Consider the following 72,089-nt stretch of genomic DNA (forward strand, 5'->3'; position numbering starts at 1 on the left):
GCCCCCTGTAGGAGTTGAGAAATGCTTTGGATTGAATCCCCTGCTCCTGATTTTTCCGGGGTATACAGTCGTTCTGTGATCCTGTAGAGGGACAAACTCTGTAGGTTGTATTAGTGCGGCCCCTGAGGTTGTCAGACAAGTCAAAAACACAACTGAATACATTAATAAATGATATTGTTCGTGAAATAATTAAAATGGAAGGTAAAAAGAAATAGCTCTACACTCTTCCTGTAACCATCAATCAGTTGATAAACATTTTATCAATTTATTGTTCATTAGCTCATATTAAGTTGTACTGTTTTGTATGGAAGACCTTTAAACAGTTAATTTTAAATGTATTTTTAAAGACAAAACAACATATTTTGTAACTTACCTCTAGTCTCTTTATACATCCGTGATCCATGAAGATAGTTTCAGTATTTATTTTTTTCAGCTATGATTCACCCACACAGGTGTTTTCACTTAATCTGGCTAATTATTCCTCCTTTCAGAGCTGTGTGGGTGTGTACAGGCTGTGTTTGATTGACGTCTCCCACACAGTGGAGGGCGGGACAAGTGACAGACAGGATTTTGATGACTTCCTGTAACAAGCCTTTTTTCGCAGCAGACATAAGATGTGTCACTGCAGGAAAAGCAGAGGTGTTACTAATAACATTAATGTCGGCTCCGTTCTATTCAAGTGTCAGTTATCAATGACAGTGAGCCACCGTGCACAATATCAGGACCCTGAAACTGGAGCAGCTAAATGGAATTCAGCCATCACTAACTTATTATTTCCACCAGTGTTTTTTCCTGCTGTGACATGTCAAAATGTTTTCCATACAAAAGGCAAATTCCCAGCTTATTTCCACCCAACTCCAACATGAGCAGAGGTGTAATCAGCCAGAGCAGGAGGTGAAACCTGTGTGGGGGTGTGCAGGGCTTTTGAGTTCTAAAGGTTTTTAGAAATCCATCTTTCTACAACTGAAATCACATCTCTGATTTGAATGATCACAGACTCGTGTGCTGCATGTGTCCCTTTGTGGCTGTAAAATACCTTCTGAATTCAGCTTTTTGACAGAATTTGAATACTGATGCATCTCAGGCAACAAAAAACAAAACAAAAACAAGGTGACCAGCAGGGGGCAGCACATGCTTTTGAAACATTAAACATCTCAGCAGGCATTCAGTATTTTCCACTTCACCTTCACAAGGACTCCCTCCTTCACATAAATATTACATATTCTAAAATAATCTTACATTTTAGCTCTTTCTTTTTATATTAACATGTATTTCCTAAAAAAAAACAAAAAAATACACTCCTTTAACAAACTTTATTGTATCACATGGAACAAAACACACCTGTAGGCCGAATCATCACAGCTGTAAAAACGTGTTATCACCTAGAGGTCATGAACGCCGATGGATGTGATATTTTTAGCTTCTGTTGGTGTGGATAGATGGATGGATGCTAGAAAATGGGTTCTTTAATTCCCGGAGGCTGCCACAGGGGAGGCAACGGAAATCAATGGTTGCCATCAGTGGCCCAGATTGATCCTCTGTGCAGGGTCAGATGGGCAGTGATCTCTCTCAGACCTCCAGCACAGCGGGGGCCGCCGAGGCCAATCACTGCTCAAAGGACTAAATACTGCAAACTGTGTCAGGCTTAGAATCAAGATACAGAGTGACAGACTGTGTGTGTGTGTTGCAACATGACTTTTAAGACTATTTGATGTAGAGAATCAGAATTTCTATTGTAGATACAGTGTGTCAAGTGTGTGACGGAAAGAGGTGGGTTCAGAGGGGAGGGAGAGTATACACTCCTGAAAGCAAAGATAGAGTGTATCAGAGAGAGAGAGAGAGAGAGAGAGAGAGAGAGAGATCCAAGGACAGACGGCACTGAGGGGAGGGGGAAACACACACTCTCTCAGTCACACCTACCCCACAGCCTCACACAGCCTCTGCAAGAGACAGAACAGATCTTGACATTGTGAGGAAGATGCATGTCTACATCAGAGGAGCATCCAGGACAGGACAATAGCTCCTGAAGCTGCTGAGACAGATACATGCCAAGGACTACAAAAAGAGAGAGAGAGAGAGAGAGAGAGCACAGCAAGCCCAGAGGGAAGGACAGCAGCATTTCAGAGAGGGCAAAACAGGGTGGGAGAGGCAACATTTATTATCACGTTTATTCTGGACCTAAACAGCAATCCTTAAAAAGCTGCCGTTTGGGGTTTCACGGACATCCACTCTGCAGAGAGCCCCCACTGCTGCTGTTGCTGCTGCTGCTGCTGTGAGGTTATAGTCTCCGTGCTTCTGTGCTCAGCACCAGAAAAGACTGCTTTACAGTCCGAGACCATGAGCGAGGCGAAGAAAGGTGAGCTAGCCATCCGGGATAAAGCCATCCTGCACCAGCAGAGGCGTCTGAAGCAGGCCACCCAGTTCACACACAAGGACTCAGCTGACCTCCTGCCCCTGGATGGGCTGAAGAGACTGGGCACATCCAAAGACTTGGTGAGTGGACTTTTAGAGTGTCTAGATGAGCTCTTGAGGCAGTCACTTCATGATTGACTTGATTGGAGAGGCTGTGGTGCGTGTTGCCGGGTGCTTAGCAGTTGTTAAAGGTTGAGTTTGAGGGTAAATCGGTGTGAAAACTGTAAAGTATCCAGTAGAAGAGAAGTAGTAAAAGGTTGTAAAGTCATACTGGAAAGAGTACTCCACCGGTTTAGCGTTGTACTCCTCATAACTCAAAAAAGATGAACTGAATTGATGCAGCAGAACCAGATATATCCTTTTTATTCTACATATTCTTCGTCCTTGTCTAAACCTGATGCCTACATTACCCACAATGCAACTCGACCACTGACAGTTCGGGCGGAGATCTGGGTGTCTTATACTAGTAGCAGCTAATGTAGCCTCCAGCCGTTAGCCTCATGCAGAGATGAGGAGCAGCTACAGAGGTTTGGTAAACTCGCTTCTCTCTAACTCCACACCCCCAGGTTTTTTTTCAGTTTCAAACTTGTAGTCTTCAACCGTCGTTGACTCAAGTGACATCACTTGAGGCAATTAATCAGACTTCACACAGCTCCCTCTGGAGACACTAAAGGCTTTACACAACTTTTTTCAGTTTCCCCTTAATCACCTCGTTGCGACTTTGTCAGCCATTATTCTCCTCGTTATTTTCATTATCGATTGATCTGCTGATTATTTACTTGATTAATGGATTATCATTCGGTTGATAAACTGCCAGAAAATAGTAAAAAAAAAAAAAAAGGTAACGTTTATGATGATATAAGATAGAGAAAAGCAGCAATCGATTAATCAACGAAGCGTTCAGAGGCTCAACGGCTGCATCTCGGCTGTCAATTGTCAATTTTAATGTCACTTTCTTGCATAAGGAGATATTTGACTCCTAAAGCGTGAGTATGTCCACCAGTAAGCACTAATGCACTACTGTATGTCATAAAGTGCAGCGTTGAAAAGGAGATTTGTCGGAGAATAGGGTCATGAAAGATTCAGAGTCCTGCACTCTGCATACAGAGGAGGGGACGTCAACCCTGTTGCAGTACACTGTGCAGGGCTCTCAAATATAGAGAGATGTCATTACACATTCAGGAACACACACATTTTAGCGCTGACATATTGGATGAAAGACAGTTCTGCATACAAAGTGAGACCTCTTCACTTCCTCTTCCTCCAGAAGCCCCCTAAACCGAAGCTGTTTAACACTCTGGAGGAACTCCCTGTAATAATCCTAAGAATTTATTACTCCACCTCTCCTGTGACACAGTTCTGGTTCGATGGCAGCTTCCCAGATTCCCCAGAGCTCTCCAAGAACCTCGACACAATCACTCTGGCACCGGGATGCAGCACTGGCAGCGCTCTGCGCTCTGCGAATATCACACTGTGATGCGTTTGAGTCTGCCAGATTTTAATACCAACATTTGCTGCTTGAAAAACATTCCACCCCCCCCTCCTCTTCTTCTTCTTCTTTGACTGAGTCACATTTTTTTGTAATCTAATGATAGATATGTTTTCTCTCTCTTCCCGTCTTTATCAACCCCGTGTTCCTGAGGTAACATACAATTTAAAACCGCAATTGTGGCAATAATAAGTAGATTATTTAAGGTCCAGACTGAAATATTTCAACAACTATTGGATGGATTGCCATGAAAATTGGTAGAGACATTCATGTTCCCAAGAGGATGAATCTTAATGAATTTAGTGTTCGCCTGACTTTTTCTCTAGCGCCACCATGAGGTTGACATGTGGTTTTGAGTCAAATATCTCAACAAATAATGGATGGATTGGAAACAACATTTCTTCTAGCGCCATAATCAGGTCAAAATGTAAACTTCAATACTTTGCTTTAAGACCAAATACCTGCAAATCAAATGACATTCCCATCAGCTGTGTTTAGTGCTAATCAGCATATGTTAGCATGCTAACATGCTAAACAAAGATGGTGAACATGGTAAACATTATACCTGCTAAACATCAGCATGTTAGCATTGTCATTGTGAGCATGTTAGCATGCTGATGTTGGCATTTAGCTGAAAGCACATCTGTGTCTATTTGAAGATGTCACCCTGTTTAGTGCTAATTAGCAAATGTTAGCTTGCTAGCCGTAGCTTAGCATCCTAAAAGATAATTTTGTTTTATCTCGTGCACACAAGACAATACCTTATGTGCACAAGTTATTATGTTTGGAAACTTTGGGAACTTTTTCTGACATTTCATAGACATTTCTTTTTATTTTTTATATATCACTGTAAAATAAATCTTACTGATGTTAGCATTTAGCTCAAAACACAGATGTGCCTAAGTACAGCCTCTTCTTATTCCTGTAATGGCAGCCAGAGCTTCTTAGGCAACAGTCCAATACTGCACATCAAAACACTATTAGAGATAAAATGAAATAACAAGATTCCCCAAAACTCTATTAGATTCAAGGAGCATAATATACAACTTATCCATTGGCAGCATGTGATTCAACATCTCCTGCAGGGGCCTGAAAACCCTCTTATCATAATACTAATTATCTTCTCCTTGAAGACAGAATGAAGCTCATCTCAGCAGTTATCTAAAACCTAATCTGTGGCGCAGATGTGGCCACGGGGAGCCCGTCACGATTTGCACGGCTTCTGTAACAAGTGATTTTCGATGTCAGAATAGCTTTGGGAACTTGAGGGAAATTGCCAGCAGTCCTCCGCCATGCCTGTATCTCTTTTCTGCAGACATCCAGCTACACCATTCAGACTCTGAATAGACATGGACGGGCTAAATAAAAAGAAAGCATGATGTGTTTCTGAGGTGGCTTGCATGCCAAACCCTCGCAGACAGAAGATGAGATCATCTGGATAAGGCTGTCAGATCCATTTGTTTGTCTGTAGGCTGTCTGAGTACGATTCCATCTCTGTGATTTTTCCATTTTCAACTTACATTGTAGTGTTTTTATCGAAACACTGCTGAGGAATTACTCTTTCCTTTTTGGCTGGTGGCCTCCATAAACAAAGGTCATACCTTAAATGTCAGACATTGGTTTTTGACAATAAATTTTAATTTTTCCCTTTTCAGGAAAATCTATAAGCCTGATATTTGTCATTTAACATGGAGAAATTATCATTTGATAAACTGTTACTCATCATGACATTACAGCATGTAACTCCCTCTAAAATCAAAGATCTTCCTTTTTACATTTACATTTTTTTCTGTTGGTTGTCTTTGGAGAGAGCTAGGCTAGCTATTTCCCCCCTGCTTCCAGTCTGTGCTAAGCTAAGCTAATTGCCTCCTGGCTCCACCTCCACAGAGACGAGAGTGGTATCAAAATACTCATCTAACTATCACATTATCGAGCTATTGCTTTGAATATTCGGATTGATGGTCTTCTGCTACACACTGATCTGTGTTAAAATCAGTAAAAATGGTGAATCATTCTAGGTTTTTATGCTTTTATGCCACACACAGACATTTTAGCCGTAGCGTCGCCTTTCTCCCTGTTAATTTCTGCTAGCTGGCCTGTCCAGTCCAGTGTGTAGTTCAGCAGCAGAGCCTGTTATGTAAGAGTGAATTTGTTTTGCTGCTCTTTAGCCTGAGGTTCTCTCACTCTCAGCAGCAGCAGCATCACTACAGCCATGTTGGGATGCAAAGTAAGGGGAGCAGTGAGCATGAAAAGGGCAGAATCTACAGCTCTAATGCAAGAGCGAAGAAGGGGAAGGAAAGAGACGGCTGCAGATGGGGTCAAGGAGGGCGCACGGTTTAGTAGGGCTGGTTTATGTAACACAATGTAGGGCTTTGAGTAGATACACGGGTGTAAAGAATGAGAGTATATATGTGTGTGTCTGGGGGGGATTGGGTTGGAAACATCGGAGCCCGCTTACATTAACACCTGAGCTCAGCATGGACCAAGTCATTGTGTAACCACTATGTAATCTCACCGCTTTCTACTGTACACACTCAAACATTTCCTCCCCAAAGCTGCGCCACAGTGAAGGAGAGAAAAGATGAGTTTAAAGCAGCAAGGTTGGAACATGCAGCAGAATCACACCAATCAGAGGTTTTAAAGGGCAATACCATCATTTCTGTGTTGAAAGTATAAATTGTTTCCCCAGAATTTTTGTCTTGTCAGGTTAGAAAAGCCTTTTGCAGAGCATTTAGGTCACCAAACTCTTCAGTGAAACTCATACAAATTCAATTACTTTGGCAGGCTGCGCTTGAACAAAGGTCGAGCTTAATGCTGGCTTTAAAGGGTCAGTTCACCCACATAACAAAAAACTCCAAATATAACAACAAAACAAACAAAAAACCCACAAACATATTTTCACGTATCTCTAGTGGTTTCTGGCAGTCTCAACTAGTGGTGGAAAGTACTGTATTTAAGTGCAATTCTGAGGTATTTTTTACTTTACTTCAGTATTTTAATTATATGCTACTTTATACTCCACTACATGTATCTGACAGCTGTAGTTACTAGTTACTCTGCAGATGGAGATTTTAAAAACCTATAGTGAGCATATGAAATACAAGATATTGTTACACCTACACATAATAATCGTACTGCACAGTGAGTACTTTTACTGAAAGTACATCAAAGTACACACAAGATATAACGTGTTAATTAATGAGATTTAAAGGAGCTGGTTGGTGAAATTCCTTACCTTTGGACAGAGCTAGGCTAGCTGTTTCCCTCTGTTTCCAGTCTTTATGCTAAGCTAAGCTAACCAGCTGTAGCTTCATATTCAACGGAAAGATAACCGAGAGGTATCAATCTTCTCATCTAACTCGCAGCGCAGGAAAGCAAATAAGTGCATCTCCCAAAATGTTGACACATCAGCTAATTTGTATATTTGTATACTGAAGAGGGTTTTTTTCATCATAATCAAAATTAACGTAAAACAATAAATCCTTCCAATTTTGTCAACATATAAGGTTTTAAAATTGGTAAAATGTAAAAGTCAGACATACATAAGGGTGTAGGAAGCTTCAACACAACAATAGTGTCCTTTGAAATCTCATATTGGTCTAATTTTGCTGCACCTAGCCCGCTGCTGCAAAGCCTTCCTCTCCTTTTCCCGGCAGCTTAGCTGTCCGTTTGTTCATGTCCCTCTCTAACAGATAAGAGAGGCTGAATCCTGTGTGTGTGTGTGTGTGTGTGTGTGTGTGTGTGAGTGAAGGCCTGTCTAATCGAGACGTTGGAGTCTCCAGGTACTTCAGAGGATGATCAAAAGCTACAGAACTGGGCTTGACTGTGAAACTGTGGCATCAAACATCGGCAGGAAGGATAGATAGAACAAAGTGAGCAGTGCCTTTGCAGTGTGCGTTAAATACAACTTAAATCCTGATTTACTAAACATTATGTCCAAAAAGTCCGTTAGCCACTTAAAAGACATTTTAAGTGTAGATAAAACAGTGTGGAAAGGTACTTTCAGCAAACCATAATTTTATGAACTTGCTGATCTCCTGTCCTTTCAAAAAGTCATGAATTTGCACGAGTAGATTTATGAGTAGATGCTGTAGTACATCTCATCCTGGAACAGGTTGTTATTTTCGTTTGCATGCTGATTCACTCTCTGAACTCAATTGTTTATGATTCTCCCCAGAAGGCAAAGTAGCACTTCAAAGTGAAGAGCAAACATGACAATGTCACTCAGTGATCCCCGGGCTCTCGGGAGTTCGCAGCTTCCTGCGCCCGTTCCCTCCAAAACAAACCGCGTGAAATCGGTTCAGGCTTTATTATTAGTGCCGGGACAATTAGTTGGGCTGGCGAGAGGTTAGCGTGAAGCTGTCTCTCTCTGTGTCATCTGGAGCTGTGGATGGGCGGCAACTCTCTCCCTCAGCTGCTCCCTCAGTGCTGTGTAGGAAGACAGGAGGCTAAAAATACCCGACAAAAACACAAACGACAAAACAACCCCGACAACAGAGGAGCGGAGAAGGCTCGGTGCTGAGACTGAGGCAGGAAGCAGGAGAAGAAGACTTTGTTTATTTGGTGGGCGTGGCCAGGTGTGACACGTGTTGAGGTGTTTTTAATTATCATAACTGAAAGTAAAAGTTAAGAATTCCTGGCAATATAGGCTATATGTGGAGGAAATATCTGAATCAGAAAATATGATAATTCACATGCAGGTGAGCGTTTACAAAACAAAGATGGGTGACTAAGAACTGCAACTAATGTTTATTTTTGATACTGATTAATTTTTGATGACTGACCAATCGTGTAGTCTATAAAATGATGTCTTCAAACAGCTTGTTTTGTACTAAAAACCAAATATATCCCATTTACAATGAGATAAAAGAGATAAAGAATAGCAACAGCCCTCTGTTGTATCTCACTGACCAAATTACTTTTTATTTGCTGGAGTTTTGGATAAAAATTTTATTTCTAGCAGGATTTTAGGATTTAGTGAAGAGACAGAAAGCGATGTAAGAAAGCAAAAGAGGAAAAGGGCAGTGATGTAAAACAAGAATGAAGAGGAAGAGGAGGGAGGCAGCAGATGTGAAGCTGCCGGAGCCTCCTGGCCGGTGCGACAGGAAGTCGGTCGCTGGGGACCTCCATCAGAATGAGAAAGAGGGCATTAGAAAGCTCACGTGACGTGGATGAGAGAGAGGAGCCTGTTGCAGTCAGATAATTAGTCCACATGGCAATTAGCCTCTAATCTGACTCACAGAGGGATAAATACAGAGAAAAAGAAACTGAGAAAGAGAGACAGAGAGGAGGAGGCGGAGGAGCAGGATGAGGAGTGCTGGCGTCATACATTAACTGCTGTCTTTCTGTCCCGCTGGCAGAGGTCTGGTTTGGACTGGTTAGTGTTCAGGGGTCACCGCAGGCCTCACATCAGCAAAATCAGCAACAGACCACGTATGAAAGGACACAAAGGAATACAGAATCTGTCAGGCAGACGACCAGTTTTAGCCTGAATCTTTCATTGCATCATTCATGCACACTAGTATCCTGGTTGTGATTTGGTTTTTGGAGTAATGTGAGTAAGTAAAGCACATCATATCCTAAATAGGTTTAAAACCAGAATAAGGCCAATTAATTTTCTTTTCAAGAACTAACAAACAAACATGAATTAGTGGAAGTTAAGCTAATATTTAAAAGGATCAGGCTGGTGTTCTATATTTTCTCTTACTGTCGACAACTCCCATGAAAAGACCAAAACCCAGAATGTGTTCGCCTGACCCCGTCTGTGGTGTAAACCTTGAGGGGCCGCTAAGACCTGCAAAGCATGGGTCAGATGACCGCCAAAGGCTTTTTTGGTAGCCTTGCTAGCTTGTGAAGAAGTGCAGAACACAACTTTCTTTGGAAAATCAAAAAACTCAGCAGCAATTCTCTATTTATCTCTATTTATTGTTGACAAAGCAACACCTAACATTCATGCAAACACAATTAATCAGGTTTTGAAACCCACATTTAAGGATCCCCTCGATATAAGTTACTTCACGAAGAAAAACAGCCATATCCTGCAATAAACATGCTCGAAGATTAGCCTGCTAGCAGCAGCAATAACTCGGCTACCTGATGTAAATCTGTAAGAAAACTCTTAAGCAACGAGTCACAAATGTTGTTTTATTTTATAGTAATTCTAAAACAGCTGGGCACGGTGGTTTTTAGCAAACATTACTCAAACAGGAGAAATAGTGTGTCTGTTGGGGGCTATTTTAACGTGAATGAATACACATTTTGTGTGCTAATGAGTATTTGGGGCAGCAGGACGGTGTATGTGGGACTGAGTCAAAAGAAATACAGTTCCTGGTAACGTGTCACCCAGTGTAAAGGTAACATATATGACCAGCAATATCTTTTAAGCTCACTTGCACAGTGGCAAAAAGACAAATTATATAAACATATTCTGACTAATCTGAGCTTCATAGTGGACGTTAACGTTTCAGCAAGGATAAGGAAGACTGATGGCCTCAGTATTAAGTCAATGCCATTAATTCTCCGTTAAGCATAATAAACGATGGTGAAATCTTTCTACAGTTGACACAATATCTTACAATCAGGAGTGATGAACGTTCAAAAGAATATCGTCCAAAATCACTCTGCATGCTGTGAAAAATGAACAAACAGATGACGAGTCAGCGATGCCAATTTCACCTCAGCTGTTTCAACAATATAACAATTCACTGAATGAAGCATAACAGCAGGGTGCATTGTGTATAATAGATCAAGTCTTTATGGGACAACGCTGCCTGCTGTCTGAATTAGATTTCTTGACGAGGAGGCCATATTATTGATGCCAGTTCACATTTTCTCAGCCTGTTGACAAGCAGGCAGACGGATGAGGTGAGAAATGTGTTGAAACCTCGAGATGTTTCACATGACAGTTTATTAAGAGACTCTCCACACAGTTTCGCTTGCAGCAAGTGCACGACTGAAGGGGTTTTCAAAGTCTGACACTGTGACGCCCCTCTCCATTGGCGATATAAAAAAAATATATTGATAGTGCAACATGGAAAAAGTTAATAATGATAGATTTCGTTTCTTTGGAACTAGTGATGCTTTGGGGGATGTAAACAGAAAGGATAATGTTGCCATGGCTTTAGTGCCTACAGGGCCCTGTTTTTAGCCTATGTATGTTAATATTTTGGCAAGTTTGCCGATTTTGCTACTAGCAGTGCCTGTCTGCAATGTACCCATGGAAGTACAGACAACTAACACTGGATTACTTTGACACTGAAGAAAACTTAAAAACATGATGATTCTCAGGCACATTCTGGATTTATAAGTTCTTTGATTTCTAAGCAGATTTATGGACATTTCGCGATGGAAATCAGAGATGATGACGTTCTCGGAAAGCGTAAGTCACACTGAATCTAAAACTATGTGTATCGTGTCTGCGTGTTCAGATTTGACTGACTTTGAGTTATGACACAAATTGCGGCAATTAGGCGCTTAATTCAACTCACATTCAGAATATTTCCTCATCTCTCCTTTCAACTCTCCTGAGTCACAGTTCAAAAACCTCTGCACTCTATTAAAAAGCAGACAAAGATCAAGAGCACCCTGTAAAGAACAAGATCGCCAGTTCACCCCTGAACTGCAGAACAGAACCAGGGGGCCCATGTGGCATCACCGAGCGCCGCCTGCTAGCAGCTTGATGTAGCTAACACAATTTGCTTGCGAGCTGACCCTGGAGCAGTCAGGGCTCAGCAAATAAACAGATGCCAACCATCAGAGTACACAGGGAGAGGCACAATGAGAAAAATAGCTGAAATTACAATGTGCTCATTGTCTATCAGATTCAATCTTTGCTTCCCTGAAGTCTCATGAGAGCAGAGGGGAGGAAAAACATCTGTTAAAGAAAAAAACTGTTAGAGCTTGACATTATTTCCTCAATTGCCTATTGAATAAAAACACTGTGGTATGCCACCAGACCTGATAAGCAATTTCATTGAAATAAGATTTTTCACGCTTTTGCTGATTCACACGCTAGCAGATGCTTATAAACCTTGTTCTGCCACTGTTTGCATCCCCCTTTAACAAGCAGTTTTTTTAATTGGCAAAAGAGGATCATTACTGTTAGTGTGATTTAGCCAGTGAGTGCCCAGGTGGGAAAGAGGTCAACTGATTTGCAGAATATTGTTAGAACAAACACAAAGAGAGAAAATAACTGTCAGGGCAGAGGAAGAGGCCAATGTCGAGAGCACAACAATAGAAAATAAATTCAGTCTGGTCTAAAGTGGAGCTCCTGATTAAATTCGATGAGTTCAGATGTCGAGAAGCTCAACGTGAGGGCTCCTATTTTAGGAGTGTTCCTGCAGAGAGGAGAGGAGGGGAGAAGATTTCTTTTAGGATTAGGATTACTCTTATCTAAGGCTCTGGGTTTGGGTTGGTTTAGGGAATAAATGTAATCATTGTACGGCAGAAATACAGTCTCGATTTCTATTGGTTGCAATGACAGACATAGTGAGAGGAGAGGAGATGAGAAATGATGTGGGGGGAGGACCAGGAAAGAGAGGTGAGGAAAGGAAATATAAGGAAGGAAAAGGAATAAAAAGGAAGGCGGTGGAAGGAGGAGAGGAGAAATGAGAAAAGGAAAAAGGAAGAGATGTGACATATTGGAAGGAAACAATAGGAGAGGAAAGGAAAAGAAAGAAGAGCAAATAAGGGAAAGGATACAAAAAGAAGAGAGGAGGAACAATGAAAGGAAAGGAAAGCAAAGGAAAGAAAAGAAAATGAAGCAAATAGAGGGCAATGGAAGGAAGGGAGAAGAGACATGAGGAGAGCAGAGGTGAAGAGAAGAGATGAGAAAAGAGAGGACAAACAAAGAAAGGAAAGGAAAGAAGGAGAGGAGAGGAAAGAAAGGTAAGGTAAGAAACATAAGAGAAAAGAATGAAGGGCAATGGAAGGAAACAATAGGAGAGGAGAAATGAGGAAAGGAAAAGAAAGTAAAAAGAAGGGAGTGGAAAGAAATGAGAAAGAGGGAAATAGGGGAATAGGGAAAGGAAAGAAGGAGAGGAGAGGAGAGATGAGGAGATCATCAGCCTGTTTATAAACCAGCTAAGAGCTGCTCAGCCACAGCTGGAGCTCACAGAGGAATGAATGGGCTAAATCAAACTCAGTGACACGCTGGTGATTACTAGTTTGCAGAGTTGTTGTTTTGGGCAGGAAGCCCGGGGGACTGACGGAGAGAAGAAGAAATCTACTACGGAAACACAATGTTTTTACAGTATTAGAGCCAAAAATGACTCCTCGATGATCTGTTGAGGTGTTGGATTGAGCTGCAGAGCCACAGATGGATGTCTCACACCAACATAATGACAGATCACACAGAGCGAGGCCACTGACACTCGGCCAGACATTATTATAGCCATGTTAAGGTTATAAAGTCTCTTGGGCCCTGTTGCCCTCCCTTAAACATTTATCTTTTTCCACATTTCTCTGTCTCCTTGCTGCTTGCCAGCCCATGAAATCGTCCTTGTCTTCATTCATATTCTGCTCAGGAACACTTGAACAGCAGCATTGCTGTACGCATGTTAATCAGAGCAGAACGTCAAATAATGACCAGTAATGTGGAAAAAAAAAAAACAGGGAAGAGAATAGCAGGGTCTATCTTATCTATCCTGTTTTGTCTGCATAAGCTTTCTCTTACTCAGGGTCAGAGCCACACAATCACAGCTGCTGGATGGAGTTCCCTCACAGACAAAAGAGGGTTGGCATTTGTAATCGACCGTTGCCTTTGTGATAGCACACAACGCTATCATCCAGAATGTGTCATCTAAAAACAAATCACACATCCAGTCTTTTTCACAGAGCTCTCATCTCCATTCAGCCGCCATGCTATCATGCTCTAAGACACGAGGAATCTCCCACAAGACGGCCCGTAACGTGTGCACATCTGATGGGGGTCAAAGGCCATTGATCTGAACGAGCCAGAGAGAGCTTTCCAGCCTGTGAAAATCGTTGTCACCACTTACGCTAACAGTGGCATCAACTGCTGCGTTTAAAGGCTTGTTTTCTCCGATAGGAACATTGTGAAGTGGACACGCAACCCAATTGCTATAAAAGTGTGGTGACTGCAGGCCTGGTGGAGATGGAGGGAGGCAACAGGGTGTAGAAATCCACGGCTGTGTGAGAACAACAGGTTGGCAGATGGGGATGTCCTTTGTGAGACTGGCACTCAACCAAGACACTTAAACTACGGTTTTATGGCTCTACAGATGCCAATGTTGGCTGGTAAGGCTTTGACTTTGACTTTGGTCCAGAGGAGGGGTTTCTATGAAACACGGCTCCCAGAAGATGAATCATGTTGACTGACAAACAGTTCAAAATGTCCTCTTCCAACACTCTACGCTGAGATTACTGCTAACATGCTAAATGCTAACGTAAATCATACTATCATGCTAACACATGAGTGGCTGCTCTTTACAAATCAGTTTTCTTTAAACCTGCAGCAACAAATATTAGCTGGTTATTTAGCTGCTAAATGGTCCACTATGTTCAGCAGCTAGGTGCTAACTTTGTTTGCATGACATTTGGTGCTGGGCAGGAAGTGTACAGTCAAGGTTTTTCACTGAAAACAAATGGTAACTATGCTGATGAGCAGTGAGTGTGAACCATAACAGTAAAGTAGTGGGCTGTAAAACCAAAACAATGAGCTGAAAGATGCTAAAAAGCTCTGTAGACCTGAAACAGTGCGTGTTTATCTTGAGCAACTCCTTTTACATGATGTAATCCATTGTTAATATAAAAATACTTATTACAGCCACTTTAAAGCATTAGATCTGGGTTGCGGAGGAGCTTTCTTATTCATTGTTCCTTGTCTGGTTGTAACTCTGCTTATGCCAAACAAAGATTATCCTGAGGAAAGATAATTCGGGTGTTTTGGAAGCCAGCCTCTCCTTCATCTTCAGCTACCGTAGCACAGACTGTATTCTCTCAACTTCCCGTCTAAATGATCAGTTCAGGACAGACGAACTGCTCTATTCTTCAATATCTGATTGATTTGACCGCATCTTAAAGGCAAAAGTCCAGACGTAATCAAACCAAAGGCTGTTCAACCTGCTTTAATGTGCTTCTCCAAGTCTCATTCGTTTTCTTCCGAGGAGTGAATTGTTTTCATGTATGTTTAGAACTAAATTATTTCATGATACATGCTCGTTCATTTGAAAGTGCAGTAAAGATCCTGGTGATTTTACCGTTCAAAAACCCCTTGAAAGGAAAACTCTGTGTTTTATTAATGCAGCGACTCTGCTGGTGTCGGGTGACCTGCTCTTTTCAAAGCTGTCTGAATGTCTCTACCCAGACTCTGTGCTGGTGAACAGCAATGTGATTATAGAGGAACAGGCAGCTTAAATACAATTTACTTTTTATATGATCCAGAAAGAACAGCCAGCCACTGGCCACATGTTGTTTTGAAACAGTGGAAATGTCATTAATCAAGATCATTGTACCAGTATTAAAAATATACAGCAAAAAATGTGACATGCCCCTGTCGTATAAATATAGTCTGAAATAGTGTTTCTGAAGCCATAAAGAACACTTTGTCAAAACATTGTCTTTTTTAAGTGCTTTGTGCATTTAACTCTACAGGGTGTGCAATTGCTTTTGTATGTCCAAAGACAAAAAGTGACACAAGAAAAGTGTGTGCAATCAAAAAACATGGCCACCAGCCTTGTGGAGCAAAAAGAAAAACCAGAAATCCTTTTATGATGACCTGAAAGAAGCGTTGACATGTCCCTTGAATTGGTTTTCATGACATGATAATGTGACCTTCATTTCAGGTAGTTCGGAAAGCTATTTTCTTCACTGAAGCTAAAGTTAGCAATTTAAATGTCTGTGTGTGTGTTATTTTGTGTGGGAGGGGCAGGAGGAGGTTAGGGGGAGGAAAGGCTCTGAAATGCCACTGACAATGCCACACTTATTTAAATCTGTACCCCAACTCAGCACCCTCAGTTAAAATGGCCTCTACTTGCTGCAGCGTGATGACTTTTGGCTTAAAAATTGGTTTTCTGTGTGACTCATCTAGAAACTCAGACAATTTCAATGGACGCTCGTTAGATTTTCTTAAACAAACGGGTACTTATAGTTTGAGAAAATCTACAGTATAAATTATTTTTAATTTCCCAGATTACCCTCTTACTCTCTAACTTCACATCTTGCTCCCTTGTACCGACATGTATTTACCAGTACACCAAAATCTATACTGTAAATTGGAAAGCTGTGTTTACTCTTGAGGCCAGTGCTCGAATTTGACTGTAAATCTGTAAATGATCTCTTTCCCAGCTCCAACAATGCCAGTGTCGTACTTGATACTGGTGAGTAATGGTCCAATTCAAGCACGACTCCAGACTTTAAGTAAGATTTGGCATATAAACAAATATATGAGACTTTTTATTTTGTGTAATAAAGCCAATATTTACCTTGAAATAGAAACTCAACAGCATCATTTTCATCTGAACCTGCATAAATGTGCATAAATAAGCTTCATCATTACTGTTGTGGGATCAAAACATCATTTTCTCTGAATGTGCAGATAATCTGGAGTTATGCTGACATGTTCCTTTAACACAGCGACCTACATATCTTGTTTTGTTTTTTAAATGTATCTTGCGTCACAAGCTATCTGTGACGTACTCTGTTGAGACAATTATACTATAAATATTTATCGTTTCAACATGCAAGGGGGGGTTACATTGAATTTACTCACTATACCAGCTCACATTGTTCAGCCCTATTTAATTATCATCAACATTTAGTGTTTCTCAGAGATTTTTAATTCTGTAAAGGGGGGAAACGCTGAATAGTATTTAAGAATTGTACAGTATTGCTGGTTCTTTCAGTTAAAAATATCCATCCCAGTTTCTTAGACGCCAAAGGGATGTCTTCTGATGTCTTGTTTTGTCCGACCAACAGTCCAATACTCAAAGATATTACTATAATGAATTTACTATAATGTAATGTCAGGAAAAGCAGCAAAGTCTCACATCTGAGAACCTGTAACCATCAACTTTTTGGCACGATTGCAAAGGCATCCTCACTGAATTTCAGCCATCACAAAACCCTCTATTGGACAAATCCTCATCTTCCAATTCCACTTGTTTCTAAGAAAACCTGCCATCTGACATCCATTTCTCTTATGTCTCTCCCTCTAGCAACCTCACAGCATCGTCCAGCGCCGCCTGCTGGAGGGAAACATCACGCGGCTGCGAGGGGAGGCCCGGGACCCCAGCTCAAGGGTTCGCTCCCCGCTGGCCGACACCAAGGACGGACCCGCCGACGCCGAGGAGAAGAGCGAGAGCACGGCCGACGACTCCACAGAGGAGAGGGAGTCTCTGGAGGAGAGCGAGAGGAGCCTACGGTCGGACGAAGAGGACGACAGCAGCGAAGCCGGAGCCCGACAGACAGCCGAGAAGACCGAGGCCACGGAGAGCTCGACCCTCCTCACAGCTCTGGTTGTTCAATGCAAGGTAAAATCTGTCTCTCCTCGCTCACATTCAATGCTTTGACACTTTCTACTACTGTCTAAAAACCGAAAACAAGAGAGGACACAAAGACAGCATCACTCGGCTCCCATGACTCATCACTTGAAGCCCACTCTTCGTTTATTCTCCCTTTTTCAACATCAAAAGCTTGGCAGGACCCAGCGGCTGTCTGGTTGGATGAGAACAACAGATAACTGAGTCATGGTGAGCGAGAGTCCAACCTGGTTAACAAGTCCACATGGGTCCAGAATGGATTACATGTAGGTTACAGGGGGGTAAACGGACAAACTGTGTGGGCTGCAGGATCAAAGAGGGAAAACAATAAGTTGGCATTCAAATTTGTGTGGTGGACCCTCTCACCCGGAGTCTAGTTTCGCCCACTTGTACCCGACATTGGCTCTTGTAGCCCCTTGAAGATGACTGGCCCACTTGACTCTAGTACAGATGTAGTAGGAGCCTCACATAAACCTATTTTTCAAAATGTATGGCCGCAATCAGTCGCACCGACTGTGCTCAGCTCCTTGTTGATGATTGGCTCTTTGACTGTGTGACCAACAGTACTTATCAGCTGGTGGTCACATTGTACAATATACTTTTGTCCAACCCATGTGGTCATTGTGGAGGTTCACCAGAAAATACGTAAAACATCAAGATGTATGCTGGTTAATTTACTGGTCTTCCAAGAAGACACTGTAATGAACTCATTCAACCAGCATTTTAGTTTCAGAAAGTTTGGAGACTCACATCAAACAGATTTAAAACAGGACGGTCAAAATTTAAGCACAAATATATACTGACGTCCCGAGTTTGGGTCGAGCAATAGATCCTACATTTCCCATAATGCAGCTCAATAGAGTTTTTGTTAGACCCTGTGTGCACATCCCAACACACACAACGCTCTCTGATAAAAACTTTATGCCTCAAACTTAATCCGACATAACTCTGATGACATCATGACCCCGACGACATCATCAGGATACATCATACAGCTGTTTTACTGAGTCGGAGCCCTACTGTGATCCAATCTTCATGTTAGTGAAGTGCTGGTTAAATAAATAAAACTAAACCCAACCAAACCGTGACTGCGACTACTCATCAGTCGGTCTATGTTTTAGGGCCATGTAGCATTTTAAACAACCTTTTAGTAAACAAAGAAGAAAACTGCACCCATCATGCATGCAATGACTCAGTATTCTTGCTTTTCATTAACAGTCTTTTCTTACAATTTGTGTGGAACACATTAGGCATTAATGGCTCTCGGGTTTCACATGGAGATGCTCCCTGTGGTCCACAATCTAACACACACTCAACACTGCAATGACTAATGTATGCAGAAAGGTCAGGCAAAATACTCAAGGAGTGATTCAGTCTGTCCTCAGGCTGATTTTATAATATCTAACCACCAGAGAAGGATGATACTTGATGCTTGAACACAACGTCGGTGAAAACAGTCGTGTTTTATATGAAGTCCTGACAAAAAAAACAAAAACAGACGATTATAGAATAACTGACATTACATAACAGGTAGAGAGGGCAGGTTCTTTCTCTCACACATTTAGACTATAAGTGATTAATCGAAACAATAATAAAAAGATGAGTAAATCATGAAAATAAGCATTAAATTAAATCTAATCAATACAATACAATAGTAAATAGTCAGTGTACGCAGGGGCTAAAGAGCTAATATTTTGGCATTCTCGATTCTGATTAAAGAGAATTGAAGCCTTGTATGACTCCAAGGAAAGAAATCAATACTTTGATCAAACAACTGCTTGTCCCTGTGGTGTTAAAACGATGTATCACAGCTTCTGCGTGTGTGTGTGTAATTAAAATTACTAGTCCACTTAGGACTTTTCTGATAGATTCAGCGTTTTCCCCCGTTACTCATTGTGCTTTGCTCGGTTTTATCATCAACTTATTACATGCAAAGTGTTCCTCAGTTACTCATTCGGCAGCTATTTTTAAACTTCAGGGAGAGAGAGAGAGAGAGGGATTTCTGCACCGCTGGGACTGAGACAAAAGAGCAGGTTTGTGGGCCTGCTGATAAGCCGGTTTGCCTGTGAGGACAAAGGGGGCTCAGCTCAGTCTGTGCAGAGTGTGAGGGATCAAAACAAGGCTCATGGAAACTGAACGTGTTTATTTCCAAGGGGGGAAATATCCTCGGGTCAAGTGGATAAGGTATTGATTTATGACGGAGACGACGGGGGAGAGAAAGATATACAGGCACGTTCTCTGGAACCAGGATGTGTGCTGGACAGCAAAAACCACCGGAGATGTTATAAAATCTCTTGATATTAGGCAACTTATATTAAGACTTAAGTAGACGTATAAAGGGGCCTCATCATAACATTTAAAAATCAGTTAATTTGTTTTACAAAAAAAATAGTTGTCAAATGATATTAACCCCTGCATACTGACTCCAACCACAATTTATTTCAATGGACTAATGTTTTGATCCAAATCGGATCTTGTCTGATTAAACTGTTAAAAAACGCTCACCACATCGACATATATACATATATATATATATATGTATAATTGGTGTGAATATAAGTCTGCTCCTCCATTTTGAGTGTTTAAAATGACTGAATTTCCAAAAATCCACTCAGTCGATATTAGCTTGCTCATAACATTAGCATTCGTAGCTCGTCATTCCATAAATATAAATTACCAAGAACATTAATGTTTCCTGCAGTTTATCCGAAAGCAAAATCATATAAAAATAGCAATGAAAGGCCAATAGCATGTAGCTGGGATCTATTTGCATTTGGTAGTGGAAAAACATCTAATTTATACATGGTCTGACACACAGTTAACAGTGTGGGGGTGGTGCCAGCATACTGCTTATCTCACATGCATGCAGGGCTACCATATGTCCTGAATACATTCTTCATTCTACCATTTCTTAAATTTTATCCCCACAAACGTGTTCCTACTTGTGCACAAGTTGCATGACATAAAGTAAGAGGATGCTGAATAGGAGGCCACGACAGACAACTGTTCCCATAAACCATGGCAATCTGCTGCACTATAGACTTTCCTTGGCTGCCCATGAAACGTGTCTTTGTGACATGAAGTGCCCTGAAGGCAACAGAGCAACTGTGAGATGCAGAAGAAGAGAAATGTCAGTGGAAATTGGGACAAGCTTCCTGTTAGCCCGACTACTGTACAACTCTAGATGATGATGGAAAAAAAGGAAAAAAAACATGAAAGATAAAAGAAATAGTCATTTTGCCGTGAATTGGATGTAACTCTCACATCAGTCTGTTAAATATGAAGCTGCAGCCAGGAGACGGTTAGCTTAGCTTAGCATCAGAATCAGAATCAGCATAAAGACTAGAAGAAGTGGGGAAATAAGAGGGACAGCAGCTTTTACACTTCAGTTTTTTGTACGGATTAAACAATGTATAACATGCTAATTAGCGAGCTTTAGAACTTGGTCAGAACAAGGCTAGCTGTTTCCTCCTCATTCTAGTCTTTCTACCAAGCTAAGCTAAGCTAAGCTAACTTTCTCATGGCTGTAGCTTCATATTTGACAGACGGTGTCAATCTTCTCATCTAACTCTTGACAAAAGTGAATAAGTGTATTTTCCAAACTATCACTTTAAACCTGCAATAACTAAAAAATAAAGCTGATTAAACAAACTTGTTAGCAAACAGTAGCCTATTTACATGTCCAGCAGAAACGGGTTACGGGTGCTTAAAAGATACAAATAATCATTAACTCTGCAATAGAGTGAGTTTTGAGTTTGTAAAATGAATCATGTGACTTGTCATAGATGATTTTCAGTGTTGACTAATGACTTAAATGCACATATGACCCACTTGGTTTAATATTTCAAGCTTAAGCGATGCTTTTGAGATCATTAAGTCTGAAAAATCAAAGTGCACTCAACAAACTGAAGAATCAGCATGTTGTCTGGACATCAGAGTCAGCAACAAGAACTTAACACATCAGTTAATAATCAAAGAACAACTCGTGATCTGTAATGGTACACAGAATGCCCCAGTTGGTTTATTTATAACTTGATTATTAACTGTTGTGCTGTTGAACCAGAGGACTAGTGATTTAACACAGAATCAATACGGATCAAGTTACAAACACAAAATGACATTCGAAGCAAAAAAACAAGGGCTGGCTTGGAAGTACTGCACCAATGGGAGGGAGAATTGTTTTTGTTTGTGCTGTTGATTAACAGTCAACTTGGATTTGTTCGAAAGAAAAAAAGATCAGTACCCCCCCCCACCCCTACCAGAGTTGTGTTAATGTGTTGTTGTGACTGACTGTTTCCTTGCGTGCGGTGGTTCCAGACTGAAGTGGAAAATCACACTGTGACACCAAAATCCCCCCTCTGTCTTCCCCACAGTGCTGCGAGACCGAAGTCAAGGCATCCATCAGCACCGGCAGCCAACACAACCACATTTCCACCTCCTGCTGTCAGAGGCTGGGGTAAGAAACACCTTGCTCTTAACCTTACAACACATATACTAACTGCCATCTCTTCAAGGTTTTACAGCAGTTTGCAAAGTGCTTTGACAATCAAATCAATCAATGGCAAAAACTGATAAGAAAGCAAAAGTAAAACTAAGAAAAAGTCTAAAGATCGCAGGATAGGGATAGAAGATGAAGAATTCAACATTAAAAGAATTGGCTAAAAAAAATGAGCTTTAAGGAGAGATTTAATAATGACAGCCTATAAGCTCTCGAGGCAGGTTCTTAAAGACCTGAGATCACCTTCATCTTTGAGAAAAAGATTAAAATGCCAAATAAAACTCAGTTTTTAGATCAGAGTCGGTGCTCTGGCTTCAGAGTGGGAAGAGGATGTGACATTTTGGTCTCATCTAAATTGCAAATTTAAAGCTCTAAAAAGTAACAGGTAAACAGTTATAAGCTGCTATGATTGGTTTTCTGTTTGTCTTCAAAATGCTAGTTAATAAAATCTCAGCTGCGCAAACTTTTGATTGACATTCTAATAAAAAGGAGATGAAAGAGTGGCATATAATGAGGGTATCTATTTCTGGGAGATAGCTACTGCGTAAACTGAAATGTCCCAAAAAGTCTTTGTGTTTGAACTTCTGAAGATGTTTTCTGTGACTGTGTGTGTATTATTAGACTGGTGCCCAGTCAGGACAGTTCACCATGTGGCGTGAGCAGCTCAGTGACGGGTCTGCAGCTGCAGCTGGGCCGACAGACGGTCCAGTGTTCAGCCTATGTCAAAGGTAAGATGTTAGACCACACGATGACAGTGCTGATCCAGGGAAATAAAGTTCAACTGTTTGAATCATTTGGATCTTTTAGTTTATATGAGCCTTCAGCCATGCTAGCAGCTCTGTGAGGCTCTACTTAGGCACAGTGGTGCTTTCAGCTAAATGCTCAGCTCGGTAACATGCTCACAATGCACGCTAAGGGTTGCTTATATATATATATGCAAATAAAAAGTTTGACCGAGTGAGTGACCAAAGTTATTCAATTGCATTCAATTGAGGAGGACATGATTGTGTGTACCGAATTGAACGGCAATCCATTCAACAGTTGTTAAGATCACAAATGTCAACCTTATGGTGGCGCTAGAGGAAAAGTCAGGGGATCAACTAAATCAGAAGGCTCCATCGTCAGCAGACCATGAATATCTGTACCAAATCTTATGGCAATCCATCCAGTAGGCTGTTGAACTGCTGCTAGCGTGGCTAAAAACTCAAATGTTTTTATCTTCGGGGACATTTGAGTGGTGATTTTCCAGTTGTCAAAACACAGTAGTCAAATGCATAAATGCTGCTGCAACTCGAGTAGAAAAGTACGAGTCCACCTGCTGTGTGATTTATGCAGAGGTTCTGTTAAAAGAGGTTTTGAGTCGTCTCTGTACTTAACATTCAGACAGTACATCCGACCGTGTCCTCACCCAGGCAGAAATTACCCTTAAATAAAAGCACAGCTAGAATATGTTAAAGCAGTCATTAACAATATGTTCAGGCAGATAAATGTCTCTTTTGCAGATCTTTTCCACTTCTGAATCTGAATGCATTCTGCTCTACTAAGAGTGCCAGGTACCTTCTTTAGAGGAAAAAAAAACAAAAACACCCTGATGCAGAAAAAGAACAAGTGGGAAGATGATTATCATGAACAGTAATTGTCACCGTGGCTGAACAGACAAAGTGGGAGCCAAACTTCACGAACAGAAAATCCTGAAGACACTGTTTACCGAGACATTTTGTGTGATTGATCATTGTGGTCATTGATGGCGTGTGTTACGGTCACTGCAGGCACTGGTCCGAAGACAAACAACATCAACTGCAGATAATAAACAAACGTGGCCCAAAAGAAGGAGAGGAAAAAGTGCATCAGCATCATCTGTGTCCCTTTGCATCACTTTCCATCTCTGGAAGTGAATGTCAGAGTTTATTTCTGTTATGAGGAAGGTTGCTTTCCTTTTAAGGACACTTGCATTCAGCTGACTACGCTGACTGTTTTTTTCTTCTCACTTGGTTTTGAGGTTCATTATGTTTGAGTCCCTGTTTTTCTGCTTTTGCAAGAATTATCACTTCCTGTGCAGGAGAGCATTTTTTCAGATGAGCCCCTTCATGGATGTTTAGAACAGCGAGCGCATACGCTTTGATGAACAGGCGCCACATTTTCTTTATACCTCGGTGAAATATTACTGTGGCTATCGCCCTCAATGGTAGCTTTATTTTGAATAGCTGCAGGGAACCCACAGCAGGACTACTGCTATGCTAACATTAGCTAGTTTACTGTCAGAGCTGAAATACCGTTCCAGTTTGATGAACATCGTTTAACATTTGATACCCGTACATCCCTAATAGGAACATCCACATTAATTTGTTCCATCATTGGGAAGCCTGAAAATGTAATAATACATTTTAGGAAATATGCTTATTTGCTTTCTTGCCGGGAGTTAGATGAGGAGATTGATACCACACTCACATATGAAATATGACGCTGCAGACAGGAGAACGTTAGCTTCAGTGAACCTGCACCTCTACAGCTCCCTAATTAACACGTTATATATCGTGTTTTACACTTTGTTTTTTATACAGATTAAAGAAATGACTTGTTAATTAGGTAGCTTTAGAGGTGCTGGCAGGTAGATTCTATTACCTTCAGACGGAGCCAGTCTTTATGCTAAGCTAAGCTAACTAAGGCGTGAGAGTGGTATCTAACTTCTTATCTAACTCTGGGCAAGAATGTGAAATAATGTATTTCCAAAAATGTCAAACTATTCCTTCAAAGTCAAATCTTATCTTCAGAGCCCCAAACCATAAAATTATAGAAATATTATTGTGCCCTCTCTTTAAAGATTTATCCTGATCTTCTCCTTGTTTCGAGGACATTTGGTCCTCGCAAAGCTAAAAGAACAAGACCACACACAATTATTTATGTTGCAGTTCTTGTCTGCACCTACTCCTCAATTCCTCCGGTGAGTAATGACGTGAATCCAGTCCCTAAACCCAGCGCCTGACTCTTACACGGATATTAAATTCTCACGCAAGAACACACACTTATCGTCACTCATTAACGCAGTGAAATGAATAATTTAGTTGTGTTGATGATTTAACCTGGTTTTAGTCTAATGTATGCATGTTCACACGAGGGTGGGAATCGCACTTATAAAATCCAGTTTCTCTCTCCCCTTATCTTTCCTTTCTTGTTTCACTTTCAGAGGATGAGGCGTTTGAGCTGTGCCTGGGTCTTCAGACTCTGTTGGAACTTAAAGTAAGGTCCTCATTGGCTTTGCTAATATTTTGTCTGCCTTATCATGTGTCTTTTTTATGTTTTTTTAAATAACCAGCAGCCTAAAATAGTCACAAGGCTTTAAATGAGCAAAAGGGAAGAAGGAAAAATAAACGCTAGTAGAAAAATTAACATTTCAGGGGGAAAGATGGAGCACAAATTCTTAAAAAGAGGTGTGCTGGATGTGGTGTTATCTAGCAGAAAGGCTGGGTGGTGTTATTTTCGTGGCTGCCATCTGTTAGATGCCCACTGTGCAGGTAAAACCCAGATAAGAGCGAATAGAAGACATCCAGTGAGGTGGGATTTTGAATTTGCACATTTCAAAATGCAATTTGAACCCCATGAAAAGGCAATCTGAAGGTAGTGTTCTCCCTTATGTCTGTATTACATGTGCTGCATCTGGTTAATATCTTCCTAAAAATCTAATTAGAGTGGGACTTGAGGGCATGAAAGGAACATGAGGTCTAATTCAGTAAATTACCCCTTAAGGACTTTGTAATGTGAGATGAACATTTCCCTCCAACCTCACTACTGTGCTTAGTGTACTTTCTCTGCAAACTTTCATAAACAATATAGCAATTAATTAAGATTAATTGAGTAAACTACCTTAGCGTTTATTGAAATGTGTAACACAGGGACTGCAAGAGCAACTCATCCCTGCTCTCCAATAATGCATCAGCCTGATGTGTCAAATCAAGTCAAATTGCTTATTTTGTCTGTCCAACAGCTGCGAAGCGAAGCTTGGTGTTTTACAACATAAAGAACACACTTAGACTGAAGGATGTAACTAATCTGAGCAAACCTGATCATGTAGTGAAACAAAGCAATTTCTACTTACTTAACTGAGTGACTTTCCCTTCTCAGATTGTTAACTTTGAGTAATTTAAGAGGCTGGAAGGGGTAAAACTAACCAGTATTTCAGAAGAAAATATGAATAATTATAGAAAAGCCTGAAAAAAGTAAATTTTTATTGTATCCCATCCCGTTAATCATCTCCTGACCCCTCAGATTTGTAGTGCAACCTCTTTTCACTGAACTAATTGTGTTTCACTACGTGCGTCCTCTCACAGTGCTGCCTGGACCTGAGCAGCCGGGTCCTGAAGCTGCAGGGCTGCGGCGAGGAACTGCCCTTCCTGAACCCTTCGTCCGACAGCCAGTGCCAACACGACACCAACGAGAACCTGTGAGCGCGACTCGACCGGCGGCGACCGCTTTCCTCGAATCTCGACCGGTTGCAGCAACGTGGCCCGATGCCGTTTGTGTCTGGACCGTCTGATCACAGTGTCTCACACTGCCAGAACATGGATGAGCGTTCGCCACCGTCGTTCTTGAGTTTACATCATTGTGTTTGTAGAATTAAGACATTCACCACGATTATCTCTTATATTAAATTAGTCTAGTTTACAGAGCGGATGAAAGCCGATCTCTGAGTTTAATCATTCTTTATGATTATAATGTATATTCAATCCAATTCCTCTGTCGAGCTGCTTGGGTACACTGATGCTCTCTAAAAGGGAAAACCATTATAATCATTCAAAGTAAAGTGAACTTTCGTGGAATATTATGTGATTTGGCTGTACAAAAATTACTTTAAATCATCAAGTAAATGCAAAAAGTGTTTACTGTAAAACTCAATCATTTCAGTTTAGATGGTGTTAAAGGAATAGTTTTATATTTTGGGGCTTGTTCGTTTTCTTACCAAGTTATATGAGAAGATACCACCCTCAAGCCGGTTAGCTTAGCTTAGCATAAAGACCGGAAACAGCTAGCCTCTGTCTAAAGGTAACAAAATCTGCCTACGAGCTCCTCTAAAGCTCACAAATTAACGTGTTACATCTCTGTTTAACGCGTGCAAACACTGAAATGTGAAGTCTTTCAGTGTTTGTATGGATTAAACAGTAGCTCCTAACCTTGTTTGACTGACGTACCTCTTCATCTACACCAACCTTCATCGTCTAAATGTGCATTCATTATAGTTAACTATTACTTTTAGATAACAGTTTTGACTTCTCTGCTTGCTTGCTAAGTAGTTACACAAACTCTCAATCTCTGGGTTACACACAAGACATAACTTGTTAACGAGTGAGCTTTGGAGGTGGACTTTTTTTTACCTTTGGATTGAGCCAGATGAGCTGTTTTCACTAACATCTACAGTGTCCATACAGTTACGAGAGTGCTATCGATCTTCTCGTCAAGAATGTGAATAAGCGTATTTCCTGAACTATTCCTTTAAGCATCAACATGACTCGTCTAAAAAGTGTTGGTACTCAGGATGCCCTTCCCCGTGTGTTTAAAGGAAATTTTGAGAAGCCTTGAAGTTTTTTTTGAAGTCTTGTGTAATTAGGTTTGGATCCGGCTACCTCCTTACGAGACAAGGACGCGTTCTCACGCAGAATTTTTAAGAGATCTGAAGAAAATACCACAGTTTCTGATGTACTTATATTCAGCTTTGTAAAGCCCCTTTGCTCTTTCTTTCCCCCCCACCAGAAGACAGATGTGGTTAGGTTTTCCAGGAGCACACTTCCAGTGTGTCACGACAGCCTAGACTAAATTACAGTAGTTCCCCATAAATCCCTCCTAATAAAAATAGACTTCAGGCCAGCCAGCAAAACATATTTGAGTCAGACTACAGAAATATCAAAACATTCCATCTGCATGACTTTGTAAAGTTCTGCCTTTGTATAAGTGTGCATGTTTGTGTACTAGTCTGATTGTGTCACGTTGACGGGGCTGTGTGTGTGTGTGTGTGTGTGTGTGTGTGTTTATGTGTGCATGTGTGTGTGTTAGGAGTCCAAGCAGGGTTTTTCTTGCCTTGTTCTGGCTTGTGTGTTTCACATGGGAAAAAAGTGGAATAGGTCCTATCTTCCCCAAACCGGTCCACCGAGCTCCGGTCACAACAAGCTGCCAAACGCCGACCCCAGCTGCCTTCCCTCTCTGCCTCTTTCAGGAGATTCTCATCACTCGCCTGAGGCTGCGCTCCGTGCCAAGGCCCCTCTTCAAGCTCATCTTCCTCTCTATTCAGAGGGCCGGTCTTCTTTGTGTATTTACCACATTTTTTTGGCTAATGTTACTCACTTTGACGCTGATTTGCCTGTCGCAAGAGAAAGAAAAGAGCTCCCCACTACAGTGCCACCTGCCTCTCTCGTCTCTCAGTGTTTTCATGGTGTGGAGAATGAAGAACTGCCTCAGCTCATGCTCTGCTTTAATAACACCTGAGCCGTGCCGTGCTTTTGACTGTGCTACAGTATCCATCTAACCTCTTCGCGGAGGATTAGCAATGTTTGTTTCTCTTTGATGTACTGGTGACCTTCCTACGCCGTGTGAGAGGAATTGATGTATGACAGAAATTTATTTTTGGTGTTTCTCTTCTTCTGAACAGTATTTTCTCTGCCTAATAAAATATGTATTCTGGCTAGCTCCGTTTGTATTCGTAATTTTAATATGAAATGACACAGCACGGAGGAGTGATGGGCCTATTTGGAAAACGCAGAGCAACATTATGAGGAAGGGCAGCCGTTTCAAATCTCTAATCTCCGTTTGTCAGAAAAATGTGAATCACCAGACTGGTTGTAGGAGGGCTCCACAAGAAGACAGCCAGAGCAGCCGCTTCCTAGTTTTATTGGACCTCACACTGATTCCCATGGTCTGTACTTGCCAAACACCCCTATATGTGCCCTTCACTGGTACATGTGGCTATATAAAGAACCTCGTCATGTCAGAACAGAGAAAGCAGATGTTCCCACAGCACCAGGGGGCCTCGACAGTTGACCCCTCTGACCATTGAAGGCTCCCATCTTTCTGTCTGCCCTTCTTCCTTGACACAGATAGAAGACGGTCCAAGTCAAGTCTGTCAGAGCAAGTCTCAAGTCAAGTCTGGTAGTCCTGTAGGTCGAGTCCAAGTCAAGTCTCAGCAGGTCTTTAATGTCTCTGAATGGGGACCAAAATGATGAGGCATTTGAACATTTTACTTTTAGATGTGTTGATGGTGCTTTCCATGCATAGTAATTGAATATTCAAGCTGTTGCTAAACTGATTGGACAATTAATCAATCAACAGAAAATTAATCTTCGACTATTCTAATAATTGATTAAAAATGCCTGTTTTTCTCCATTTTAGATCATTTTAAATTGAACGTTTTTGGTTTTTTTTTTTTTACTGTTACTGTTAAAACAAGCAATTTGAAGACTTCAGGCTGTGGGATATTCTAATAGGCATTTTCCATTTTTTCTGACATTTTAAAGATATTAATGACCAATCAGGCAATATAAAGAAAAATCAGCAGATTAACTGATAATAAAAAAATGTTTGTTGCAGCGCTAACTCATGCTTTTTTGGCAATGCAAGGTCTGCCTGTTGCTGTCTTATTTATTTATTCTTTGTTCTGGGAATTTACCAGGTCCAAATGTGAGACTCGACTCAAGTCTTTTGGAAGTCAAGTCTCAGTCAAGTCCCTGTCCTCATTTTTGTGACATAGTCAGGGATACCTGTGCTGTATGTTACATTTCAGACGCCACTGTGACACTTAAGTATACAAAAAACACAGTTAATTAAAACTAATGAGACCAGATGGTATATCCAGAGGTGTACATCTAAAGAAATATCCTCCACTGCCATTGTTCTTTTGTTCAGGGACACATCTGCATTAGATTGGTACTTCATTTCTGTTTTGACACAGCTGTTTCCTCACAAAATAGCAAACTACATTCATCCTGTCAGAGCTGTCAGGTGATGCTATTTTCTGTTGCGCTCCGTGTGACAGCTCCCTGCACCAGTGAGCCAGGGAGCACGGGGAAAGAACATTACAGGAACACGAAATTACAACAAACCTTGTTAGAGAAGATCCCCCTCAATACGCCCCCTCCCTTGTTTTGAGTCACTTTGCACACCACATCCTGTTAACACTGCAGCAGGTAACACCTCTGCTAGGAAAGTACCATTACTCAAGTATTCACAGAAAACACACCGTGGTCATACTGTTCCTCCTTGTACTGGTCTCATTAAACAAATGCATAGCAAGATGCTTTATCTCAAAATCACAGACTGATCACTTGAGACATGAGGTCATGAGAAGGGTATGTGTTGACTTTTTGTTCTTGAAGTTGAGCTTTCAGTCAATGCTAGATGCTAGAGTCAGTGCAGTGGTGGTGTTGCATAAAGCAACGTGTCTCATCCTCCCATGCAGTATGCATGAAGAGGCGATTCTCATTTAGAGGGCAGATCTTGACAGGAGATTGCAGTAGAGGGGGCACACTGACACTGCAGAAGGGAATGACTAACATAAATCTCCACCCAGAAAACTAAAAGCACACACAGTAACACGGTGATCTCCTCGGGCTTTCAGTACCCATGAGGAATGAATTCCCTGAGGTTACACAGGCAGGCTTATACACTGTGTGCTTAACCACCCATGCAATTGTATTTACGGATAATTATTAGTGGGCAAGGTCAGGTGTAGGAGTAGAACGTGGAAATGTCCTCACAATAAAACATCTGTATGAGTTATAGTTATTGTAATCTGCTTCCAACAGTAATTGCAGAGTGACGATTAAACAGAATAATGCACTCAAGTGTCATCTTCAGCTATCCATTCAAGGTTGTGTATAAGTCCGTCTCTCAATATTTCATGAATTCCCTGTCCTGTCTGTGGCACTCAGCCCCAAACAAAATGGTTCCTATTGAAGACGTACATCTTTAAAAACTGCTCACAAATATATTGTTCCATTTTCTTTAAAAGCTCAGTAATTTCCTAAATCAGCTGGACACTGTATGTGGGATTTATGCATAATAAACCACATAGGCCATGTTCATGGTAATGGAAAAAAATGACAACATTTTGACCTGATGCGGGCGCTAGATGAAAAGTCAGCAAAGTGATTACAATTCATCCTGAGGGGGGGGGGGGGGCATGACTGTGTGTAATAAATCAATCCAATATTTGTTAAGATCTTCTGTGGACCGATTGACCAACCAACATTGATCTCTAGAGCTACGCTGCTAGCATGGCTAAACATGAGATTTTAAAACTGCATACATGAAACTCTAATTTGCAGTGCACTTTTTGGATTTCTGCTCTACTTCATGATTAGAGGCTGTGGAAGGCTTGTGTGGGCAGAAGGACTTTGCCTTTGTCACAGACCTTTGATATAAGCTTAGCCCACTCCTCCATCCAGACCATCATCACAGCCTGTTTGTTTACTTTGCCTATCATCCAGAATAGCTTTCTCTCTCTTTTTGTCCTTCATCTCTATCAAAAGCATTTCCTCCCTCTTTGCATCACTCCCTCCATCTGGTGAAAGGCTTGCACACACACAGTGCAGCCCTGCAGGCTCGATTAACTCAGTGGGAATAACCCACAAGCCTTAACCCCAGAGAGTGAGATAGGGATATTGTGAGGGGAATATTGATCAGACCAGGTCCTCTATGGTGAGGCAGCTGTTATGTAACGCAGTGCCAGTGAGTGGGAGATCCTCCAGAGAGGGTTTGAAACAAGACAATGAAAACATTTAAGCTCTTGTCTGGAAAGAATCACAATTATTAACATTAAAATAGAGAAACGTTTATAATTTTAGGCTGTAAAAAGGGCAGAAAAAGACAAATTCCACGTTCATGTCATGTCGGAGGTACTGTAATTACTGTACAATTTTGTGGTTCTGTAATCTGTAAATAACATTCACATCAGCATTCAAGTTGTAATTATGATTGCGAACATTTTCCTGAAAGCTGTGATGTATGCGCCTTGGCACAAAATAATATGGAAGTGCCTGAAAAAGCAAAGCATGTAACCACAGAGATTAGTGAACTCACTTGTGGGAACAAAGAAAACCTGCACAAATCTTTTGCATGGACTTTAACTTGAAGTTTGATGGACAAATCCACACCTATTGACCAACTGAAACAGTCTTGAGAGTGCTCAATTTTGAGGGAATGGAGAGATCCAAATACAAAAAGCTATCATATAAGCTGTGTCATTTTTTCAAATTTTATAAACTGCCCCCAAAATAGGCAAGATGCCATGTCAGAAATACACAGAATGTGGCCACTTAGCTTGGCAGGCTAATGCTAGCATGTTGCCAACTAGCCCACAAGTCAGTCAAATCAATTTTATTCATCTCGTCAAAAATTACAAATCACAAATTTGCCTCAAAGACCACCACCTGTTCTAGCGTCTCGTTTAGACTGTAACCATCATTACAACCCCCCAACGGTGTTTGATTCGTAGATCCTTAAGAACATAATATGTTAACATGCACACAGTTAGCTTGTTAACAAGTAATGGAGATGTGGACAAGTGGCGTAAAAAAATTAGCATTTTAGGATGTTCCTATTTCAACATTAGCAAGCATGTAAACATTTTTAACATGCAAATTGTTTAGCATGCCATCGTGCTAGCATGTTACGCTGCTAAATGCTTAACAAACATTAGCATTAGTTTTTGAGGTATATTCGGTCACATCCTGAAGTGTTGGACAGGTAACGCTTGTGAACTGTTGGAGGCCACTATGGTACAAAGTAAATACATGTTTACAGGGAGACAGTAGATGGCAGGAACCTCCGCAAAAACCCAGAAGACACGACGGCAACCAACTCAGCAACAACGCTACACACCTCCTGTCTATGGGAGAAATATCCTTTTCTTTCCCTTCCTATGTCATAATTGATTCTGTACTGCATCTTGAAAAAGAGACTCCAAAATAAGTCCCACATGCAGAAAAATGAACATTATTTCTCCATTCAGCTTTGCATGGGCAGCATTTCATACTAAATCTCAAAGTGACACAGTTAAAAAGAAGCATTACCCAGTCACATCTGAGGCGTAGTGCTCCACTTCTCAAAACACTGGTTAGGATTTTTAACTGCATCCATAAAATGTATTATATAAAAACCAGCACACTACTCTATATAATAAAGCAGTCAATCATTGAAATCCTCTCTGCATCTGCTGAGATAAAACAACTGGCTATTAAAACTGCTGTCCATCCTGCAGCTATCCCCCATCGAGCACGAGGAGATGATAAAACACAGCAGAATTAGCCCGACGCAGATGAAATTGGGTGCCGTTAATCAGTGGTGTCAGTTCCCACAGTGGCTTAGAGCTGTTGTTGGAACGTGATGGAGCTCCTGTCAAGAGCCCTCCCCCCCTTTGGAGGCTGGGGGTCCAGCTGTCTGTCAGTCAGGATCAGATCCATATTACCACACCCACCTCCCACTGTGCCACTGAGCATGGGTACTGGGCAAAAGCTGAAGAGGGTGATGCTTATGTAAACTGGCAGGAAGGGTCCAGAGAAATTATGAATTATAATGAAACGCAATGCAGAAACATTGCAAAATATGGCTTAAAATATGACTGTAATGAATCTGTCTCAAGATCTGCGGTGGAAGAAGTACTCATAGTAGTAAAAGTACCAATACAACAATGTAAAAACACTACATTAAGAGAAAGTGCGTTCATACGTCAGTAAAAGTACAGCAGCAATAAAAGTCCTGCTACACAAATTTGTAGTCATTTTCTGTCTCTTTTTGTAAAATATTGGATAGTTTTACCTCTTTGGGCCTCAATTCAAATGAAAGAGACAGTTCTTTCCAAGAAAAACGACAGCATCAGTCATATCAGCAAATGCCCCAAAAATGACTAAGTCTGCGTAGGGAGGAGGTCGGGGCAGAAGGACAAGTCAAGAAAGTAATAGATTTTAACATGGGAGGCATGACCACCATCATTCCCCTACCTACATCACGTGTTTTATACTGTAACCACGGCGACGACGGTCCCCTAATCTTTACAAAGTAGTAATTGTAAACCCAAACCAAGATGTTTTTCTAACCGAACCTTTCCCTAAACCTAACCAAGGTGTTTCTGTGCCTAAACCTAACCAAACCACGGCGTTCTGGAGGGCATGGACCAACGACGTATTTTACCGTTTCATTTGGAGTAATTGTTGAAAAGCAACCGAAGTCAAGTGGGGAAATCTGGGTCAAAAAGGTTGGTAACAACTGCTTTAACCTTAAACAAAGCATTGTATTCTATAAGCGAATCGTGTTTTTTATGTAAAATCTTACGTAACAAGTAACTACAGCCGTCAGACTAATGTAGTCGAGTAAAAAGTTCAATATTTCCCTCTGAAATGAAGTGAAGTAGAACTCCTCTCCTCAACACAAGCTGAACATTATGAGCTTTAACAAGCTACAGCTGGATTTGATGCATTGAACTGCATTAGACTCTCAGGTGTTCTTGTCATCTCTCCTCCTGCAGCGTTTTAAAGTCTGAAGATGAGCCATAGCTTAAAAACTCTGAGCATAATTACCCTCATTCAAGCAAACACAGCCGTCCCTGCCATTTGTGATTCATCAGCATTGTATTCAAGGTGTACGAATCGTGTAAATGGATAGCGTCTCTGTGAGTGACTCACTAGCCGTCGTAATCTGGTTGCAATCAAACATAATGGCTGCATATACACGTATTTGTCTGAAATCACATTCAGTATTCTCAGGTATGAGGACGAGACAATGGATCAGAAAGCCTTTTGATTGACGTGGATCATAACTGAGTTGTGGTATAAGTGGCGGGCGATGACGAGAACGTTTTGAAATGCTGAGGGAGGAAACTTCAGAGCTGCTTTTCCTCTCGTTTACACACACAGGACCAAAGAATTCACATACACAAGTAATATGTGTAGTGAAACGCAATGTGGCGTGCAGGGATTAGAAAAAGGAAACATAAAGGATCAAAACTCAAGATAAAAAAATCATAAATTTATGGAAACGACCTGGTGTGACACCAACCAACAACAGGATGGAGGACGCAGCAGCTTGTGGGAACAGTGACAGCGAAGCCGGATCTCCTCTCCACTGATCTGTGGTTGTTCTTACTTCCTCACACGGGCACCATGACAACAGATTGTTTGAACGCCAACAGTCGTATATATTTACAGAACTGACAGCGACTGCCTGGCTACCCGGTGACCTGACACTGGGGGTTGTGGAGGGTGGGAGGATGCAATGTGTGCTTTAGGAAGGAGGGGTGGGCTGTCAGTTTATGTTCAGTTCACAGAGGAGATTTCTCTTCATTTGAGGCATTTCTTTTAGCAGATTAAGCTTTCAAGACTTTGGAAAAGAAGTTTACAAAGCTGCTTTAAAGTCATTATAATTCCTACAATCCTTCTATTCACTTCATTAAAGGTTTTTCATCACGATCAAACTTAATGTCTTGAATTTATGTTTTATTCATACAGAAATCACATTAGTCCTTATGCAATTTTGCCACAGTCGGTGATGTGTCTGTCAGATGAGGCCCAGCTAGGCTGCCTTAATATTGTATTTTAAATAATGCAACATGTTTATATAATATGTGTCTGATACCAAGAAGAGCTGCTGCATCCACTCAAAGTGGAGCATGTAGAGAGCAGCCTCAAGGGAGCGTGGTTGCACGCTGTCAGGTTCTATAGACCGGGTCCTCATGATGGGTTGATTACTCAGTAAAATGTCTCATGGCAGTGGTCTTTTATAGACATTAAAGCCATGGTATATGTTGACGTCAACCTTTTTGGCGGGTGGCTTCCATGAGCAAAGTTAATGTTAGACATTGGTCTTTGAACTTACAGTCATGCTAGCGACAGGCTCTAGGGATGATAATGTCAGTCGGCTGGTTGGTCCACCACTTTGATTCAGACTGAAACAGACAAATATCTCAACAACTGTTGGATGGGTTGCCATGAAAATGTGTAAAGTCATTCATGCCCCCCTCAAGATCAACTGTAATAACTTCGGTGATCTCTTAACTTTTCATGTAGCACCAGTTCAACATTGTTATTCGTCCAATACCTGAAAAACCTGTTCTTTGTGTTTAGTGCTAATTAGCAAATGTTAGCATGCTAATACGCTAAATGAAAATGGTGAACACAGTCTCACTACCGCTAGCATGGCTGTAGACTCTTGAATTATTATTTTCTCTTATTTATATGACTTTTACTGGATAAAGCCGAGATGAAATAATCTACATAAAATAATCTAATGAAGAATCATATCAAAAAAGGATTATTTGACCTCTTAATCTAGCCTCTTGAAGTTACCTCCCATGTGTAGTTCAAAAAGCAATAATACAGTTGTTTTGGAAATTAAGACCTTTACTTTTTTATTAAAACATTTACTCCATATGTCATCGAAATGAGCCAAAGATAGAAACCAAAGACACTGAGGCTGTGTACCTTTTTTCTACTTAAAAGATGCTCTGGCACCATGATAACCTTCTAACTGCTCAGAGAAGTGAATACATGAATCCACACTGTGTAACAACAAACTCTCTAGAGGAAATATCCCACAGGGACCAACTTCCAGATCCACACACACACACACACACACACACACACAAATACACACAAGGTTAGTTAGATCACAACAAGTCCTTTACCCCCTGTGTGGTCATGTCCCAGGGTCAGATGTCTGAGACATGTTTTATGTCCAGCCTGCCTGCTTTGGGAAAATATCTGAGCAAAAGTCACAGTCACACAGGCTTCATCAGGAGCCCAGGGAGGACTCTGCATACTAAACATGCTGACCTTTTCTCTGGGAAATCAGACGGGTGACTGAAACACAACCGCGTCCAAACTAACGGACCCTAAATCCACATATAACAGATAGGATCCATCGGCCCGGTCCTGCTTGACCATTAATGGTCATAAACACAAATCAGTGTGAGCTTATTGCGCAGGAATGTTCCCCACTTATAAGGACAAACTGCAGCTGAACAGTGGATGTGTGGATTTTGTGATGTAACAGTAAGTAACAGGGCTAACTTATCATGAGCAATGTAAATAACTACTTGACATAAACACACTCAGACATGTCATTATCATAATAAATCATAATATAACCTATGGCCAAAAGTATGTGGACACTGCACCACTTTTGTTTCATGGTTTGTGCTGGTCCTCTTGGTTCTAATTAATTGATTAAATCTTAATAATACATTATGCAGTTATATTTCAGACCAGTGCTTCCTAACCTTACCCCTTCATCATCAACACCAACCATCACTTTATTTATTTACATCATCGATTAAGCTGATTATTTTCTCCATTAATCAATTCATTGCTTTGTCTATAAAATGCCCGACAATGCTGAAAAATCATCATATTTTCCTAAATCTCAAGCTGACGTCTTCAAGTGTCTTGTTTTATCCGACCAACAGTCCAAAATGCAAAAATATTCAGTTTACAATGATAAAAAGGGAGAAAAGCAGCAGATACTCGCATTTGAGACGCTGCAACTAGAGAATTTCTTCAAATATCAATGATCAAAATAGTTACTTAATTATTATTATTATGTCTGTCAAGCAAATCACTGCAACAGACTCAGGTTGGTTTATTTGTCTTATTGTAGCTAATGCCCTTGTAGGAACAATGGGAGCAAATCCCTGCAGGCAGTCTCCAAAGGGCTGAAACCAGAAGACGTTGCAGCAGCAGATTAGAGCCCATGGTTTTGGAACAACATGCTCAACAATCATAGATGGGTGTAATGTCCATAAACGGTACTTTTGGCCATGTGTTGTAGCTACGTTTGCCCAGTTACCTGTAACAAACAAACTTGCTCGTGATTAGGTTAGATTTCCCTTTTAAGTCTGACAAAAACAAGCGAAGGCAAACAAAAAACACGAGCAAACAACTCGATCAGCGAGCGGGGACACGGCCCTACAGGCGAAGCCTTCCCCAGGCTCGTCTCTAAAGGGCAGAAACACAGGAGAGATGAGAGGCTGTGGCCTACCAGGACACCTGAGCCTGCGTTTACCCTCGGGCACACCAACACGCACACACAACTCATCTATATTGCACGAGAAAACGAGAGGCGGTGTACATAGGTGGTTATAGGATCCTCCCATTGGGAACAGTGGGTGATTCCCCCAATACTGCCAATCATCACGCCCCGCAGTCACTTCGCTGCTCGGCTGACAAACAACACCACTGTCTTGCTGCAATGTTAATCTCGTCACAAGAGTTGTATTATGTAATATCTATAGCGCTGTATGTCTTTTGAGTTGATGCACTAGATACAAATTCAAAGACACAGCATGAAAAAGAAAAAAGGTCACAACGATGCCCTTTTTTCATCAGCCTGTCAGCGATGACTGACAGCGACATAATGCTTCTACTGATCCTCCTCACTCACGAATTCACACACTCACCGGTGACAACAGCAGGCTAAACAGTATAGCGTTTCCCCCTGCATTGTGCCTCGTGCTTTCATCCTCTCTCAGCTTTGTGAAAAGCTACCTGGGCGGACAGAATACCAATGACAGAGGCAGCGTGTACATCTGAGATTACAGCCAGCTAGGCGAACAGATCAGAAACCTGAACCTGACACGTCAATCTGCTGGGAACACAAACAACAAGCAGCACGGGAGACAGACATTCAGTGTTTATTAACAGAGTATTTACAGTCAGGGGGGAAAAACACAGACAGCAGTGTGTTGATGTCTACGTCTGTGAGTCCTTGTAGAGAACATCTGCCACCACTGCTCTCACTGCTGCCGGGTCCTCAGTGTCTGTGGAGGGGAAACACAAATGTGGCAATGACCATTGACATGGGACACTCTGTCTTAGCAGTTAAAACTTCTTCTTCTTTGGTAGGAAGTCAAGCTATATCCAATTATATAAGTATAGAGTGAGCACTCAGACATTTTCTCCTTACAGTTTTCATTTCAGCCACGCTGGCGGCTCGCGGGATGGAAATGTTGTTCTGTCTAACATGTCAGTCCAGACTAGAATATCTCAAGAACTGTTGGATGGATTGGCAGGAAATTTAGTACAGACATTCATGTCTCCCTCAAGATAAATTCTGATAACTTTGGTGGTAAATTCAGGTCTAATTTACAGATTAAGATTGAGTTCAGTCTCAGCTTTACTTTGTGTTTAATGCTAACGTTAGCATGCTCACAGGCTAAACGAAGATGGTGGACATAATGCCTGCTTAGCATCGGCATGTTAGCATTTAGCTCAGAGTGCCTAAGTGCTGCAACAGCTGCCAGCAGTCTCAAACACACACCCACTTTGTGCCCACAAGATTCGCAAGTGCTCTCCCTATACTTGTATTTTCAGAATTTCAGAGGCTTAAAGATATAAATATATAAAGCCAAGTGGTTCCTTTCTTTGTTTTGCTAATGTCCAACTAACCCCCCCCCCCCCCCCCCCCCCCTCCACAGACAACAGTACAGCTCCATTGCTGCACTGTATCACGCTGATTTTGGAACAATACTTATTTGCAGCCATAGAAAATGTTTAGCTGTGCCAACCTTCTTTTGTTTGTCAGGTTCAACTGACTCACCCAAATATATGTTGTTAACATGGAGGCCACAGGAAGGCAGAAGATGCTACTTTCATCATTCAGCAGTTTTAAAGCTGCTGCAGAACCCAGAAGTGACCGGATTCATTTGTCCTACATTCCTGTTCTTTTTAATGTAGTATTCTTACATTGTGGTATTACTTCTTTTACTTCTGTCACCAATGCTAATTTCTACCTGCTTCTCTTTTGACATCTGGTGTAACGAAGTAGTCCTTACCTTGCACTGCACAATGCTTCACCTTCTCCTGCCACACGTTATTCTCTCAAGTCCAAACTAGGTGATGAATGAACTCCTCAATCACAAATTAAAACCACCGGCCATGTAGGAACAACCGTCTATATTTAGAAAGCTTCCCACGTTGTGATGGAGAACTGACAGACTCTTCATGATCACCCTTTAGCTAAAGGGCGGTTATTAAAGTGAATGAACAGCAGGGAAGAGCCTGAGACCCGCTGCTGACATTTGTAGGAGGTCGGGGCGAGGCAGCCAACACAGCTTTCACTTGACTTTCAGTGTTTGCCGTTGTGTGTATTTAATGGCTATATGTTTTGGTAAAACTGCATTTTAAATCAAGTTCACTTCAAGCTATTTTTGAGACAGATATTTGAAATGTACGTTCTCATGTGGACATGAACAGTGAACATACAAAGCCAAACATCCCCTCCTCCACACTCCACATATCAAACACATTTACACACTTTTATTTCTTTCTTTCTACAGAAATCCCTCTCTCCTCCTCTTCCTTGTCCCCAGGCTGCTACATCAGATATTTTCCACACTGGGTTAGGTAACAAGGCTGTGAAATCGCAGTCAAAAGAAACACAACAGGCCCAGAGGTTGAATTATTAACACAGGCAGCAGGAAGCTATGCTAACACCACCAGCAGGCTTCAGAAAGAACGGCTGCATTTTCATCTGCAATCGTAACGCTTCAGCAAGTGCTGCTAATCATGTGTTTAAGTGTCATCACAATTTCTTCTCACTAAATAGGCTCATTTCACTGTGCTTTTCTGACATGAAGCGAGTGACTAGCTCATCCAAGCAGACCACAAAGCACGGACTAATGTGTAATTTAATCATATTTTTCCTCTCCTGTAAAAACATTTTGTATGCGACATGCACCGAGGTTGAGAACGCACAAGGACAGAGGCGAGATTAATGTTCTAACAAAAGGAAATTAACAGGAAATAAATAACCACTGTGCACATTCACAATGATTTACCAAGTTATTGACTCAGTTAAACAGTGTTTGTCAGGAGGATTGTGTTTTGGAAAGACCCTGCAGAGCAGAGACCCAATTTTCCAGAGAGACGAGGGTAAAAAGATAAAGAGAAAGAAAAGAGTCAGACAGCAGTATCCCCGGCTTCTGTGGTCTGTGTGCTTGTGGATTACAGCCTCTCTAAAAATACTCCACTCTTTTCAGCCCAGTTGACAGACAGACTGTGGATTTATATACATTTGGATTTAGAAATAAAACACTGGATTTGAGGCTCCCTGGAAGAATTTCCTCCCTGACCTCTTCTTGTACGTGTGTGTTCGTAGCTCATTTGTTAAGCTGAAGCCAGAAAAGGTTTTTTTTTATTTTTTTTATAAGAAACTTCTCTTATTTTATTCTATGAGCCTGCAACAACTATGAACACAGCTGCTAATGACGTGTCAACAGAGCAGCGCTGTGACAGAAATAAAGAAGGAATGGTTTGACGTAAGGTTAGATGCTAAGACAAGAGAGTCTACAGCCCTGTTAGCCGCTCTGTGAGGCTGTACTTATGGGGACAGCGATGCTAGCGTTGAGCTAAATGCTAACATCAGCATGCTAACATACTCACAATGACATGTTCACCATCTTAATTCAGCGTGTTAGCACGCTAACGTTTGTTAATTAGGCTAGTTTTTCCAGGTATTGGGTCATAAAGCAGAATAGTGGACAAACTGACATTATGACGGCGCCACAGGAAAAGTCAGGGGGTCTTCAAAGTTAGAAAGGCAGACTATCTGTACATGACTCATACGACAAGTCTGGAATTATGTTCATGCCTGAGAAAGAGTTTGAGTAAAGTACGAGTAGCCTGGTGAATGTAAAAAGTTCAGTCTGTTTGTACAAGTTGTTCTGGCAGGAGGCCCATTAGACTTGCCAGCAGTATTTTGTCTCGTGGGGATCATTTTACTCCTTCCTCCTCATTAGTATTCAGGTCAGAGTCCGAGTGTCACGACTGGATGACAAACAAGTTGACTACAAAGCGTCACAGTTGGTTTCTTGTCGAATTACAACAACAAACAGTCGAGCTGTCGGGTTGATTTTGATAGAGGATGCTCTAATCGGAATTGAATCAGCTTCCTAATTACTGTCTCAGAGTTGTTGGTGTACTTACCGACTCCCAGCACCTTCAGGCGGCTCTTAAACTCTGGTTTCTCCTCCAGGATCCGTAACATGTTAGTGGACTCCATGCGCTCCAGCTCCACCTTCCAGTAGACGTAGATTTTGTGACTGAAGCTCACATAAACGAGACAGGGGCTGTTCTTACCCTCCTTACATGTATACTGACCTGCAACCGCACAAAACATAAATAACACTCAACATACATATACTACAGGCAGGTTTCACTCGATATATGGGGGGCAGGGCTGTGACATAGTGTGTTATGTGAATCCCAATGAACATATCAGCAATCCTCCGCTACCTGGCTACTAATATGTGACTTTGTAGCCGAGCCAGCGTCCACACAAACAGAGAAACCAATCTAATCGGCCTTAATGATCACACAGAGCAGCCAGAGAGTAGAGTGGATGGGAGGGGCTGTCTTCACACACACACACACACACACACACACACACACACACACACACACACACACACACACACACACACACACACACACAACAAACCCCAATGGAATCAGGCAGATCAAACAAAGTCTCTTGTCTCTTTCTATAATCCACTTACTACTGTACATGTCATATTAGCTCCCTCAAATAAACTGCGGCTTGTTCAAACACTGCAGAAAGATTTGAAAAGGACAGACGGAGGAAGGAGGAGGAAGAGCAAAGACTGTGTGAACCCAAAGCTGAACGTTGCCACCTACTGGTGTCATGAGATGCTTGAAATTCTAGTATTTACTCGCACCATCCAAAGCAGAGCCACGATGAAACAATATAATAATAATGACATGATAAAGGCTATGAGGCTATTTTATGCAGTAATCCCCTTGAACCTGGCACAGTTAACCACAATATATACATTTTCAATGAAATCAAATTAAGTTAAATTAAATTAAATCAGTGGACAAGAAATGTCCAGCGTCAAACCTGTAATAACTAATGTTTTTGGCCACTCGGAGGCAGCAGAAACAAGTTGGAAACAGCTACATGCTGCGGCCGAAAACGACACTATGAGAGCGGTGAGAGTGAACCAAAACAGTTGTTGACAGTTAAACAATGAGCTAAAACTCATAAATACACATTGTTATTCTAAAAATATAGATTATAGCTGCTTTAAGCCCACACTCAGTGAACATGTAGTCGCTGTCAATAGAAATACGGTTGGAACCTTGCTCCACAGTACAAGCAAGCATACAGGGGAAAATCTGACAGGGTATATGAGATCATTTAGAGTCGAGTATGAGGTCCCTCACCCGCACAGAAGGCGTTGACGTTCTCATCGAACTGGAACCGCACGACTGTCCGATTGTGGTCAATGATGTAGGTTTGACCATCCCAGGCGCACGCTACCACCTCCTCTCTGCCGTCTCCCTGGAAACAAACACACATCCTCGCCATGATTCTCAAAACAAAGAGAACCTCTCCACTTTGCGTGAAATATTAACAAATAATCATTAATGTAGCCTGACATAAAGACAAACTCACGGTGACGTCGAGCTTCTGCAGCGCAAAGAGCTGATGATCCACCTGGACGGACCACAACAGCTGCTCTGAGCTGTCCATCAGCTTCAGGGTGCCTGTAACATGTAAAACAGATGTAAGTATACTATTAAAGAATGTATTTTTATATGCTACTGCTATTAGAAATAAAGAATACATCATTAAATCACAAGAAGTACTAAAAAGTACTTTCTGGCAAACACTTCTGTATGAATGAACGATGAAGTTTGCTTTTAATGACTCCTTTGGCACTATTTTTGTGTCCACCTCTGGTGTCATTTCTTGTCTCTACAAGAGGGAGATTGTTTGCGAGTGTAAAATGTTGGCAGCCGGAAGCCTTCAGTGATGATAATCCCGCTGGATCCTCTCTTCTTTAAATATTGATGGACTCTCCAGCTGCTCTGAGAGCTGCTTGCCAGGTATCTGCTGCTGCCAGGAGGATCCTCTACATTGGCTAACAGCCACCGACGTATGCCGAAGGGTTTTCCACTCCACCTCTGGTCCTTATGGTATTACTACTACTACAAATACAACAAGTGCATCACAGGACATATGGGCCTTTTTTTAGATGAATTTAATAGTTCTTCAGTTTTGAACTCATGCAAAAATGCCATCAGTTTTGGTTTCACACCTCTAACAAACAGCGTCAGAGTTCGCCTGGAGGCAGAACGAGAAACCTCCTTTTCAGATAGTCTCTGCCCGGTTGTTTATAGTCTGTATCAGAGTTCAATTAACAGCTTTCATATCAGCCCAAATGACCCAAACTACACGGGCAAATGCAGTTAATTTGAACCAAACAGATTTGGTGTGAAAGCACCCTTAACAAAATAATCTTCTTGCCAAATGTTTTTTTAAAATGTGCTTAAAATGCACGACTCACCATCTAAAGTACAGAGAGCGAACAGGCCACACTTAGAAGATTCCTCTTTTGAGCCTGTTGAAAAACAGAGATCCTCTATCAACATTTAGGAGTTACTTTTACAAAGTACTGTGTACAATAAAGAACAATACAGATGAGTAACTGGCACAAGATTTACTCTGTTTGGTACCTTTGCTAATGCTGCCAATAAGATGAGTGGAAACATTCTTATTGTGTATCCGCCCGGTGGTCAGATGGAGAACTACATCTCTGGAGGGTCCCTCGCTGTGAGCAAAGAAATCAAAGCACATTTAATGTAACCAATCACAGTTTCTTATGTTTACACGTCTATACTTTTGTTTGTGACAGTATCTACCTCCCAGGGGTGGCAGGGGCCTCTTCTCCAGAGCCGGTGGAGTCCTGTTGTGTCCAGGAACACAGCAGGATAGCGTAGCCGCAGCCTGGCTGAGACACCATCAGCTCTGGTAAACCCTCTGGACCCGGGTTCACCGACAAACTGTCCACCTGCACCACAGGCATCATCATTAAACATTGGGGTTTAAATTAATAAGATAATTAGCTTACATTTCAGGGGACAGGACGCCTTTAATTCCATGTGTTGCACATGAAAACCCACTTAACGTCTGTCATCCAGTAGGGCTGAGCAACAGATCTGAAATCATTTATACAGGATTAACCAGAACACTTTCCTATATGGATATATATCATGATATGGCAAAATAATCATTGGTATTCAAAGTAGGGGTGCAACTAATGCTTAATTTCATCATCAGTTAATCTGTGGACTGTTTTTTAGATTAACTGATTAATAATTATGAAAAATGCCCATCACAAGATCACAAAGTCCAGGTCTTCAAATTGATTGTTTTGTCTGACCAACAGTCCAAAACATATTGAATTTACAATCATATATAAAGCTCAGAAACGCAGCAGCTCGTCAAATCGTCAAAGAAGAGCAAACGTTTGGTTTTATTGCTTGATAAATTACTTTTGATGATTAACTGACTTTCAAAAATTGTTAATTAATCTTGGATAGGCTAATTGATTAACAAACTAATTGTTTCAGTTTTAATTCAAACTGTGTTCCACTTTCATGTGTTAAATGAGACCAAACTCTTCCTGAGTGTATGTTTTTGAATATATAGCTTGCTAAGAATCATTCATTTAGACATAAATTAAAAAATGGAAAAATAAACCCTGTGAAGCCTCTCTAAGACCTCAACAGTTTTCAGTTAACATGTTGAAATAATAATGAATGTAAGCTACTTCTGAATACTGTGATCAGAGTGCTGAAGTGACGTGTACCTGCCCCTCCAGAAGCCATTTCTTCAGCAGAACCAGCTGTCCGGATCCCAGGTCTGAACTGTCAGACGGCTCCTCCCAGCGGAAAGCTCGCACCACTCGGTCTGTGTAGCCCACCACCAGCTCACTGCGGCCATCACCATCTGCAGTGCGGGCATGCACACACTGCAGTCCCATCCAAAAGCACGATACACAGGACGCATGTACAATGTGTAAGAAAGTAAAGGCCTGACTTACCGATATCACTTATGAGGATGACTTTGGTGTTGGCAGGAATGTGTTGGGTGAAGAGGGGCTTCTGGTCATCAGAGGACGTGAATTCATGCTGACTGGATGAATCTGCTTTACTTGCAGTGGCAGCTGTCAGGTCAAAGAGGTGGAACCAGCCCTCTGCACCAACGGCTACCACAAAGTTCTGTCAAACAGATTAAAAAAAAAAAACACACAATGCTGGGAACATCGCCACCAAAATACTCATGACAAGCTGCTGCAGATCATTTCTCTATTCATGACGTACCTTTCCTTTGTTGCAGACGTCTCCAACTGCAACACACGTCAGCTGGCAAACCAAGACACGTTGTATGAGCAAGAGAAACAAATTCACTCTTTCTGAAATCACGTTTTCTGGTTTCTGTACTGACCATGCCCACACAGGTTCTTGTGATCCAGGGTTTGGAGTCATCGTTCTTGTACACATGCAGCTTTCCACCGGTGTCCCCCACAACCAGCTCGTTCAGCTACAGTCAACAGAGACAGGCAGCACTTTTATTTTGCTATAATATGCAACCACCACTTTTTTACAGTGATTTCAATCATAGCTTGGGCACTCATATGTAGCTTTTGCATGACAGTTTTGGACAAATGTATCTTCTGGTTGCTAAAACGAGGAGGATTATGGAAGAGAGGCCACAAAGCAGTGCATGCACATCCCAACACATCTGAATGTTTATCAGGTGTGTTGGCAAGAAGACAGAAACAGTATCGAGGAGAAAACTGCATGCACACTGAATTAATCCTCCCGTAACAAACTGCCTACAGCTATGACTTTACATCTTCATCATCACGTCTATACTCTGCTGAGAAAAGATTAACCTTACATTTAAAAATAACTGAACTTAGCTTCATTACCGAGTCGTTGTCTGCATCCCCCAGACAGATCGCATGAGGAAACAGAGTTCCTGCAAAATCCAAGCTGACACGTTGAACGTAGTTCAAGGACCGCATAGCTACTACCGTTAGCTATAATTTAAAACCGCTAAGTCACCTTAAACATTTGGGCAGCTGCTCTTATTATTAGTTAGAGCAAAGACAGTTCGCGATAGCTAGCTTAGCTAAGGAGCTAACGTTAGCCTCTCTTATACAGCGCGATATAGGATCGCGTCCTTATAACCTAACAGTTTTATAAAATGCCTCTTTGTTGAATTATTTTAAAGCATATATTTATATATTTATTATGGATAAATAGCGGTATAGTTGCGAGCTCGGTTAACACACGCGCTTCCTCCTTGTAAACAAAAGCACGTGACCTTAGAAAGTACGGAAAGCCAGTAGAGTCAAAACTACGTATTTCGAAAAGCTTACCGAAGTACTTCTGGTGTAATTGATCGTCAGATGTGTTATTACATGTTTTTCCATAAACGTGTATTGCTCATATGTATTTAAACATGTATATTTAACAACTTGGTTTTAACAAAGTTGGATTGTCAGCCGTCGTTTGCTCTCAATAGGAGAAATAGTGATATCTAGCGGTGGATGCGTGTAAGTGCACCAAAACACACACAAATACTTTTATTTTTACTCCTTGACTTCTTCTTCTTTGTTGTTTGCTTTTGAATGATACCATAACAGAAATTGTCACCATTCTATATGTAATACATTACAGGGGAAGGCTTGTCTCAAATATCCAGTGGAAAAAAGTTCAAAGACACTTGATTACTAACATATCTAAACATGTTTCAAACTTCTTCTTCGATGCTATTAAACAAAACATATTTGCAAAAAATAAGAAATGACTCTGATATCAATAGTCGCTCTTTCTTTTAGATATTATGATGAAACAACCTAACAGCTGTCTTCAAATTGTCCTTATACATGTATTTTTTTTTAAAAAGACATTGCCAAATATATTCATTAAAACATTTCTGTTCAGTTTCAACCACTATAGCAGGATGTTTGGTTTTTATGACGTATGAAAATTTAACATTCACAAAAGCACATTTTTAGAACACAGGACCTTTATGTAAAATGTTCATAAAGGAAATCCAGCAGTACATTAAAACCATTAAGGACACCTTAGCCTTAAAATACTTAATATGTGTAAATTGTGTAAGATAATAATTTAATATTTTTGTTTTATATATTTGTTTTGTTTTCTTCTTTCATGTTTTATTTACCCGTTAACCCCTAACATATATCTAATATTACTGTTTGGTAAAATGTAAAAAGTTCTTTTTGACTCCCAGTGTTAAGTGCCACTGTTGCCCTCTAGATGGCGCTGTTCAATTACAACTTTTCACGTCAGGCAGAAAACCACACAGACAATAGGGAAGATGTGTTTGAACAAATATCACAGAGGAGGCAGAAGTCCATTACAGGAATAGCCGTTATAAAAATGCCATTGCGCTCATTGTAACAGAGTGGACGGTTGTATGTTTTGTGTAGTTTTTCCCCTCGTTTGTCCTCCTCCGTTTATTTCTTCTCACTTTATTTCTTCGTATCTTGCATTTAAATGTTAGCCAGTTGTAGGCTATAAACGCACAGTAAGCTTGTGCCCTTCTGTATGAACAGAGTGAAACTTTTAGGAGAACTCTTGTCCCTGTGTGGTTATAGAGGGTAGACCTATAATGCATTTCTACGTGCTCACACCATGAACTCAAGTTTGTGCATCATTCTCAGAAAATCTAATGTTTCATATACAAAATACATTTAAAAAAAGTATAAATTTACAACTATTAACCTTTGCTACAGTACGAAGTGAGTTTTTACATGCATATTTAGTTTGTTAGATAAAGGAATAACTGCTTTAAAAGAAGGCTAACATTAGTCCTTAAATCCCCTGCTATTGGTGCACCTGCACAAAACGTTGCCAGAAAAACTGTTTTTAATGACAAACAAATAAGATTATCCCTTACATCACACACGAAGATGCTATGGATGATATGGGAGCTTATGAGCTTTTGTTTTATTGTCTCCACACAGCGAACTCCTGATAAAGAAAAGAAAAATACAGAAAGTGGTTAAAAGGGGAACTCGGGCGCCCAGATGTCATATTAATTATTACACTCAGCTATGACTGGAAAGCCCCTCAAGAAAAATGAGCGCCCTCCCCGCCTCTGGAAGACCAGCAGCAGCAGAGAGAGAGAAAGTCCTCACAAAGCGCTAATTGGACTCTGGAAGCACACTGACAGGCCATGGATAGGTTTCAGAAAGCCTGGCGATGGCGAAGGGGTGCAGGGGGAGGCTGAATAGAACCCACGCTTCTTTTCTAAACTCTCTTGCTGGGCCTAAAAAAAGGGAGAGAGAGAGAGAGAATAAGGGGGGAGGGAAAGAAAAGAAAGTATTGGTGGTGGTGGTGGGGGGGGGGGGGGGGGTTTGAATGCCACTGCCAGCGCAGAAAAATTGCACAATTTATTACAATTCCCTCTTCAGCCTGCGCATGCACACACTCACGCGCACAGTAGTAAAGAAACAGAGTGGTGGGGGGGCCAGAGGTTATCGGCACACACACACACACACACACACACGCACACACACACACAATTGAATTGTACGCGCGCATGGAAAGACACACAAACACGGACAGAGAAGAACTTCGTGCATAAAAACCGGAAAATTACGCACAAACTGAAAAAATCTAATTCTGGTTTCTCTGAGTTTTACTGCACATGCACGCGCAAACACACACACACACACACACACACACACACACACACACACACACACACAGAGGGTGTTACAGTTTGGTCTTTGTTTTGCTCCATGTTGAAAGACGTGTTTTATTATTCTGCACTTTTCAAAGCGACAATAATCGACAGAACTCACCGCGTCCACGCTACTGTAACCGCACCGGGTGTATCAAATCATACACAAAGCCCCCTCCCAGCAGCTTCTTAGGGCCCCTCCGCACATTTGCGCCGCTCCGTTCCGCCTGTGCGAGGCTGATGATCTGCTCTAATCAAAGTGGAAAATTCGGCCTCTGATGCACAATGGTCCCTCAAATGAGCGGCATTCAGGCGCGTCTGTAATGTGAACAATAAAAGTAGACCGTGTTTGAGTTGAAACGCCAGCGAGCTGCTGATTTACACGCGGAGCTGTCAGAGGAGCTCCAGCACCAGGAGTTATGCGTGTTGTAAATCTGGATGGTTCGCAGCGAGGTGAGCTGTCTTTCAGCACCACGGTTTGGTTCCTGCTACAACTAAATCTTTTCTTCTCCTGTTAGCTGGATTAACTGGAAGGTTTTTAACTAAACTAAACAAAACAGGATCGTCAAAACACAAACTGAAGCACTTTCCTGTTCTTCTCATTTTCATAACTCGATTTGAAAATACACCTTATTGTGATTGTTTAAGTGTCACCTGTTGAAATGAAATTGTCCAAGTGCGTCAGTTCAGTGAAACACAAGGGGAAAGTCCGTAAACGCATCGTAACTTTAGAAGAAGTTCACATGATATTCGGCTGATACTTCCTCAAAGTTGTCATTTATTCGCTGAAAGTTCCTTAAGCTCCTAAATGTGAGCGTTTTTCTTGATATTTGGTCTCCAAAATAATGACAAAACTAGGAAATATATCCTAAAAATGTGATTTTATTCACCAAACATGAACACATGCAGAGTTCTTGCTGCAGAGCTGTAGTGTCCCTGCGCGTAGTGAGACTGTTGCGGACATCTTGTCCTAAACGGGACTCCTCTGTGTTGGAGACTGTCCTCTCTGCTCCGCCGCTCACCTAACTGACACCCGTGATAGACAGAAAGAAAAAAAACTCACCACTGACTGTTTGTTTAGTGCTTCAAGTGGCACGCGTCCGGCGCGCGCAACGCACCGGCACAGGGGCAGGAGCTCAAGGTGAATCCACGCGACCGGAGGGCGTGGCCAGTCCCCCATCCAAACGTATTGAAAAGCAGTGGCGTCTTCCCTCGAGGACTCAGAGCAGCTTTGAGGAGAGCGCGAGGCAGCAGCCCAGCGGACTGCCCCCACTGAAACAAGTGCGCGTCAAGCGGCCACACCACGTGAACGGCACGAGCGGGACGCACCGCCTCGAGACTTGGTGATTCTTTCTAAGTTTGTGTGTCTTACTGGGAATGGACCTCACGGCCAAGATGGAAATAAACGTCTGCCAGCAGCAGCTGATGCCGCCCGCGTGTTTCTTTTCCGCCGCGGCGGCGCAGAGCATCCAGCTGAGCCCCAGCGGCAGCAGCCAGAGCAGCGGGAAGTCGGTGTCCAAGCAGCCCAAGAGGCAGCGCTCCTCCTCTCCGGAGCTGCTGCGGTGCAAGCGGAGGCTGAATTTCGCGGGTTTTGGCTACAGTCTTCCGCAGCAGCAGCCGCACGCAGTGGCCCGGAGGAACGAGAGGGAGCGCAACCGGGTGAAACTGGTCAACAACGGCTTCGCCACTCTGCGGGAGCACGTCCCCAACGGCGCCGCCAACAAGAAGATGAGCAAAGTGGAGACGCTGCGCTCAGCCGTGGAGTACATCCGCGCCCTGCAGCAGCTGCTGGACGAACACGACGCGGTGAGCGCGGCGTTTCAGTCCGGCGTCCTGTCGCCTACCATGTCGCAGGGATACTCCGCTGACATGAACTCAATGGCAGGTTCACCGGTGTCCTCCTACTCATCCGACGAGGGCTCCTACGACCCCCTCAGTCCAGAAGAGCAGGAACTGCTAGACTTCACCAACTGGTTCTGAGCATCTGTATGAGGTAAGAATGGACTTCATGATATCCAAGTTATTAGCAGACACTTTTATAGATGAACATTCATGATCAGCAGTCTGGACTGTGGCCTAAACTTACCTTTCTTCCTCTTTTCACAGAAATATGGATCCACTCAATTTACTGTTGCAGTGCGCTTGGGATGGTCCCGGAGGAGGCTGAGGCGTCTTCAAGAACAAGACGCACTGCATACGCGTTTTGGTCCTGCGTCCTTAACGCCCGGTCAACCGTGACCGACAGACAGACAGACAGACAGACAGACACGGCCTTAAAGTCCTAAAAACTTGGGGAAAATCAGGCCAGAGATCAGCGCCAAAGGATTAAAGGAAGACGGGTCTCCTGACAGCGTGGGAATCCAAGCTTCTGTGCATTTGCCCATGATAAACAAACAAACAAACAAAAAACCCTAAAGTGAATTCCTGCTCTTCACATTAAAACATTATTTAATACGTCGCTCTTCAACTATGCTAAATCCAATCACAGACACCAACCCTTTGGTAAACCTCTCAGACGGTTTAATTCAGAAAATGCTTCCAAGTCGCGGATTTATTCTATGAAATTCTATATGAAACGCTTTTTGAAATATATTAAGATATTTTTGTATGTAAGAGATTTATAGATGTTTTGTACACATCCTTTTGTATATATTTTGTCTATATATTGCGAAGTTGCTTCTATACCTCCTGCCTATGTAGACGTGTAGTCTATTACTCTCTGGCTCTTCTGTTCACGAGGTTTCCAGAAGGAGTTTGACACTCCGACGTTTTATTCTAGCACCAATGTGTCTTATTTAATAGCAAAACCATGTTATTGCATTATGTCATGAAGTTCACAATGATCAAAACTTATGCAGCTATTGTCCAAACAGAGCGCAATGGCCACGCATTGTCTCTCCACACTGCCAGCTCTATATTGTCTTCACATAAACAGATGTTGAAAAAAAGAAGAAGTCTTATAACCATATTTTCTACACTCTAGTCCAATAATAAAATGATTTGCTACTGAATTATTTTCCATGTCTTATTTTCTTTGGGGTGTGTTTGAAGGAGGGGGGGGGGGGACTTTTGGGTTTCAGCTTTCAACATGTGGTTAGTAACTAATCGGAGAGGAAAGCCAGAGGGAATGATGGCGATAAGATGCATACTGCACTGAAGGGACAAAAAGGGAGAAGAAACACCACTTTTACGCACATTTTACGCACGACATATTTTCTTTCTCGTCTTCCGAAATTCAGAACAGTGGCTCATTAAAGCCTTTAGTCACAGATCACTCAGACAAGCCCTCATTGACAAACTCTGGCCGGTCTCTTTTGTAATGTTGGACAGTATCTACACAGTAGATGGTGCGTAAAATTGAACTCTGCTCTGTTCATCTCAAAGCGTAGTGAAACAATTCTTATGTCACACTAAACCAGCAGCTGTAACCTACACGCGCTGGTGGAGCGCTGCTTGTTTCTCTTAAGAAAAGCATCTTAAAGTAAACACACAACAGCGATTATAACGGCAATTATGAGACTGACGCAGCTTCAAACGCTGCGTTAACTGTTTCTTACATTAAATAAAAGTGCAAACTATGTTCCGTAATGTTCCTGCACGCACACACTGGCTGAAACTTGTAGCTTTTCTGACGGACGTGTTTTTCATCCTAACTTCACAGATCAAGTGACACTTTGGGGAAAATTAACAATGAGAGCGTTTGTCTTTTTAAATGAGCAGATGGAGGGAATAATGTCAGTGGGGGCGACCACCAGTAGATTCTGAGGTAGAGCTTCTGTTTCTGCGAAACGAAGTTTGACAGGTAGAGCGGAGGCTGCAGCCGGACGCGTGTCCGCTTTAATGAGTGAATGGGGTTTGTAGGGTGGTCGAGTGGAGACACAGAGCTGAATTGGCTGAAGGCGTGTGCCTCCTGACAGCAGCATGCCGCTGAACACACAACAATCACCACCTGGGAAGGAAGAAAAAAAAAGCCCAGTGTGTGTGTGTGTGTGTGTGTGTGTGTGTCTGTGTGTGTGTGTGTGTGTGTGTGTGCGCGGTGAAGATACTTTGGCTGCTCTTGTTTTTTTTTTCCACGCAATTACAATTAATACCTCACAGAAATCACCCTGATTCTCACATTTAAGAAAAATAATGAAATATTTCATTCACAAAGAGAAACAAACTGCAGAAGCGCGTGCTGTGTTCAGGGTCATTGTGCAAGATGCGCGTGCGCCACACCAGTTGTTCTCAAAGGAGGGTTCATGGGCCACCAGGGGGCCATGAGAGGGGGGAAGAGGGTCCCTTGAAAAATGAACGCGGCTGCAAACTGTTACTCACCAGACAGTCGTAGGAAACAAGTGGTTAAGACTTTGTAATATTTACTATCTAGTTTAGGATCATTACTGAGTCTGAGACATGTTCACAGAAGTGTATTATCTTTTAGTATGACTGGTTTCCAAAAGGTTTATTAATCAAAGTCTGCTTTTGTTCAATCTGTTTCAGTCTTTGGGAGTGAAAGTTAAAAAAAAGTCGACCCATTTATTAAAGGTACAACACGCCATCTAAATCAACAAAAGGGTCGACCCCGCCTCCAAACAAACACAGGCTTGAAACCTGCTGTTGACTGACAGGCCTTTTCATTCACAAACTCAACAGCAGACAACAGCTAGATCTTATCCTTCCAGGAACTCATCAGGAATACGTGTAAACGCAGCATTTTCAATTATGATAAACTGACTAAAACAAAGAAATGTGAATTCCTTCTCACACATTCTCAACTTTATTTTGGATAAACAGATAAATAATGAAACATAAGCAACACACCTCCACCAAGTACACACCCACTCACACATATCACACGTGATGCAGTTCAACATGTAGACGCTTGTGAGTATTTGACTAAAAATATCCAACTGTGTAGGAGATTCTCATGTAGCTTGTAGTTATTGTCTAAACTGAGGCGGCTGGTTTTGGGGAAACCTTGGAGAGATGTTTTTGGGTTACCGCTGCCCATCTTGTCCAGGTGCTGAGTACAAAACTGTAACTGTGATCTCTGCTTTCTAAAGACTCACAACACTGTAGATCCTGTAGATCGAGACTTTAGAGACTTAAACCTTCTCAGAGCTGCTTCGGTCATTTGAAAACTGTAATAAAACCATCAGACGTCAGTCATCCTCAAGGAATTACAGGTTCAAATCACTTCTTAACTTGTTAGCGACGGAGTGGAATAAACACAATGTTCAGGTTCCTAAAAGGTCCCAGTAAAAAAATGAAGACACTGAAGACAAACACTGATTATAATCTTTATTCAGCATCAAAGTAAGTTCAAAGAGTATCAACGGCAGAATCAAAAAAGCAGGTTTAGCATTAGGCTGTCTGTCTTTTTGGGGGTTTTACATGATGACATATGCTGCTTACAGGACGTCCCGGATCTAACAGTCCTGGTTTGCTGCCTGTCAGAGCTCATTACGTTTTCCCTGCGTGGCGGCCTGTCAAGCGTGTATGAACCGCAGGAGAGAGCGGCCATATCTAATTGGCAAAGCTGAGGCAAAACAATGGCTCAAACTATATTAGTTGAATATCTCATTGAATATCGTTCGTCAGTGTTGATTAAGTTGGATAGAAGAGGACAACAGTCTGAGCCGCTCCCTCGGCTCTAATATTGTTTTTTTCTTTTACTCCAGAACAATAAGCAGTTGTTGCATCAGAAAATGTACATGAAGCCTCTGAAGCAGCTTGTCGGGGAACGTTTGTGGAGTTTTTACAGCTGCAGAACATTTCAGCACCATAGACAGCACTTCAGACAGCTCTATGAAATGTCATGTATGCAACAGAAACCACAGAGGTCCATTTAACATTGCCTCGTCTTGTAGAGATTTCTATACACATATATTATCGCCTATTATTCTATTAATGATCAAAATATCAAGGAAGTAGATTCTGCAGGAGTCAAAACCCAAGCAAGATGTTTACGCCATAAATCAATGTGTGTAATCAAATCAAAATAAAGTCTTTGTACATGAAACAATCAATACTTGGTGGTGTGTTAGAATCTTATACGTATGTGTGTATATATATATATATTCTAAGGTAGTTAGCATCATTGCTAGCCTCGTAGTCACACCAGGTAAACAGCCTAAATTAGCTTATTTTGTTGTGTATTTGTAGTGAAACCAGACATAAACAACATCGCTCATTTTATATAAAACACAGGCTGAAGCGTTAATATTGGATTTTATGTCGATGTAACTGCCAGCGGTGGTGCATTTACAGCCATTACGCCAAAACTTTGTTGACATTTATGTAATTCCTTTCACCAAGTGGGAGATATCGTCAGTGTCAGGAATTCCCTTTTTCCCTCTTTCCCTCTGTTTCTTGTGTTTCACACTACGGGACTGATAACAGCAGTAACGGCAGTAATGCTGATACCTGACAGTGACTGAGGTCAGAGGTTGCTGGAGTCATCGAGGGGGTTGGCGATGACCGACTTGTGAATGAGCATGAAGAGGGGCAGGTAGGCCAGAAAGTCCAGCAGGTCCAGAGGAGGAATGTGCTGCAGCTCCCGTCTGATGGCCGCCTCCTGCTCCAGATGGATTCCCCCGGCCTTCAGCTCCAGAAGCAGCTGCTCAGCGCTGATGAAGCCCTGCTGAGCTCCAGCGTCTCCTTGCTGCTCCTCCAGGAGGAACAGGAACAGTTGCTACACCAGTCATAATAATCATTTTAGACAATATGATTAAAAAAAACAAAAAAACAAACAAGGAAAGCTGGCTTTGGACTCTGAGCACAGTTGAGAGTGTGTGGGTGTATGCTGAGTGTGTTATTGTGGGTAGCCTCAGATTACCTCAACCTGTTTCTAGTCTTGTGTGAGTGCACCTGTTTGCACAGTTAATGCAGTCAAGGTAATAATTGTTGGGGTAAGGAGGGTGTGTGTGTATGTGTGTGTGTGAGGGGGGGTAATCCTTGGCAATTAGCCAATTCCCCCCCCCAACCTCTCCAGTTAACAACCCTATCCCTAACAGCTCTATAATTACAAAGCCTCCCCTACCTGGCCAGCGGCTCAGTTTCCACACCCATGGCCACATGCTTTCATGTTCCCCCTGCCTTTCAGTCGCTCAGTACTTCCTTGTATGAATGAGGGCCGGGCCTGTTTGTGAGCGGCCAGCTGGTAGGCCAGTCCCGGTCCATCTGAGATGAGCCGTGTGTCTCAGGCTGATTAGAGGGCTGGGCGGAGTGGACGGCATGTTCACTGCTGGGCACTTTAATGAGATTAGGCCCGTGCTAATCTATGAAAAGGGAAAAGCACCCCTCTCTTTCTCCCTCTAGCTTGCTTCCCTCATTTCTATGCATGAGGGCTGAGTGTCTCTCATATAAAAAAAAAAGCTAGCTTTACAAAGCATGCTTTGGAATTGCTCTTCAAAGTGTTTACCAGTATTTATTTCATTATAATTATACCCGCGGAGGCATGACAGAGAGGCGGAGGTGCTTTTCGTGGCATGAATGTGACTAACGTGAGAGTGATGTTCCATGGAGGTAATCAAGAGTGTAAACATGTTATTATTAGAGAGCAGAAGTTTAGGAGAATTTGGGAAATGCAAACCTTCGCTTTGAAGAGCCTCACTTCTAACGAGCGGAAGTCCATGTCGCTGATTAGTGATCGCATAAACTCACTGGAGGAAAACAGAAAAATGATCGTATCAGCTGGTGAAATAATACAAAAGAACATCGTTTTCAAAGAAGTACTCCTTTGATTTAGTGCTGCGTTTTCAGAAAGTTGGGGGACTTAAATCAAGAACAGAGATTGACTCTTAGTCCCTAGTACGGGTCAACCTGGATCCTACACTTCCCATAATGCAACTCAGTAGCGTCTTTCGTTACACCCTTCCTGTCTGGTGAATGCCCACACCCTCAGTTTGTAATGCAGGTTTTCTGTTATAAATCTGGTGTCTCCAGGCAAAGCAAGGGAACCCTGATGACATAATCTCCTCCAGAGCCACAGAGGACATTAACAATGGTTGTCACAGTAGTAGTAGTGTTAAACATGACTTGTAGAATGAGCTTTAAGGGTCAAATCAGTGCAATGCACCTTTAACAAGGCCTGCGTGTGTCCAATCATGGTTGTTGTGAATCACAATAAAAATGTAAAATCTGTCTAAAAATAGGAGTGTTGGTAAATACTTTGGTTGATGAATTCAGGACAATCTGTTTGCGGCGGCGGGTGATTTTTTGGCGGGTCTGTCTCGTGCGATGTTGTGTTTGCTGAGATGTGATGATAAAGTGTTCTGAGCCCATTGTGGTTGCTCACAGTGGCCTGGCAGCCAAACAATGCGTGGGCACACGTGGACATCCCGCCGCAGTAACGGATAAAACTGCTCTGGTTTTGGGACAGTGGGTGTGAGGGTGGAGGGGGTGAGCTGGAGCAGGGTGAGAGGGGTTCATGTGGAGTTTTAGGGAGGGGAGTAAGCGACCAGGGCACACTCTGGTGCAATGTGACCACTCGCAGACCAACAAAATCTAGGTCCACTCTGATAATTAGAGGGAGACACGGCCGATTGTGTCGGGACAGAGCTCTCCAGTCCAGCGTGTGGCACAGCGACGGCCAACCCTCCTCTAACGAGCGCCCGGTGTTAATGAGCCCCTCCTCGCCGATCGCTCAATGGCCTGCTAGAGCGAAGAATGGCCAAGCGCTAGGCCAACGAGTGCACTGCACGCCCGAGTGCTCCCAGTTCTGTGATTGGCCCTTGTCCTCCAACCACGGTGCAGGCAGGGGCTTGATGGGGATGAAGCGAGACAGGGCAGCTAATGATCATTAATTGCACTTGGTTTGCAGTAAAAGAGTCCAAATGCTGGTGCGCTAAGGACACTGGCGTGATAATGGCTAGCGTAAACGAGGGGCTCGGGGACCGCTGATGGACTGCGAGGAGGATAATAGCAGCCTAACCCATTTTCTTTTGTCGGCCCTCCTCTGGCACCCTGCTGAGGCCAACACAGCAGACTTCTCGCTTACGTAACCCCCCAAAATTTTGGCGGTCTCCTCATTGGGGAGCCGGTATACAGCGAGGCGGGGGCTGAAGGGATGCAAACATATTCTGACCTAGTTTGACTTGACAGAACCGAGAGTTGTTTTGGGATGTTTTTGAGCGGGCTGCCGTGACGCCGTGCTGAGGGAACTCTCTGGAGGAGGAGGGACTCGTATTGTCGTACACAGCTTATGTGGCGGGGGAGCTGGTCTTGGTTCTGCTGTCTCATGTTTTCTCCAACATTAGTGCTCCTTCGCTCCCTGACTCATTTAGTCCAGTGAATTTCCAGGAACAGAGGAGACTTACAGTAACCCTCAGTGCACGCATGCATGCTCACAAATCCAACACAAGCAACAAGGGATGAGAGTGACAATAACAATGACTGCGACGGCTCCACTGATGCAGTTTGGGAATCCTGTATGGCAATGTGCTTCTTGGCAGATCATGTGACTTGCCCTGAGGGAATGTGGCGCTGTGTGAGGTGGACTTGTTGGGGAGACACAATGCTATACAGGGACAGATGGGCTGAGTCAAGGGCCAAAACAGCACGGCACAGAGGGTGAGAGGTAGGCAACAAGAGAGCCGGAGAGACTAGAGACACGAAGGGGACGGACAGTTAAAGTTGAAAAGAAAAGAGAGTGAAGGGGGGGGGGGGGGAGAGGGGGTGCAATTAGTGCGAGGTAAAATTGGAAGAAGAAAAAGAAATATATATATAAAAATGTGGGAGGCGCCTCCTCAGATTTCAAAGCCTTACATGATCAGAAAGGCTGATTGTGTAACTACTGTTGCAGCTCATTTCTAAAATAGGATTAGAGACAACAGGATTAACTGAAACAGGTAAGAGGATCAATTTAGTTCAGTTGGGATGAGATGACAGAAGGATGCTATTGTTTTCTCCTTGTTTGGGAGCTGGCATTATGAGTGCTGATCTTCTCTCTTCTTATTATTTAAATTGCAAAAAAGGAGTTTTGTGAAAAGAGGTTTAATATGGTCATTCATTATCATTACTATAATTGCCTCTATACAGAGCAGACACCCTGGTCTCTCCGTGCCAGTGGGGCAGTCAGTCTACAGGCCTCCTCTAACACACCACACAAAGGGCTGGCCGTAAATCAGAGGACCCATGACCCTGGCCCTGTCCTCGCTGAGAGGGAGCTCTCACACCGGGGTGAGGGCTTTGGGAGCAGGCCTTGACCCTCGGAGACCTCCAGAGTAGGCTTGGCTCCACACGCTCCTGTCTGTAGGAAGCTATACACCCCAGGGCAGGAAAGAGGCGATGTGTGTGGGAATCTGCGGCATATGGGGCATAATGTAGAGACACAAGGACGCTGAGACCGAGTTCTGTCTGCACAGGGTTCAAGCTAGGGCAGCAATCTGCTATTATTATCGATTAATCTGCAGATTATTTTCTTGATCAATTTGTTGTGAAAAGTGCTCGTTAGGGTTAGTTAACACCCTCAAATGTCCTGTTTGGTTCGACCAACAGTCCGAAACTCTTACTGTCATGTATGGTGTCAAATCCTCACATTGATTAATTGACTAATTGTTGCGGCTCTAGTTCAATCTGCATATTTGGGGATGAGAAAATGAGAAAAAAGTAAAACAAAACAACCCATTTTATAGTCCAAGGTGTATATAATATAAATACATTCAATTTAAAGTGACTAAAACAAGAGAAAATCAGCAAATCCTCACATGTGAGAAGCTGAAACCAGACTATGTTTTGCATTTTTGCTCGATAAATGACCTGATTTCAACGTTGTAGATTCATTTTCTGTTGTTCGACTAATAGATTCATAATTTCAGTGTTAATGTGCGGTTGTCACATCCAAACTCTTAACTTTGACTTCTAAAGTCACGTAAAACGTCTGAAGACAGAAGGGGACAGGGGATCAAAGGGAGCCCCACACACGACGACAAAATCACCGGAACGAACTTACGTACACACACACACACTCTCTCTTCACACTCGTTCTTATTTATGGCTGGTCAGGGGCTCCTCTTCCGGCCTCATTGAGGAGTTCAGAGTGGGTCTGCCGACGGTCACTTACTCCATGGTGGCTACTTTCTGTGCCAGGCTGGCAATCACAGCAAAGAGCCTCAGGTCCACGAGCCCATCTGCCACTCTGAAGTCCACCACCTCCAGGATCTACAACAAAAAGCTGGAGTTTAGATGATCGCTGACGTGAGAGCAGCGGTCAGCCCACCGCTTTGGTTCAGACTGAAATATCTCAACATGTAAGTTTGCACAGACATTCATGGTCCCCAGAGGAGGAATCCTACTGATTTTGCTGATTCTGTGACTTTTCCTCTAGTGCCATCATCAGGTCAAAATGTTTATGACCAAATACCTGCAAAAACTAATGACCCAACTTTGTGTTTAGTGCTAATTAGCATTTGTTAGCATATAAACACACTGAACTAAGATGGTAAACATTAAACCTGCGAAACATAGGAATGTTAGCATTGTCACGTTAGCCTGAAGATGTTAGCATTTTTCTCATTATTGTAAAAGTAGCTTTAATGAAAGAATTGAGCCATTTTTATGACGATTAGGTGGGTTGGAGAATCTGATTGAGCAGTGTGTGTGTGTGTGTGTGTGTGTGTGTGTGTGTGTGTGTGTGTGTGTGTGTGTATTTGCATGCGTCGACCCTGTAGACGTAGATCTCCTCTTCGTCAGACAGCAGCTCTGGAGGGATGATGTTTTTCAGAGCAAGTAGAGCCTGAAGGCAGGAGATGTAGCCGTCACCATCGCTGTCCTCCTGCGAAGAAAGACCATCGGCATCATCATCATCATCATCATCATCTAGATCACTTTGCTTCATTTGAACGATTTTAAAAGGTTTAAGAGGCAAAGTCACTGATCTAGATGAAACGATAGTTGATGAATCAATTAGTTGATTGACAGAAAATTAATCTGCCACAATCAGTTAATTGTTTAAGTCATTTTCTAAAGCAAAAATGCCAAAAAATGCACTTGTTTCAGCTTCTTAACAACAAAACAAGTCATTTAAATATGTCAACTTCAGTTCTAGGAAACTGTGATGGATATTAAGAAAGATAAAAAAAAATCACCTTATTCTTAATTCAACATATTACAGAGAGTGAAAGAGAAAATCTGGAATATAAAGGGTCTAAATGCCTTTTCACTTACTGCTTCAAAAGCTCTTTTGTACTCCGCCAGCTTCTCCTGGCTGAAAATGCAATACTTTGCCAAAAAGTCGACTGCAAAGAGAAGAAGACAAAGACAAACCTTTAGAGCTTGTAGAAAGCGTATGAACTTTCTGGCTGCATGAGAACAAAAATGTCTGAGTAAAAGATGGTTATTTGTTCTATGTTTCACATTTTATACCTGATATATAATATATGATTTCCAGCTTGAGTAACAACATTAGGCGTCTCCGTGTGTGAGCATGTGTGTGTGCAGAGTGGATTAGAGCAATATTTCTCTCCTCTGGTCGCACTGAGGTCACGGAGGGTGGACAATACAGGGCGAGTGGTTCACAGGGAGTCCAGTTGGCCTTGATTGTGGGGGGGCAGAGTGGCACTTGGCTGCTGAATAGATGGTGGAGATGCAGCGGCCAAGAAGTAAACCACAATATTCTGCTTTATCAGGAAAAAGATATTTACTGTGGCAAACAATTACAACATGAATATTGTATGAGTATTTGCTGCTTTTCTTTGTTTTATGTGATTTAAAACTGAATATCTTTGTGTTTTGCGCCGTTAGTTGGACAAAATGAGACACGTGAGGACGTCACGTCGGGCTTTTTCACTGTTTTCACATATTTTAAAGACCAAATGATTAAATGAGATGTTCAAAATAGTTGTTGCAGTCCTACATGTGTAACCAGTAACACCTTAGCTCAAGTTTGATTATTACGTACAAGCCACAGACATTAGCAACTGTTTTCATTTTTCTTTTTATGACTCTTTTATGTTCATAATCCTCAAAAGACTCAAAAAGACTTTTAACTGTCTATTTCTTTAACTCAAATGTAATGATGAATGTTAAAGTCTCCAATATAAAAACAGTGATAACATGAGGAGGACAAACTGAGGCTAACAACACCTATGAATATTTCAGTAGGCAAATTTGGGAGGGAGAGCGACTTGGAAAAAAAAGGGGGTTGAAAATGGGGGCTTTTAAGCTGCTGCCACTTCAATTTAGGAGATGAGAATGAGTCTACTGAATAATGGATCTATTCATTGGTTTGGAGAAGAAAGAGGAGCAACAGAGTTGATATCAGTCTGGACTTAAACCCCTGGACCTCTGGGGTTTCTCTGCAATAGCAGGGGGGCTGTTTGAATCTGCCATTTATCAGCTTAGGCCTAATCAAAACCAGGCCTTCCGTGGCCTCGTCCTTTCACATGCAAAATATTACATTCGCATCGAGTCAACTTGACTTGTTAAAGCTTGATTGATCAAAAAACCTGCGGCCTGGCTTCACGCATCTGTTTGCAAATATCTGCGTTGAGGACGGGGCTGCGGGACGAGGATCTGGAGTCACACATGCAGCCGCCGCTCAGACCGCATGGGACCAGGCAGGGATTTAAAGACGCACATTCACATGGTGGCTGCATCAGTGCGCTGGTCAATCTGCTAAAGCGAAACGGCAGCTTGTGTGAGAGAGTGAATGGATCCACCTTCTCTGTTTTACAGCCGGCCAGGCTGAGGTTGAGGTTCACGGACCATCTGGAGGAGAGTCAGCAGCTGACCTGCGGTGACTTCAGAGTCCAGAAACACAGATATTAAAAGATTTTAAAAAGGGACCCGTGGTGGTTTATCATACTGACCGTCCACAACCACTCAGGCGTGTGTGTTTAGGGAGGAGTCCATCTTATTTCCACAGGTGGAGGAGCATTTACTCACACACTATGTTTAAATTCAATTTTAAGATACTTGACTTATCTTCATTCATACACCTTGTAAACCTCTTCCTGACCCGGGCCCGGCCCCCCCCCACTGACCCCGACTGTTATCCCACCCCATGGACACCACATGTTATATTAATGTAGTCTCCATATCTGACTCAGTGCGTTACATTAACACACATTTTTGCAAATCTCTAGGTTTTTATTTTCTCACGTTTCTCTTTTTTTCTTTACACACTTCCATTTTTTCCGTTCACAATATTTTGCACATTTCATCCTCTTCATGACAAACACTGTCCAGCTTTTCACTTTAGATTTGTGACTCTTGACTTTTACAGTACTTGTTTTCTATTTTCTTACATTGTTTATTTTGACTGTTAATGCACCACGACACCAAGGAGAATTCCTTGTATGTGAAAACCTACTTGGCAATAAAAATATGAATCTGTTTTTTACCTATATTTATATATACACACCTATATTTTCACCTACTTGTATGTCCGTAATAGTTCTAAGTTTATTTTCAGCTTTGTTGTCCTTGTTTTTATCTGTACGTCAGTAAATTTTTCTGGTCATTCTGATGCTTTTAGTGAGTTATTCTCAATTTAGTTTTTTTTAATTATGGGGTTTATTGTAAAGGCGGTTTAGCGAGATCTCTAATCAGCGATTGTACCGGAAACCATATTACATATGTTATATCATAAAACTAGGACACATTTTAAAGTATTTGCTATGATATACACTGTGATGGTATGTCATTAGGGTGAATTCTGTCTAAAATGCAGAGGATATGCTGTTCTGTGAATGAAGCATGAAGTTTAAGAAAGTTCAACCTCAACATCAGCCCTGACCACACACACACACACACACACACACACACACAGTGGGCCTGCTGCAGTGCAGTGGTGCTGGAGGAGGTCGGGGGTCCCTGGCTGAGGGGAGCACTCCGTCAGGGAATCAGCCGGACAAAAGGTGCAGTGGAGTGAGAGATTGAGGGAGGAAGCGAGGGCGGGTGGAGGAGCGGGACAAAGCCGAGGCAGTAAAGCCTCCTGCCTGATAGCCTTATCTGATTCCACTCCAGCGCTTGATGGCTTTTTTTTTCACCCTGCCTTTAAAGCGCACAGGTTGTGCCTTTGGTGTGAAGCCTAGCAGAAAATGTTAATCAAGAGAGGGACTGTGTGGAGAAAGGCGAGAGAAAGGGGAGAGTCACTCTGCTGAGGCCATAATCTGTAATGAGACCGAGGCGATTCAGTTGCAATTGAGAGAGGAAGAATGGGGCCATGATGATGATGATGAGCAGGGAGGTTCACTCTTTCAGTGGCGTTTGTTTTTCTGTTTTGTTCCTTTTCTCTTGCAGAGTCACTGCTCGTGCACCGGTCTGCGAGCTGCAAACAGCGACGGGTCACAACTCATTTAACACACACTTGGACGTCATTTTCAACGTCGGCAGCTGACAGATGAAAAACACCGCTGACTGCTCGTCTGACGACTATTGGTACTCATCTGTGTATGATTTATATTTCCCTCTGTGACCTCCAGAGTGTGTGTCACAAGCTGTCAGGTAAAGAAAGCTGGCATCAAACGTCCCGTCAGAGTCACCGTCTTGTTCACTTATTTTCTTGATCAGTTAGTTGTGATTTAATATTTGAGAAGTTTGGCTTCTTTTGTTCAATGATACATTTTATAGAAAACCAATAGGTGTTGAAATAACATGAGAATAATAATGTTAGCGAGCTAGGCCTCCGTTAGCCTCTACTGTCGGAGTGGACGCTAGTTAGCCTAGCTTGCTAACTTCCTCTTTCCAAGTGGGATACAAACTTAAAGTTGCGATGAAACGGCATTTTGAGAGTATCTAACGTCATCGTGACGTATTTCCAAAAGAAGGGACGTAACGTTGGGAGGAATTTGATTTGGACGACGAAAAGTGGACGTGTCATAACCGACGTACCATGCTGTTGCTAGCTAGCTAACTAATGAATCTTAGCTTGATTGATGGGTGGATGTCATGATATTATTGGTTGGTTTTACAGGAAGAAAATTGGTTGGATTTTGATATAAGAAGACAAAAAAATAGATTGTTAGATGGGTGCACAATATGACCGGGGATCTGATCTAAAAGGGTTAAAAGGGAATTTTTTATTTCATCTCGACTTTAATAGCATAAGTCCTCCAAAATGTTGAATGTTGTGACAGATGTCTTAAACTACTAACGGTGCATAACCAGCGATATGTGTTTGATTAAAAAGGAGAAAAAAAACATCTCATATAGTCGGTAGCACGCCGCGGAAGTTAGCAGCATGTCTCCTAGCGACGCTGTTGTGTTTCCTAGCAACAGCTCAGATGCTGTTCCCACAAATATATCCAAGAATTTAGACTGTATTTCATTCAGGCAAAATTCTTGTATGACTGTTTGAGAAGTATAGTTAATATTCCTCAGTATATCAGCAAAGTCTTGTCTTGGTATCAGTCCTGACACTCAGGTTCTGTCATGCAATTAGTTTTGAAAAATGTTAAATCATACTGAAGAGTTTGGTGCTGTAATTTAAAACAAATCACAGAGTTTACTAATGTGAGTTTACACTAAAAACACTTCCGTAACTGACTTGTGAAACAGTGTCAGAGCTTGGATGCAATTTATAACACACACACACACACACACACACACACACACACACACACAGGGGTCTATTGTGTTTTTAACGAGTTCACTTGTTTGTTGCTCTCTTTCCCGCTTAATCCCAGACTTTTGTTTCTGCTCATCATCACACTGTATAAAATGTCCCATAATTCCTTTAACAAAGGTCACATTCAGCAGTGAAGAGGAGGTGACCCCCTTTTTAAATAGCAGGAGAATGTAAGAGTGCAACATGCCCCACATATACAGCCCTAAAATATGTGATTAAGAGCAAATCGCATTCACACACACACACACACACAGATAAACCGAGTCTAAACCGATTTTTAACTGCTGCAAGTCTATGAGAAATGGGTTTATGGGATGTTTTGGGTTTAAATATGCGATGATGCTGTAAATCTACTGCCTCAATGCGACAAGACAAAGCCGTAAAATATGAAGTGTGGCTCTGTAAGATAAGTAGGTGAGAGGCCTGAGTGTCAAAGCAGACCTGTAAACCAGGCCAAGCGTCATCATTTCACAATAGCATAGAATGAGCTATTGTTGGGCGTTTTGAACAGGCGCCGCATCAAAAGGTAAAGATCGAAATCTTATCTGATAAAAGCGTTACAGGGAAAACACTTGACTGCAGCAGACCAGCAGGAGGTGCAGTAGAAGGGACCTGAGCAGGTTTCCTGGTGAAGCAGTCAGACGCATGTGCACATGGACAGTAGATTAAATGTGAGTGTGCTCTTCTGTTTGGGCTTTAAAAGTAAACTACTTCATCATCAATTTGTAAAGCAGTAAAGTTAATGTTCCATCTGTCTTTACATGAGTTTAATGATATGATTTAGTAGAAATGTCCCTGTTACTATCAGTAAAACTACATAGTAACTTAAAGGAAAGATGCTCACACATTTATTTGCATTTTATAAATATAAATAATAATAAATAGGGAACGCTTTGCCTTTTTAAATTACCGTTATGTGACACATAATCATGATTCATACGTGTGCTCACTTTACAGAAAACTGTTTAGACAACAGAGTGAGTCAGTGAGAGAGTGAGTGACTTTGAACACCTAGAAAAAGTATGAAAGGATTTTAAATGTGACTTTTTGTAAGTAGATATTAGGTGTCCGTTTTTCACTTGAAATTTAAGGGTCTTTTTGTGTTGATAGGTGTCAAAAAAAGACACATTAAATCACAAAATAACAGCATTGATCGTCCGTTCAAGAAATTACAACGATCCGTTTTTACGTTTTCCAAACAAGCAAACCTCTCCTGGTAGTTTAGTTTTGATGGTCACAGGAGGCACATATTTTGTCAATTACTCTGTACTTACTTTGTAATTACTGTCAAAAACTGAGGACTGGTACATCAATATTCAGAGTGCCTCACTGGTGTTGTAAAAAACCAGAGCAGAGTTTGGAAGCGTGTGCTGGTTTCTCTTGAGTGGGTACTACAATGTAAAAGAGGGTGACAGTATTTGGCAGCATTCTCCTGCAGGCTGTTGTTGCTCCATGAACACACGACCCCCCCCCCACACTTTCTCCAAAAAGACTGAGGCGTGTGTGTGTGTGTGTGTGTGTGTTGAAGGGGGTTAGAGCTCTGGTAGGAAAACAAACAAAGACACACGTAGCGGCCACACTCCTGTCTCTGGCTGCACGCCATTAGCCACAAACCACAACTTATGCCATCCGCACACACATTTACAGCGTGTCACACACACACACGCCTACGCCCAATCAGCTCCTGCCGCAGATCCACACCGATATGCCCCCAGAGTCCAAATCATCTGCTGTACTGCAATACCAGATCTCCAGAGATAACCTCACAAAGCAAAATCATCTGCTATTATTGCCCTGCCGCTCCTTGACATTGTGCCATTAATAAGGCCATTGTGGAGGGCGCGCTCTGTTTGGACACCGTATAATAGACTCTTTGACAGATTTACTTTGCTCTCTCTCCCTCTACCCCCGTCCCTTTTTTCTCTCTCGTGAATACAGCGGGTATATTCCACGCTGCTGCTCATCAATAGGCGAGCTGTTTGTTTGCCCAGTCATTCTGGACTGATGGTAAATACATAGAGGTATTCCAGACCAAAGGCTGAGCAAACAAGGGTTACATAAAGGCACTGTACCCGAACACCCATTAGGGACATCCTCCTGCACACACACGCACACACACACATTCACAACCACCTCACACTATTGCCGTAAGCTCCCTTCATCTCTCTTTTAAGCGACTGGTCTTTCTTGTTCACTCAGTCGGGCCGTATCTTTCTTTTTTTTCTTGGCTCATTCACAACAACAATTAGGCACGATCTCCGCCCACAGGTAAAAGACAGTAATATAGGCCGGTGGTGGTGGGTGGGGTCAAAGCGAGGCTGGCTTTAAGGCCGCCAGGTGTTCCATATCAACATTGGCATTCATCAGAGGCCCACAGAGTCCCTCGCAGCACACTCAGACGCTGGATAACAGGCGCTAGCTGCTGCTCTGTGGCAACACAATGGAGACCACAGCTACTTGACATCAGTGTCACCCTGTTCTGCATGCACTCACAGTCCGCTCAGTCTGGGTCGTCCAACGTGGTCACAAATGACGGGGCCATGAGGAGAAACTGGCTTCCAATAAAGTCCAAAAAAAAAAGCCTATATAATTGGCTAATTCCAGTCTTTTCACATATAAAAGCAAGCAACTAAATGAGTATCTCAACAATTATTACAGCATTGTCTCGAATATTTTTTATGTTAAACCTGCAATAACTGTTGTTTTTGGCCTCTTAGGGGCATCAGAAACAAGCTGTGAGCACAACACCTACATGCAATGTTATCACCTTTTAGTTATATAGTTGCTTATTTACACATCCACCAGATACCACATTATTCCCTCTCTTCTAGTTCTTTTTTTGGTCTCCACTGTGTTCACCAGCTAGTCGCTAACTGTGTCTGTGGTGATACAGCATGAATGTAACGATATTTATTATATATATAATAGTTATTTTCTATTATATCATCATTATTATTGGTATATTATACTTGTATTTTTGCATCTTACCTACTATCACACACATACAATCCTAAACATAAACGCCGCTGGCTGCAGACAGCCTGGAGGGCCACAGAGTTGAATGGATGGATGGTGGCAGAGTACAGGAAGTTATAGGTGGGTGGTAGCGGGGAGGAGGGGGTTTCTCTGTTTTGGGAACCCTTTGGCAAGTGGTCAGTGTTGGACCGAAAAAGAGACAATTATGACCAGTTGGGCCCTTTCAGAGCCTAATGAGGAGCCACAGTTACAAGTGTCTGGAGAAGAGGTAGTCAACACACACACACACACACACCACATGTGTGTGTGTGCAAGGACACACACGCGACAAAACAAAAGGACCCTGGTGAATATTCAGCCGTGAAAAATGTAAACACTTTGTAAACACACCACACCCACAAACACGAGCACAGCGAGCGCAGCCACTTCACACATTGTTGTGCTTCCAGTATTATGAGGAACTTCATTATAAACTGAACCTAAACAATCATTAACCTTAACAGCAAAGTTTGTTTTTGATAAAAACACATCTTCATAAGATATTAATATGTATGTGTGAAAGACAAAAGGTGTGAAAATACTTAAATAGTATTTCATCAATTGTTCTTGTGATAAATGTTCCTTTGTACCTACTGTGAAAAGTTAATTTACACACAAAAAATGTATAATGATTTAAAATATTTAAGTAAAATCATCTTATATATGATAGAATTGTAGTGATAAATTGTAGTAATAGATAAATAACAATTTATTGTAGAGCTAATCTAACCCTCATCCAGACCTAATTAAAACTTAAATTAATCAGAGTTTACGCTAATGTAAACATGCTCACATGCTCACAAAGACAATACTAACATGCTGATGTTTAGCATTTTCACTGTGCTAGTTTAGCGTGTTAGCATGCTAACATTTGCTAATCAGCACTCGACACAAAATGCTACTGAAGCAGATGGGAAAGTCACTGGTTTTGCAGGTGTTTGGTCATACACCAAAGAAATTCAAATGTAGGCGCGAGATGTCATTAGGATTAATCCTCTGGGGATCGTGGAAATCTGTACCTAATTTCATGGCACTTCATCCAGTAGTTGTTGAGACACCACAGCTTGTTTACTGTACACTTCTTCTTCCTGCTTTCTGGCAGCAGAAAACAGAGAGACTTTAAGATGCGTTGGGACATAAAATCAGTTTAAAACAATCTGTTTCTTTTGAAAATCAGTCTTAAATTTGGTGAAAATTAGTAAAAGCGGTAAACAATGACAATTACTCTGTCCTTACCCTTATCGTAAACTTAATCCTCCAACACTACACCAAACTGTAGCCCGATAAAACGTTATTTAAGGAAGCAAAGACTCCCAAAGGATGACTTGTCATATATAAACATACATATATGAAACTCAACCTGGGTTTTACGTGAATAAAAGTACCATGACACGCACACACGCAAACTAAAGTCCGTACTCCTGTAACACAACAAAAGCTTTCCATCAGTAATAACCTCGCAGCAGAATAGTAAGGCCAGCTGCAGGGTTCTTCATCCTGCTTGATTACCTGTCCAATCAGTCCCATTCATGGGTGCCAGCACTCACGGGAGAACTCTGACCCGACCGTCCTCTGCAGAGGGCCGGCCCCTCAGCCTTGACCTTAGGTGTGGATGCTTATTGTCGGAGCCGCCGGCCCCAGCGCGCTCACAAAGGCTTGGATGCCAGAAATTAGGCACTTGAGGGAAACTGGAGAACTCCTGGCTAAACTCCTATTTGCAAAAAAAAGGCAATTCTAAAAAATCAAGTGCTGTAATTGAGGGGAAATTTTTAGAGCTGAGAGGAGTGTTGGTAAAAGCGTCGGTTTTCCTGCACGGATCTATTGTGTGAACAGGAGAAGAGTGTTGGCCGGCAGAGATAGATTTTAAACAGTTAAGTACAACACGTTTCAACCAGGACCCTGTTTTCTTATATCTATCTATTATAATGATTAAGATTGAAAATGGCCAAAGTTTTGTTTTAAGGCAGAAAATTATCTCTTTTCATCTCATGTTTGTAAGATATTAACTCACATTCCTCAAAGTTGGAGAGACCTTTGTTGCTATTTGGCCGATGAGGCCCGTCGTCCTGCAGTTTGGAAAGCATGTTCAGCACCTTTGTTTTCCTCTCCTCCATCCGTCTGTCCTTTTCTTCAGTCCAGTGGTCAAGACTCCCGGACCTCCTTCCTCCTGCTGAGGACTCGACCTGGTCCCTCCATCCTGGATAATTGGACTCCTCCTCGGTGGGGCCCCCTTCATCTGTGCTGGAACCTGGAGACATAAAATACATAAAACATCTAATGAAGTCTTGCATCTAGCCGTCTCCTGCTCTGTCTGAAAAGTATTTAGGGGTTAACTTTTTAAATATAAACACTGTAATCACTACAATCCTGAACCAGGAAGACCACATCTGCATTCATGGCCGTCTACGTGGAAGTAGCCACTTAGTAAAAAGCACTAAAACCCATTTCTGTTCCTTTAATAAACACTAATTCTCATCACATTGTTCTCCTAAATGCCACAGTCACATCTCCTTTCAGGCCTTTCAGAGTCTGACTAAGGAACGGCCGCCCTGAAACTTAAACAGCCATCCATTTTGTCAGCTACCGACCAATTAAGGGTCCCATTATCTCTGAATATAAAGTCCACAGAATACACTTCTTGGTGTAGCCGAGCAGAGACAAAGAGCACCATCAATGCAGACTTGAGCTTAAGGAGTGCTGGGATTGTTTATTGCAACAGCTTCCATTAAAGTTTCAGACTCCTTTCTTCACGCTACTTTTGCAAATCTGAGCGTTACTTGTGTTTGCGCATGAGCGATAATTCTAATGTGATACATTTTTTATTCATTAGGAGGAGAAAGCTTGACCAGTCGAGTAGCTGACAGGCAGCAGAGTCATCCAAACATGGCGGCGTGGATTCATTTGTCCCCTCAGTGAGCGCGCAGAGGTCAGCAGCCCAGATTGATGGTGCCATGTCTCATTTGACGGGCCGTCTTCCACCACGCTGCACACAATCACGCGCTGCCATCAGCCTCCGCGTGCTGCTCAAGTCTCAATGTCACCACGACGGACGACGGGATG

General features: G+C 42.1%; 3 protein-coding genes across 4 annotated transcripts; 2 read left to right on the forward strand and 1 right to left on the reverse strand.

The window, feature by feature from the left end:
* The first annotated feature begins 2,337 nt into the window (after nucleotides 1-2,337).
* On the forward strand, nucleotides 2,338-26,340 carry nrip2 (nuclear receptor interacting protein 2). Its single transcript, XM_070929324.1, has 6 exons — nucleotides 2,338-2,493; nucleotides 17,077-17,391; nucleotides 21,774-21,856; nucleotides 22,520-22,626; nucleotides 25,083-25,135; nucleotides 26,224-26,340. Exons 1-6 carry the CDS (start codon nucleotides 2,338-2,340, stop codon nucleotides 26,338-26,340), a joined length of 831 nt encoding a protein of 276 aa, XP_070785425.1.
* Nucleotides 26,341-38,540: 12,200 nt separating this feature from the next.
* On the reverse strand, nucleotides 38,541-46,916 carry itfg2 (integrin alpha FG-GAP repeat containing 2). Of its 2 annotated transcripts, XM_070929075.1 has the most exons (12): nucleotides 46,668-46,916; nucleotides 46,181-46,276; nucleotides 46,057-46,098; nucleotides 45,777-45,954; nucleotides 45,543-45,682; nucleotides 44,593-44,741; nucleotides 44,407-44,501; nucleotides 44,238-44,291; nucleotides 43,343-43,434; nucleotides 43,111-43,228; nucleotides 41,851-42,024; nucleotides 38,541-38,684 (listed from the first exon to the last, which is right to left on the reverse strand). In XM_070929075.1, exons 1-12 carry the CDS (start codon nucleotides 46,761-46,763, stop codon nucleotides 38,617-38,619), a joined length of 1,302 nt encoding a protein of 433 aa, XP_070785176.1. In that variant the 5' UTR covers nucleotides 46,764-46,916; the 3' UTR covers nucleotides 38,541-38,616. The 2 variants fall into 2 exon arrangements, with proteins under 2 accessions (XP_070785176.1, XP_070785177.1); XM_070929076.1 differs by lacking the exon at nucleotides 46,057-46,098.
* A 3,920-nt stretch (nucleotides 46,917-50,836) lies between these two features.
* Nucleotides 50,837-52,000, forward strand: ascl1a (achaete-scute family bHLH transcription factor 1a). The gene is made up of 2 exons (XM_070929243.1): nucleotides 50,837-51,452; nucleotides 51,566-52,000. Exon 1 carries the CDS (start codon nucleotides 50,837-50,839, stop codon nucleotides 51,437-51,439), a length of 603 nt encoding a protein of 200 aa, XP_070785344.1. The 3' UTR covers nucleotides 51,440-51,452; nucleotides 51,566-52,000.
* The last annotated feature ends 20,089 nt before the right edge of the window (nucleotides 52,001-72,089 follow it).

Source organism: Enoplosus armatus, chromosome 22 (assembly GCF_043641665.1).
Source record: "Enoplosus armatus isolate fEnoArm2 chromosome 22, fEnoArm2.hap1, whole genome shotgun sequence".
In the NCBI taxonomy this organism is placed as follows: domain Eukaryota; kingdom Metazoa; phylum Chordata; class Actinopteri; order Centrarchiformes; family Enoplosidae; genus Enoplosus; species Enoplosus armatus.

Bases quoted from the DNA above. Each gene is read 5' to 3' on its own strand.
- ascl1a (XM_070929243.1), top strand. From the start codon at position 50,837: ATGGACCTCACGGCCAAGATGGAAATAAACGTCTGCCAGCAGCAGCTG.
- itfg2 (XM_070929075.1), bottom strand. From the start codon at position 46,763: ATGCGGTCCTTGAACTACGTTCAACGTGTCAGCTTGGATTTTGCAGGA. The intron at 44,742-45,542 runs GTACACGTCACT...CCTGTGGTGCAG, and splicing joins AATGGCTTCTGGAGGGGCAG to GTGGACAGTTTGTCGGTGAA. The intron at 43,435-44,237 runs GTGAGTCGTGCA...TACATGTTACAG, and splicing joins CGCTCTCTGTACTTTAGATG to GCACCCTGAAGCTGATGGAC.
- nrip2 (XM_070929324.1), top strand. From the start codon at position 2,338: ATGAGCGAGGCGAAGAAAGGTGAGCTAGCCATCCGGGATAAAGCCATC. The intron at 2,494-17,076 runs GTGAGTGGACTT...CTCTCCCTCTAG, and splicing joins TGGGCACATCCAAAGACTTG to CAACCTCACAGCATCGTCCA. The intron at 25,136-26,223 runs GTAAGGTCCTCA...GTCCTCTCACAG, and splicing joins AGACTCTGTTGGAACTTAAA to TGCTGCCTGGACCTGAGCAG.